The sequence below is a fragment of the Sciurus vulgaris genome, assembly GCF_902686455.1.
Source record: "Sciurus vulgaris genome assembly, chromosome: 7".
Classification (NCBI taxonomy): domain Eukaryota; kingdom Metazoa; phylum Chordata; class Mammalia; order Rodentia; family Sciuridae; genus Sciurus; species Sciurus vulgaris.
Genome location: NC_136467.1, coordinates 155,955,287 through 156,025,069, shown reverse-complemented (window position 1 = coordinate 156,025,069; position 69,783 = coordinate 155,955,287). Strand labels below are relative to the sequence as shown.

General features: G+C 48.6%; 3 protein-coding genes and 1 long non-coding RNA gene across 7 annotated transcripts in view; all 4 read right to left on the bottom strand.

The window, feature by feature from the left end:
* Positions 1-537, bottom strand: part of BTN1A1 (butyrophilin subfamily 1 member A1) — an 11,576-nt gene extending 11,039 nt beyond the window's left edge. Inside the window, exon 1 of the mRNA XM_079148724.1 lies at positions 1-537. This exon is cut by the window's left edge and continues 35 nt beyond it. The gene's annotated coding sequence lies outside the window, so the exon portion shown is untranslated.
* A 25,873-nt stretch (positions 538-26,410) lies between these two features.
* Positions 26,411-36,033, bottom strand: LOC306666560 (butyrophilin subfamily 2 member A2-like). Of its 4 annotated transcripts, none has more exons than XM_079148727.1 (8): positions 35,812-36,033; positions 35,318-35,451; positions 34,288-34,635; positions 31,838-32,119; positions 30,286-30,453; positions 29,875-29,895; positions 29,759-29,785; positions 26,411-28,419 (listed from the first exon to the last, which is right to left on the bottom strand). In XM_079148727.1, exons 2-8 carry the CDS (start codon positions 35,400-35,402, stop codon positions 27,827-27,829), a joined length of 1,524 nt encoding a protein of 507 aa, XP_079004853.1. In that variant the 5' UTR covers positions 35,403-35,451; positions 35,812-36,033; the 3' UTR covers positions 26,411-27,826. The 4 variants fall into 4 exon arrangements, with proteins under 4 accessions (XP_079004853.1, XP_079004851.1, XP_079004854.1 ...); XM_079148725.1 differs by having other exon boundaries at positions 26,412-28,419; positions 30,232-30,453; XM_079148728.1 differs by lacking the exon at positions 29,759-29,785 and having other exon boundaries at positions 26,412-28,419.
* Positions 36,034-40,064: 4,031 nt separating this feature from the next.
* Positions 40,065-50,134, bottom strand: BTN3A3 (butyrophilin subfamily 3 member A3). The gene is made up of 10 exons (XM_079148722.1): positions 49,869-50,134; positions 47,334-47,463; positions 46,751-47,098; positions 45,258-45,539; positions 44,106-44,306; positions 43,972-43,992; positions 43,861-43,887; positions 42,472-42,498; positions 42,052-42,078; positions 40,065-41,710 (listed from the first exon to the last, which is right to left on the bottom strand). Exons 2-10 carry the CDS (start codon positions 47,413-47,415, stop codon positions 41,010-41,012), a joined length of 1,716 nt encoding a protein of 571 aa, XP_079004848.1. The 5' UTR covers positions 47,416-47,463; positions 49,869-50,134; the 3' UTR covers positions 40,065-41,009.
* A 1,687-nt stretch (positions 50,135-51,821) lies between these two features.
* On the bottom strand, positions 51,822-68,149 carry LOC306666576. The gene is made up of 2 exons (XR_013765335.1): positions 67,173-68,149; positions 51,822-52,116 (listed from the first exon to the last, which is right to left on the bottom strand). It is a non-coding gene; the product is annotated as an uncharacterized lncRNA (long non-coding RNA).
* Positions 68,150-69,783: the final 1,634 nt, after the last annotated feature.

The following is a 69,783-nucleotide window of genomic DNA, read 5'->3' as shown; positions in this document are numbered from 1 at the left end:
GGCGGGGTGAGTGTCCACAGGCTGCTGGTGGGGTTCTGACTGCTGCCCACCAGGTGCGCTCCTGGCAGTCCTGGGGCTGCAGGAATCCCGCACTCTTCAGAGGAGTCCACACGCAGGAGAGCTGGCTCAGCAAGAGAAGAGGGAAGACTTTATGAGAGGTTATCACCAGAGCGTGGCTTGGAGTAGGTGATTCAGGGGATGGCTAAGGAAGCAAGGATCTGCTCTGGATGAATGCTGTCAAGAACCAGGGGAATATTCTGCCACTTGGTATTCCGTTACTTTTTATTAGGAAGCAGGATGAACAGCTGGGCAGCTTGTAATTCCAGCTACTCGGGAAGAGGAGGTAGGTAGGAGGATCATGAGTCCCAGGCCAGCCTGGGCAACAGGCTGCTTTTTATTTGTCCCTGTCTCAAAAAAAATAAAGGTGTGCGTGGGGGTGTGGCTCAGTGATAGAGCACTTGGGTTCAATTCACAGTACCACAAAAGAAAAAAGAAAAAAACCCATAACTAACGCAAAGGGAGAGAGAGAGAGGGAGAAGAAAGAGAGGGAGGAAGGAAGGAAGGAAGGAAGGAAGGAAGGAAGGAAGGAAGGAAGGAAGGAAGGAAGGAAGGAAGGAAGGAAGGAAGGAAGGAAGGAAGGAAGGAAGGAAGGAAGGAAGGAAGGAAGGAAGGAAGGAAGGAAGGAAGGAAGGAAGGAAGGAAGGAAGGAAGGAAGGAAGGAAGGAAGGAAGGAAGGAAGGAAGGAAGGGGAAAGGGAAAAGCCCAGAAGGAAGCAGGAGGAACAGTGGAGAAGGCGGTAGGTGGAAGTGCCGCAGCTGCTCTGGCTGGCGGAGCGGAGGGTGGTCCTTCACACCCCCAGGGATTGCGGCGGTCCTGTTCCACTCCTCGTCAGTCACACCTCGGCCTCATGCTTGGTGGCGTGTGGAGCTGTGTGGTGGGCAATAGGGCACCCGCCTGGCTGAGTGCCTGGCCAGGACCACCTTCCCTTCTCCAGCAGAGCCTGAGCTGCCTTTCAGCCCCACAGGCAGGTGTGTGAGCATGCATGTGTGCGTGTGTGTGCGTGTGCATGCATGTGTGCATGTGTGTGCATGTGTGTGTGTGTGTGCAAGTGTGCACGTTTGTGCGTGTGGTGCTGGGGACTGAGCCAGGCCTTGTGTGTGCTGAGCACGTGCTCCACCACCCAACTCCATCACCAGCCCCTCTTTGGGGCTTTATCCCCTTGACTGTCCCTTCTGATTCTGAAAGAGTTAAACTTACATTTCTAGATTACAGATTCTTAGATTTAGGTGACTTTTTATTGGAAGCCAACATGAAGAGATCATAAAGTCATCATAAGCCAAGCACGTGCCTTAAGTTTAAGTGCCCATGAGGGAACTTACCAGGAATTGACCAGGCCCTGCAGTTGACGAGCTACCTGGACAAGGATTCACAGCTGAAGATGACTTTCAGGTAGGCAGGGACACAGGAGCCCGCCCACCCCGGCTTGTTCTGCCCACCAGGCACTCTTGGTTTGAAGTCGGAAGCCACAAATTTTTGGGGTCTTGTTTTCTGAGTGCCAACATGGGTTAGTGGTCTAGGCTGGAAGCTCTGCAGACAGGAGGGAGACCTCCGGTCAGTAGTGTCACAAGAAGGCTTTGTGAAGGTGGACAGCTGGATCTGAACTGATGATGTTGGGTAGACGATGTGCTGACCTCAGGGCCTGCAGCTCCCTGACCCTTGCCCTTGGTTTTATCAGGGACTGAGTGATGTTCCCCACTCCTTGACGCTGCACCTGGCCTTGTAGTTTGCTTTGGCCAAGGGCAGGTGGGTGGAAGTACAACTGTGTCAGATCAAAGACCCTTGGGAGATGGTGTCCATTCCACCTACCCTCCCTCTCACACCTGAGAAGGCGTCAGGTCCTCGGAAAGGGGACAAGTGTGAAACTGAGGGAAAGCCTGAACAAACCCTGCACACTTAGCCTGCTTCACTTGCTTTTAGTTGACTTTGAAAATCGCCAATTTTATTTTATTTTTTGTTTTTCAGTACCAGAGATTGAACTTACCCACTGAGCCACATCCCAGACCTTTTAATTTTTTTTCCTTTGAGACAGGATCTCTCTAAGTTGCTTAGGTCCTAGCTAAGTTACTGAGGTTGGCCTTCAATTTGTGATCCTCCTGTCTCAGTCTCCTGAGCTGCTGGGATTACAGGTCTGTGCCACTGTGCCTGGCAATTCCCAGTTTTAGAGGTCAAGTAGTTAAGCAACATAGCAATTAGACTGCTACTGCTTTGCTATGACCTCATGTGTGTCATGAGGGAACTTGGAGGTCACTGTCTAGCTTAAAATGGTGGAGACCATCGGCGCTTCACTTGGACCTGTGCAAGTGTCTGATGGTTGACTTCTTTGATGTCAGAAGGCGGAAAATTCTGCCCTAAGGTCATGCTGAAGCCACCGTTTTCTGAGCACCTGTCCTATGAAGAGGCAAGAGGTCTGATGACAGGTGCAGACCATTACCTGCCTCCAAGCACCTTTCCGCAGCCCTCGTCCTCCTGCTTCCTTACCCCACAGACACCCCTAAACCCTGTCCTTCCTTGGGAGGCGCTGCGGAGACCAGCTCTCCCATCTCCTGCCTCATGATTAAGCCCTTGCTCTTTTGCAAGACTCAGGTTTCAGGAGTCCCATGCTGTGCAGCAGGCAGAACCTCCTGGTTCAGGAACAAGCCGAGCAGAACTGCCCTAGCCACGCAGATCCCTCCTGACCAGCAGTCACCAGCCACAGAGAGGAAGCAAAGAGCCCAGCTGAACCCACGCTGGGTCAGCCACACTCCAGTCAGACGTGTGGGTAATAAACGCCTGTTTTAAGTCAGGGAGATCTCCTAGAAGTCAGTAACAGCTACCTCTGCAGAAACCAGTACCTGGAAGTGAGGTTTTACTGCATTATCAAAACAAAATAGCTCAGGAAGTTGTCACTGGAGGCTAAAAATGGTAAGGAAGCTCATGGAAGTCATGGTGTGTCTGTGACTCTGGATCCGGTCACGGAGCTAACACAGTTGGCCTTTTCTGAGTCATAGGAGGGTATCCGTCATTTGTATTACACCCCTGTGACAATACTTGAGTTCCTGTGAGTAAAGTGACATCAGGTAGCCTCCAGGTAGCCTCAGCATCACCAGAAAGATGAAGAGACTAGAGACAAGAGGGCTGGACCTTTCAGTCCCACCTCCAACCTCCAGGAAAGCAGATAGGACTGGAGACCAAGCTTCATAAAGACCCTTGAACAACAAGGTCCATGAGCTTCTGGGTTGCCGAACACGTGGAGATTCCAGGAGGTGGAGCATGGAAGCTGTGTGACTCCATCATGTGACAAGAAGAAAGCTCTGAGATGCCCTAAATCTAACGTGAGGGCTGGAGGAGGGAGGGGAGCAGATACGAGTGAGTCGATGGGTGTTAGGGCCACACAGACAACGTGTTTCGCATTCCTGAGTGTTTGTCTGAACCTTGACCTAAACCCTATTGCTGACCGTTAACGCCGACCAACCCAGAAGTAACAAGAACTTCTGCTGGATTGTCCTGTCCCCAAACTTTCCCTCTTCTGGCCACCCTATTCTCTTATTCACAGTCAATGTGCACCATGTACACAATTAGACCTTCTTCTCCACAGTTTCATGATAAAAGTGCTCTCATTTCTAGTCTTTTCCTGTATGGGAAAGACTTAGGCGATGCTGAGTGAGTGTGTCGAGGGACGGGAATGATTATAGACTAAAGATAGTGGCTGCAGGCATTGCCGGCCATCCCTAAAGCCTTTACTGTGCATCTTCATGGTGGAACATGGGTCCCACCTTTTGACTCTGGACTGGCCTGCGTGGCTTCCTTGACCAGTGGCACATGGGTGGAAGTGATAGTGCCAGTGATAATCACTGCTTTTAAAAGGCCTCACGAGTGTGGCCTTCCATCCTCTCCTCTGCCCTCACCATGAGAAGGGAGCGTGGCTTCCTTCCAGGAGCATGTAGACGTGTGCAGAGCGGCATGGCAGTGGCTCACAGATGTGCAGGGGAAGTAGAGTGCTGTGGTTTTTTTTTGGCTGGGGGATGTCCAGGGATTGAACCCAGAGGCGCTTACCCACTGAGCCACATCCTCAGCTCTTTTAGTTTTTGAGACAGGGTCTCATTAACTTGCTTAGGGTCCACTAAGTTGCTAAGGTTGGCTTTGAACTTTCAATCCTCTTGCCTCAGGCTCCTGAGGTAGAGGTCTTGATCTACAATGATAAATATGCTTGTTACTACAAAAGATGATTGAATTGCTTTGAATCCAAAACACCCTTTAAGCCAAAGTTTTAGAAGCCTGACACCCCACCCGGCCCCTCTGGCCCCAGAACGTGAACTGCCCACTGCCTTGGTCCATGGCTTATAGCTCTCCAGGGCTCAGGCTCCAGCCATGGTCCCTGGGTCTGCCTACGGCCTTATTTGTTCCAGGGGATCGGAACCAAGCCAGCTGGTCATGGCCTGTCCTTCTGGGAGACTACAGTATTTCCTCCTTCCAGGCTGCGGCCTGGGGGCCTCACTGTATAGACTGGACATCTTTGGCATTGGGCAGAACTGCGCCCTCAGCCCCCGGCACCCCGCAGCTGTCATGTGGGGCTCCACAGCCTCGCCTGGCCAGTTCTCCGGTCTCCACCGTAGATTCTCCTTCCCTCAGGAGGTGCCGTGGTTTTCTCTTCTCACATCCCAATGCGTCCTGTTTTCTCGTCCACAGCATCCAGAGTCAACCCACGTGTCAGTCTGGACGCACCACCTGATGTTAAAGCAACAGGTTTTCAGCATGCCACTTTCTTACACTTGCCTCCTTGAGTGAGAGTCCCGTGGCAGCAGTGGCTTTCCTGAGACTGGACACTACCCCGGGGACACACTGCTGCAGCACCAAGGCAAGAGCTTCAGGAGCGGTGAGGCAGCTGGGAGGGGGCCTCTTACTTGTGGGGAAGCGCTCACTCAGGGTGGGGCGCACGGGAGGCACTGTGCTCTGGCAGCTGCGATGCCTGGCCAACTCCACAGGGCAGAGCCCAGGGAACTGGTCCTGGCCAGCAGTGGGTCCCCATCCTGCAAAGGATCAGGCCATGCAGAACCATGGGATCAGTTAGTGAGTGCTCAGGGCCCCGTCAGGTCTTTCCAGAGCACATACCACTTGTGCATGTATGCGGCTTCCAGAATCCCACCTCTTCCCTCGGCTTATTGTCTGCTGGATGGTTGGTCCACCTCAGGCAGCTGTGATGTTCAACAATTGCCTGACGTCAACAAACCTTCCCACAGAAAAGGCTGTGAACGCTGGGACAGCTGAGTGCTGTCAGTCTTCCAGGTGTTGGGGCACAGGAAGCACCACCCCAAACTGACTGCAGGAGGCCAGAACACACTGCTCCAAAATGGGTCACCCTGCATTACTTTGAGTTAAAGGAAACTGAGAGTCAGTCAACACCAGACAGGATCTTCACCTCCCCTTTTGTAAAGAGAAGTTTACATCCATTGGGGAACTCTCACTGGCGGAGGTGTCTGCACCAGGAGCTGCTGAGACAGGTTTCCCACCTAGACTGTCTGCAGAGTATGGCAGGCCCCCCAGCATGCTTCTTCTCTATTCCCGATCTCCGGGTTCCGCCTTCCCCCACCTTCCTGTGGTGTGGGGTGAAGCCTCCGTCACCTAGCCCTTCTGCCAGTCTTCCAGGTGTACATACATATTAAGTGGTTTTCCTAGAGTTAAACTGCTATGTCATTTATATTAACAATCCAGTCAAATAATCTAGAGGGGTAGGGAAGCCCTGCACAAAGAACCACTGGCAGGTCTGATGATAATCTAGCTATCTTTTTTTTTTTTCCCCAGTGGTGCTGGGGACTGAACCCAGGGCCTGAGGTGTGCTAAAGCAAGCACTCGATCACTGAGATACAACCCCTGCTCAGCCAGGGGGGTTACAGGTTGCTGTGAGTCGGCATGTCCTTAATGTGTCTTTCCACAATGTCAGAATTTATGGAATAATGACAAAGTCAGACGACACTACTCTCCTCAGTAGATGCTTGTGGGTCACCTGGTCGTCATAAGCTAGGAAGTCGCAGGTTCTTTTGTTCCCATCTCAATTTCTAGTATCTGTAACACTCAAGTCACATCACGCTTCATACAATTACATGCACGGGTTACAGAATGACCAGGAAAGGGCTGGGGCAGCCCTGGGGTCCCCGAGGCTGCACTGAGAGTGAAGGCAGAGAGCAGGTAGGAAGGCAGTCACGGGAGGTGGTCAGATGCCATCAGAACACAGCCCAGGGCTTGCTCAGGGTGCAGAGCTGTCCAAGTCCAGCAATCTATTCTAGGCCAAGGTCCCAAAAGACATCAATTGGAGTAAGACTTGCATGGTTATCGGGGGTGAGAAGCCGCCCTCTGTTCAAGCCCGAGGACAGAGGTCTGGAGGTTCTTTGATGTGGCAATTTTCCTGGGCAAGATGAGTGATGAATGGTGACAGGGCCAAGGTGCCACCATGTCCAGTTTTGGGATGCCCCTCCTTTTAAGGGTCTCAAGTGTGAGGGCTGCTTCATTTGGTGGTCTGGAGTGCTCACTAAACTTTCGGGTCTGGTTTTTCCAATGAGTTTGATACACCCATGTAACCTTGTGCTTCTGATTAATTACGTGCATGGGTGGTCAATCTTACCAGCATGATTGATCGATCCATTTGTGCCTTGTGGTCGTGCTGGGCAGATGGTGGTCTTCTGCTGGTGTAAACAAGCTATAGGGTCTCCCCACCTCAGCACTCGTGCTCAGGATTGGGGAACTCCTGGCAAGCTACTGCTTTACAGAATGGAGTGACTCAGGTTCGGGCACAGCCTGCAAACCGCTGCTCTGCACACCAGGGAGCCACTCAGGGTGGAGTGTGCTCCACGGAGGCCACCACTCTCTTCTTGCCTGCCTGTAGGTTCCCCTGATGGTGGGCTGCTGTCCCAGGGCTTGGCAGAGCTGTGCCGTGGTGGTGGGCAGTGGGGATAAGACATGTTAGAATTCCGATCTTATTGAGGCCCAGTTTTTTTTCCTGAATAAAATTCTTCTAAGACTTTCCTGTAAAGAGTGAGACCGTGCACCAAAACACCAGGGTTTGTAGAAAAAAATACGTTAAGCTCAGACAAAAAACTATGGTGGTTTCTTTCCAGGACACTAATAAAAACACCAATAATAGTAATAACTTTGGCGCAGTTAGCCTGCTAATGAGTAAAAGGCACTTTACAGTCATGTGGATTTTACCGTAAAGTAGGTGAATATAGCTTGATAGAAATATAACAAAAAGTGTGTTTGCTGCACTACAGGAACAAACCAGTGGTCTGTTAATAAATTATGAGGAAAAAAATGTCTTGTTTTATATTGTTTGGCCACTCCCACTGTGAAAGATTTTTGGCTTGAAGAGAAAATGTAACTATCGGCCCCCCCCACATTAGTCAGCTTGCTATCACTGTGACAAATGACCTAGAAGCAGGAAGACTGATTCCGGCTCACAGTTTCAGTCCAAGGTTGCTTGGCCTGCTGCCTCTGGGGCTGGGGTAAAGAACCTCATGGTGGCAACAAGCAAAAAAAGAGGAAGGGGCCAGGGTTCCAATGTCCCCTTGGAGGGCACACTCCCAATGACCTGCTCCCTCCCCCTAGTGCAACTAGCTGGGACCAAACCTTGAACACAGGGCCTCCTGGGAGACATTCCAGATCCAGGGCAAAAACCTCTGCTGGTCTGGTGCCAGCTGGCTGCAGCACACCTGGGGAAAGGGCTGAGGACGGCAGGGGAAGTCACAAAGCTACAGAGTGGTTTCCTGCCTTGGGTTTCTTCCGGATTGTGAACTGAGCCAGGAGGAAGCCTGGGGGGTGGAAAGGGCTGGGTACAGTGGCCGAGATCCGCAGGCGGCCTGTGATGCACTCAGCGACCTCTTCCTCCAGGGCACATACCTGGTACGGGGAAACTGCGTGGGAGGGAGACTGACACCAGCGCCAGGACTAACGAAAAGCCTGCGAGCCAGTGCCCAGTGCAGAAATAACCTGTGGACAGAGCAAAGGGCTCTGGGAAGGGTAGCATGGAGACAAGGCAGAGTGTCTGTGGATCATGTTGGGCCGGGGAGACTGGGGAACTGGAAGCCGTGACTGAGTGGTGAGAGCAGACAGAACTTCCCAGACCAAGGAAGCAGGTCAGACCTGATGCAGGCCAGGGATGGGGCAGAGGAGAATCAGGGCCAGATGCACTGTGCAGAGTTCTGCTTAGTCTCCCCTACACTGCTCCTCACCAGTCACCTGCTGTCACACACAAGGGCGGGACTGTGGCCCTGTCAGATGTGGAACCAACGCCTGGGGAACACACATCTGAAGTTCCAAGGCCTGATTCAGCACCCGTCTGGTTCCATAGGGCCTTTCTCTTCCCTCTGCACACCCTAACTGGGATGCAGCTTGGGATTTTTTCTTCCCCCATAACCTTTCTGCCCCCCCCTTTTTATGATTTTTAATGCACTTTAATTATCCAAAACAGTTTCATTATGGCATATTTGTACATAAGTATAACCTACCTCCATCACCCCCCCTTAACTTCCATTCCTCCCATTTCAATTTGTTACTGAAAGCTCGGTCCTTGTTCCCAATGCCAATTCAATAACGAGGACACAGTTTTTGAGAAAAAGGAAAAAGGTTTTTATTGTTTTGCTAGCAAAGGAGAAACACAGGGGACTCCTGTCCCAGAGGCTGTGATTCTGCCTATCAGGAGGAACAGAGGGATTTTAAAGGAGCTCTTCAAAGGCTACATTCCAGGTGTGCTCTGGGAGGGGGGTCCCCGGGCACCTCCCCTCCGTGGGGGGTTAGAATTCGCTTATTAATTTGGGAGACAGTCATCTCCCAGATTCTCAGCAGGCACCTCCTTCCTGTGGAGCACAGAGAGCTCAGGGTCATCTTGTCCCCAGCCCCCAGGTGAGTGAGGGGGAGAAAAAGAAAGCTTGTTCCTTTTTAGCCTCAGAGCTGTGCTCTAAAGGTGAGGTGGACCACTGTTAGTTTTTACACACACCAAGCCAAGCATGTGCCTCCACATCATCCCAATTCTGGACAGCAAGATGTTCCCTGCCACACTGTGTAACTCACTAGTCAGTGTGCCCTGAGACTCTCCTGCTGGAACCCACCTGATCTAACAGTCAGTCAGTCCCGGGTGATCTGCCAACCCAGCTGATCCCAGCTCTCTTAACCCTTTACTCTGCCCAGCAGAGGTGACTGTACTGCTAGGGCTCAGGAAAGGGGTGAAGAGCCATGCCCACAGGTTGGGCGGAGGTGGCTGCTGAAGGGCCTGGGGCTGGATATACCATTGATTGACCGTTGGAAAGATCATCTCTACCTCAGGAGGCAGAATCTTCTCCCAGGGGGGAAAAGAGAATCTCCATAAAGGACCTAGGCATCAGCAAAAATGGCGACCTCCTGAGGCCTGACAACTGGACAGGTGGTCAGGGGCTTCTTATCACAAGACCACAGGCAGAATAAAGGATAAATGGGGCCAGAGAAAGAGGCCTTGGAGAGGGTATGGATGTGGGATCTGTCGTTCATGTTCCTGATTCAAAGTTCAGGAAAATCCCAACCAGGCAAGGGGTTCGTGCCAATTGGAGAAGGGTCTGGAGTGGAGTGAGGGCCCAGTACCCCTTTCCAGACAACTCTGTGACCCAGCCTTGGGAGACATGAGGATGAATCCCTTCTTTCTCACGTTCTCTCTGTACACCCCAACCAGCCAGTCGGTCTGCCTCCCACCTCCACCTCCCAGTACTGCCGCCCCTGGGTGAAGGCCTCTCAGCCCAACACGCACGGCCAGGAGTCGAATCTCTCTGGATTCTCAGGCAGCTTCTGGTGTGACTCTTCCAGTCGAACAGATTTTGCGTCCTCATATGGGAAGGTGGGGGTGGGCTGTATCTGGGTCCAGAGTGACATAACTGGACAGTCTAACCATCAGTGCATCAGTGACTGCTAGAAACAGCAGTTGTCTAACTTGACAGTCCACGGGGAGAGCTGCCTGGCTGCAGGGTGTGGGTCTCCCTGGTTAGGAGCTGACTGTCCAGGGTGCACAGGTCCTAGTGAAACCCCTCATGGGCAGCTTGTCTCTGGGACCTCCTCTAAATCCCTGTGTCCCAAGGAAATATCAGGGTTCCCTACAACTTAAGGTCTCCTGTGCTCTCCACTGTGAGTGTCCCAGCATCTCATTTCCACCTATTCTAGGTCTTTGAGTCCTGGGAGATGAGCTCTCAGAGCCGCGAGGTACAGTGCACTGACCTGCAGGTGACTGAGCCAGCTCCCATTCTGAAGAAAGCAGAAGCACGAGTCAGTGCCAGGTTACAGGGAGAATATTTTGTGTGTCTTAAAACAAAAAAAGAAAAATAAGTCAAATTTCCATGAGTTTCTCAAATGCCTTGAGGTGTGAGATGTGAGAAGGAAAATGGGAGTGGGTGACAGTGTGGGGACCTGGTCCATCTGCACCTGGCTACAAAAACATCCCCATCCTCAGTCCAGAGCAGGAAGTGGTCTTGCTCTTGCAGATGTAACCCCGGTTCTGGGGTTGGGATCAGGTCTTCAGCTACTGAGACGGCGGCTCCATCTAGAGGGCGAGTGAAGGCACCACAGCCAGTGGGCACCCTCTGCAGGCCAGGGGCACACCTCAGGGCCACGTGTGTTCAGAGCCACAGGAGGGGAGGTGAACACACCTTGCCTGCCCCCCACAGGTCCCACCTCCCACTCCTGTATGTGCCCCAGGACAACGATATTACTGGTTCTCACCATCTAATTAAGCTGCGTTCCAGCTGATAAAAACCCTCCCTCCTCTTCAGCCTCCTGGATATTTGGTATTTTGTGTTTATGCTACTTTCAGTTTTGAAAATTCTGAAATAATAGGTTCAAGGGGACAGCAATTCTTCTTACAAGACATCCCACCTCATTTGACAAACGCCCATGATAATAACCTGATGTTCTGCGACTAACCGATGGGACCAGTTTTGTCCTTTCTCCTTCTTTTCTTATATAGTTTCCAAGCAAAAATGTTGCAGTGATGACAAGGCCCAGGACAGCTGCAGGGGCAGGAAGGTTTTCCACAATGGCCAAGAGGGAGCTGAAACAAACCCCACAACAGGTTTGCTGCGGCCTTGCGAAGCGCAGCTCCCGCAAGGCCCCCAGGGACTGGGGCGGGGAGGGGGCTCGGCCCACCCTGTCTGCCCAGCACCCACTCTAATGGAGCCTTCCTTTGTCCAGGACAGCGGCTGTGCCCCCACCTCAGCACTTTCAGAAATGTTCCCACTCCAGGTGGGAGAAAGTAGGAAACAGAAGTCATTCAGGTTAGGAGCCATCTGATACCAGAGGGGTTCTCCTCATTGGGTTTGGTGCCTGAATCCACGTGGGTGCAGAGGGAAAGAGCATCTCTGAAGGTCCCAAAAGGGTCTCAAGAGACAACCTTGACTTAGGGAAAGATGCCTGCCTTCTGGGGTTGCGCTGGGATGAAGGCTCTGGCAGCACCCCCACCCCTGCACCACCAACACCTGGGTGCCCATACTGCTTGGTGATCGCAACCTGCAAGGTTTGTTTTTGTCTTTTACGGGGAACTGGTGTTCTATTTGAAAAAATGCTCTCCTCCATTCCTGAGAGTTGCAGAGACATGCTTGAGAAGCACTGATTCCTGGACAGAGGGCCTAGAGCTTCCCTCGGAAAAGGACGGAGCAGTTGGGGAAAACCTTGTGTTGGACTAAAATATGAGCCAAAATGTTCACGTGGGGGTTGTGGAAACACAGACAAGGACCTCAGGATGACATGGCACAGTCCTGTGGGCTACGTCTCTACCTGTCCAGCTCTGAGGTGTGGGTCATTTTGTCATTGGTTGTTCCTTCCTTCAGCTCACACGGTGTGGCCAGAACTGCTGGAGACCCATGACGCAGGCAGCTCAGGTTTCCATGGTGCCCATACCCTCGCTCCCCACACCTGTTACCTTGTCACCCTTTCCTCTGAGAGACGGGAGAGTGCTGTGCAGATACAGGGACATGAAATCATTTGCTGTCTGTATAAAAGTAATTGTTACCAAATTGACTGTGTCTTTTTGCAGCTCCACACTAACCATCGTAACTGGTTTGTCCAGGTAGAACAATCAGAATATCAGAGAAAATTAGTGTGATTTGTCAACATTGAGTTAGACATTCTCCCACAAAATCATATCTAACCCTCGATAAAGTTTTGTGAATCAAATTTTAATTTTAGTATGTTTATATCCTAGAAAATGAGGCTTAATAAAGTTTAGTAACTGACAGAACTAGACGATTATACCTGGGCATGTCAGATTTTGGAATGAGGTTTTGTGTAAGTTAATATCACTCTTGATTTTCTTTTTAAGACGTTGTATGTGAGCGGGGTGCAGTGATGCACACCTGTAATACCAGTGACTCCAGAGGCTGAGGCAGGAGGATCACAAGTTCAAAGCCAGCCTCTGCAACTTAGCCAGGTCCTAAGCAACTTAGTGAGACCGTCTCAATATAAAAAGTAAAAGGGCTAGGGATGTAGCTCAATCAAGTGCCCTTGGGTTCAATGCCCAGTACTCCCCCAACCCCAAAGAAGCTATGGGTGAAAGAGAAATTTTGAGACAAGGAATATTAAGTAAAGTTGAAAATTTAGGTTGCTACTGGTTAAAAGGCTAGATATATCCTGGATTCTAGGTCTTTGCTGAGTGCAAGGGAGAATTTGTATGTGGAGAGCATCATGAAATGGAACACAGTGCATTACTGACATTAAGGGAAAGCATTAGCTGTAGAATCTGCAGCCAGAAAGCTGTGAATTGAAAGAAGGAATGTGAACGCCAGGGTAAATACATACCACAGCTGACTACACTGCCTAGCTCAGACCCTCATTTCTGTGGACTGAACGGAAGTCCAAGTGACAAATGTGACATTTTCATCAAAACAGGAGTAGAAGGATTATATTGACTTTTGTGGTTCTGGGGTTTGAACGCAGGGACATTCTAACCACTGAGCTACACCCAACCCTCTTTGTTTTTCATTTTTAAATGAAAAAGACAGGGCTTTGCTGAGTTGCTGCAGCTGGCCTGAAGGTTGTGATCCCCCTGCTTCAGCCGTGCCAGTAGCTAGGATTATAGGTAGGTACGTACCACTGTGCCTGGCCAAGAACTTCTTTATTTTGATGAGTGGCCATAATAATTCTATGGTATTGCTATTTTAATGGTGAAATTTTGAACAAGTCCCCTTTGAAGGAAGAAGATATTAACTTATCATTATTCATATTTAACCTTGCCTGAAACATCTCAGCTTCTGTATAAATAAGCAAAAAGAAAAAAGACTGAAGAGAAAAAAGGTCAAACTTTTATTTGCTGATAATAGTTTATATAGGAAAACTGGAATTCATTAAAATTAAGACCTTCCATTCATCAAAAGGGACTAAAAGGGGAGTTGCTGAGAGAAAACTAGTAGTACATACTGATAAGTGTCCAGACTATATGAAAAACTAATGAATAAATGAAGAAAAAACTAAACGAAACAAAAAGACAATTCAATTCAAAAAAATGGTTGAAAACTCGAAGAGCCATCTGACAGAAATAAAATGTTAAAAAAGTATCTGAAAAGGTTTAGAACATTTGTTATTACGGAAATGCAAATATAAAATATAATGATGGTTTCCAGGAAAGTGGAGTTGATGCATGTAGCATAATAGAAATTCAAGTTTGGTTTCCATAAATCCCTTGGACTCTCCGAGGTGGAGTGTCCTTTGCATGCTCATGACCTTTTGGTGGTTGGGGCTCCTGCATAGCTCAGTGTGGGTGCTAGAGCCAGTGAACCAACCTCCTGCTTAGAGAGTTGGCACTTTCAGTCCTACCTCCTGTGGAGGGAGAGGGACTGAAGGTGGGAGTGGCCACCAAGGGCCAAGGACTTCATCAGCCATGCATATTAATGAAGACTCCATAAGACCCCTTCCTACATGGTTTTCTGTCTATTCCTCTTACGTTTGGTTGTTCCCGATTTGAATCCTTTTTAGAAGAAAACGGCAATCTAGCAAATAAGCTTTTTTATTTTTTATTGGTTCTGTGAGTCACTCTAGCAATTATTAAACCCAAGGAGAGGGTCGTGGAAGATCCTGTATCACGGTGGGTCAGGGAGGAGCACCATGAAAAGGCTGGGCTTGTGACTGTCTCTGTGAGTGGGGCACTTGTGGAATGGAGCCCTTACCCTGTGGACCCCACGCTCACTCAGGTAAACTACAGAACTACACTCTGGTGTCTGCGGAGGAAGGGAGAAGTGCTTGGTGTGGGAAAAAGTCACATATTTGGGTGACCAGAAGCATAATGAAGTGCTGAGTACAGAGAAACATTTCCCCTAGGCAACACACTTTTTCCTACTGCTCCTGTTAAGTGCACTGAGAATCCTAGACATCACAAATAAACACACACAAGGAAGCTCTGAAGCGGAGAGAAGGAAGGCTGGCTGGGAACATCAGGACCCAAGGGTGGCACAGTGGTGAGCTCCCTGGGCTTTCTTTTTGCCTGATTAACGCAAACTCTAAGCCGAAGATATTGGAAACCTGGAAATAACACCAAAAACAGACAAAGGAAATCCTAACAAAGTTCATTTTAGCTAGAAAATCATTAAAGGAGCTGTGTTTGTTAGACTGTGTCCTCTCTACTCCAGTCAAAGAGCACAGAACAAGCCATGTCCACCCACACACATGGAGAAAAGGCCGAGAAAGGACCCGACTTCCATCCTCTCCAGGCTGTAAGAAGGGATCCTTACTTCTGTTACATCAGAGAATGCAAAGTAGGGAGCCTGGATTTCATCCCAGTGGACTGGTGAGGACCCCAACCAACCTAGGAGGCAGTGGAGACCACGCAGGAAATCCAGAATTCCATGGGTACTGGTGAGGGGGTCCCTCTCCCTCCCCAGTAGGGTGGGTCAGAGGAGGCTTTATGGAGAGTAAGAGCTCTCACCAGTGCCTGGTCACTCTTCCCCTCTCAGCCTGGGAGGTCTCCTGGAGCCTGGTGGGGGAAGTTGTGTCCCCTACCTCTGCCCAGCTATAATGAGGAGGATGCTAAAATAAGATCCAGAGCCCTGTAACTAATATCTACCTTTTAACTGAAAATCATTCACCACACTAGGAATTAATGAGATCTCATATTGAAAGAAAGACAAGTGGTAGATGTCAATATCGAGATACCAGAGGTCTGACCAATATTTTAAAGTCTGTCACAAAAAATGACTTAAGATTAAAGAGCAAACATGAATACACTTGAAACAAGTGAAAAGTCTGAATGTGTCAACAAAGATACAGAAAGTCCCAGAGAAACTGAAGAGGTAAAGAAGAATCAAATCAAAGTGTTACAACTGAAGAATACAATAACTGGAGCTAAATAATCAATAACAGCAGAATGCAACTGAAGACAGGTGGCTGGAACAGAGAGCCACAGAAATCACCTGACAAGAGACAGGACACTGAGGGGAGAGAGCTGAGCTTGGGAGCTCTCAGAGCTGAACCTGAGTGCGGAACACTTGCATTATCTAGGGAATGTCCCAGGAAAAGAAACAGGAGGTCTGGAGAAGCACTAGAAGAAACAATGGATGAAAAGTTCTCAAACTTGGCAAAAGATAGGAGGACTACCCTAAAAGAATGCCTACAAGAAATTCTCTAATCAGAGAAGAAATACACCCAAAAGCACTGAAAATAAATCAAAATTGAATTCTAAAAAATGTTCACATAACACATAAGCCAAAAAAAGAAAGCATGAAAACTAGAGAACATAAATAAAATGGCAGGTTTAATCCTAATATAATGATCACATTAAATATAAATTGTCTAAACACATTAATTAATACAGAAATTATGAGAGATTTAAAAAAATAATTATACACTATAAAGAAACTTCAAATCTCACATATAGGCAATTTAAAAATCAAAGAATAGAAAAAAGAGGTATCATAAAACTAACACATTTCTAGAGAGATTCACCATGTAATGATAAAGGGTCAGTCTGTTACCAATCACCTGTGGAAATAAAGAACAACAGATGGGAAGAGAGAAGAACTAAAAATGTCTCTGGGTCTGGGGTGCAGTTAAGTGACACAGCACTTGCCTAGCACGCATGAGGCCTGGGTTTAATCCCCAGCAACATTTACACAAACAAACAAACTGTGTCTACTTGTAGAAGACATAATTAACTACATAGACATTCCCAAGGAACTGACAAAAAACACCCTACAATTAATAAATGAATTCAGTAAGGTCACAGAATACAAAATAAACATTAAAACTCAATTTGATTTCTATATATTTGCAATAAACATGTGGACACTAAAATTAAATTATAGTAGCATTTATAATTGTTCAAAAAATAATGAATGGCTTAAATGTCAAGCTGCCAAAACACATCTAGGATTTGTAATCATGAAACTTTATAATGCTGATGAAAAACAAAGAACAGGTCAATAAATAGCTGACTCAACAGCATGTTCATGGGTTGGAAGATCCATCTGGAAAAGATGTCAACTCTCCTTAAGTTGACATGCAGATTTAACGCAATTCTGATCAAATTGCTATGGAGAATTTTGTAGAAGAAGCCAGGCACAGTGGCCCATGCTCCTAATCCCAGTGACTCAGGAGCCTGAGGTAGGAGGATCAAAAGTTCAAAGTCAGTCTCAGCAAGTTAGCAAGACCCTGTCTTGAAAAAATAAAATAAAAAGGGCAGGGGATGTGACTCATTGGTTAGGTGCCCCTGGGTTCAATCCCTGGTACCCCCAGTCCCTAAGAAAAAAAGATAAAGTTTTGTAGATATAGACAAGGTTATTTTAAAATTATATGGATGGGTAAAAGTACTGTCATAGCTAAACACTTCTGAAAACTAAGAATAAAGCAGGAGGAGTCAGGATACCTGACCTCAAGCTTTATCACATAGCTATAGTGATCAGAACCATGGAGGGACAGACACAGACCAACAGAAGAGGAAAAACCTGGAATGAACCCACAAAACAATGCCAGAATGATTTTTGACAATTGTGCAAAACAATTTGGTGGAGGAAAGAAAGTCTAACAAAAGGTACAAGAGCACTTGCATATCCACATGCAAAAAATGAACCTTGACCTAAGTTCATACCACATGTAAAATCAAACAGGAAACAAATCCTGGGGTTAAACAACAACAACAAAAAACTACAAAATTTTGGAAGACATAATAGAGAAAACTGTGAGAGTCTAGAGTTCTTAGGCTTGATACCAAAAGTACAATTCACACAAGGATGAACTGACTGAACTTCAAAACTCAAAACTTGTATTCTCTGAAATATCTTGTCAAGAAGGAAAAGACCCCCAAAGCACAAGAAATAAAATGAAGCATCAATAAGTGGGATGTCATTAAACTAAAAAGCTTCTACATAGCTAAGGAAATGATTAACAGCATGAAGACATAGTCTACAGAGTGGGGAAAATCTTTGCAAGCTACTACTTGGATAGGGATTAATATCCAGAATATATAAAGGTTTCAAATAACACCAAAATATCCCCAAATTACCCCATCAATAACTGGGTAAAAGAACAAACTTTTCAAAAGAAGAAATACAAATGGCCAACAAATATATGCAAAAATGTTCAACATCTCTAGCAATTAGGGAAATCAAATCAAAACTATATTAAGACTTCATCCAGTCAGAATGGCAATGATCAAGAACACAAACAACAATAATGCTGGCAAGGTGGTGGGGGAAAAGGTGCTCTTGTACATTGTTGGTGGGACTGCACACTAGGAAATCACTCTGGAAAGCAGTTTAGAGATTCCTCAAAAAGCTAGGGATGGAACTACCATTATGACCCAGCTGTCCCACTCCTGGGTATTTTCCTAAAAGATCTAAAATAGGCATACTACAGTGATACAGCCACATCAATGTTTATAGCAGCACAATTCACAATAGCTAAATTATGGAATCAACCAGGCGCCCATCAATAGATTAATGGATTAAGAAATTGTGATACACACACACACGCACACGCACACACACACATGATGGAGTTCTACTTAACCATTAAAAACAATCAAATTATAGCATTTGCTGGTAAAATGGATAGAAATGGAGAATATCATATTAGATGAAATTAGCCAAACTCGAACTCAAAGGCCAATGTTTCTCTCATATGTGGAAGCTAGAGTAAAATAAAGGAAAGGGGGAGGGATTGGATAGGATAATATAAAGAACCAATCAAACACAATTTCATAAAAGAACAAAAGGAAGTCTAGTTGAGGAAGGAGGTGGGGAGAGGAGAGAGGGCCTGGGAGGGAAGAGGGAGCTCATGAACCGAAGTCGATCTCCAAGCATTATGAGTTTGTCAGAAAGAACCCAACTACCATGTATAACCATAAAGTTCCATGAATGAATGAAAGAAGGAAAAGGCAAACTACAGAGTAGAAAAAATATTTGCAAGCTATATATGATATATGACCCTTCTTGAATATATAACGAATTCCCAAAACTTAACAAAAAAACCAAAGAATTACTGAAGATGATAATTCATAAGGCAAATAAATACATAAAGGTGTTCATCATCATTAGCCATTAGGAAAACGAAAAAAACCACAACAAGCTATTACTACATGTATATCAAAATACATGGAAACTCCAAATGTCAGCAAAGATGCAGAGACAGATGGATCATGGACACATCGTTGACAGAAAGGTAAAATGGCAGAGCTACTCTGGAAAACAGTCATTTTCTTATTAAAGAAAGAAAAAAAAAAAAAAAAAAAAAAACTAAACTAAACTGAACTAAACTAAACTACACATACAACTAATACATGATCCAGAAATTACACTCCTTGGCATTTACCCCAGAGAAATGAAGACTTAGGTTCAAATACTTGCACACAAAGGTTTACATCTGTATATGTTAATAGCCAAAAGCTAGACAAAACCAAGGTATGACAGATGAATCACTAAACAAATGGTGGCACACTGAGAGCAGCAATGGACAGGAGCAACATGGGCAGGCCTCCTGGGAGCCAGGTCTAGAGACAAGGCCACCTCAAAAGGTCACACGCCACAGGGCCTGAAGCCCCTCTGTGCCTTCTCTCCAATGGGGTTTTCAATCCACACCACCATCAGCACCTGCCCACACACACCGATACGTTTGGTCAAGAATGGACAAAACAACAAAGTGGATCCCCAAACCATAAAAGAGACACAGAAGGTAGGAATTATATACACTGGTGGGCTGCATACAAAGGAATGAAACTTGGAATTGGTACACTAAAAAAATATCGTCCAAATGCAGTAATTTGTCACTTGCAAACTGAAGTCAGTAGGGAAACAGCCTAGAAAATTAATGGAAAAACTAGCTGGGGATGGAGGCGCACACCTGTAATCCCAGCGGCCTGCGAAGCTGAGGCAGGAGAACTGCAAGTTGAAAGCCAGCCTCATAAATTTAGCGAGGCCCTAAGGGAGAAACTTTCTCAAAATAAAAAATTAAAAAGGGCAGGGGATGTGGCTCAGTGGTTAAATGTTCCTGGGTTCAATTCCTGGTACCAATAAAATAAAACAGAAAAACTGACCTCCACTTCAATCCAGTACAGATAAGTAGTTACACCTTGCTGTTAGGACAATGCTTATGGTAAGTGGGTACAAGTGACAAAGGTAGGAACAGAAGAAGGATCAAAAAATCGGAGGTCATGAGGTTCGGTGCTCTTAGCTGCTTGCACAAGGTGTTCACAGACCTTGGTAATGATGAGGCAATGGGAAATAGTTAATAAAATTTTCAATATACATATAAATCTTAAAACACCCCTCTTGGGGAGAGAAAAAGGAGGTACTGGGGAATGAAATCGACCAAATTATGCTATGTGTACATATGAATATGACACAATCCCACTTTTACGTATAATTATAATGCAGTAATTAAAAATAAAAAAATAGAAAGGAGACCAATAGAGGAAGGCAATCAGCCAGAGGGAGGAGGAGGAGGACAGGGGAAGTACTGGGGAACGAAATGGAGTAAATTATGTTATGTGCACTTACGAATGTTACAATGAACCCTACTACTGTTAGGCAGATACTCAAGACATGAATGGGTGAGCAGGAAAAATGGACCTTATCTGACAGATACCTACCTGGAAGGTGAGGGCTTGAGATATTAAAACTTACCTCGTTAAGTTAGTTCCTGAGCCAATATGTTGAAATGTTGGGCCTACATTTTCTTCTAGTGTGTGCAGGGTTTCTGGTCTAATTCCTAGGTCTTTAATCCACTTTGAGCTGAGCTCTATAAATAAAATAAAAAATTCATAAATGGGATGGCATCAAACTAAAATGTTTCTTCACAGCAAAGTAAACAATCAACAACATGAAGAGAAAGGCCACAGAAGGGAGAAAAATCTTTGCCACCTGCACCTCAGATAGGTTGTTAATCTCCAGGATATATAAAACACTCAAAAAACTTGACACCAGAGAAATAAATAACCCAATCAATAAACGAATGGGCAAAGGAACTGAACAGACACTGCTCAAAAGAAAAAATACAAATGGTCAACAAATAGATGAAAAAATGTTCAAGCATTTAGCAATTAGAGAAATACAAATTAAAACTACACTGAGAGTTCATCTCATTCCAGTCAGAATGGCAATTATCAAGAATACAAGTAACAATAAATGTTGGTGAGGATGTGGGGAAAAAGGTACACTCATAGATTGCTGGTGAGACTGCAAATTGACACCAACACTCTGGAAAGCAGTATAGAGATTCTTCAAAAAAACTTGGAATGGAACCAGCACTTGACCCAGTTATCCCATTCCTTGGCATATATCCAAAGAATTTAAAATCAGCATAATACAGTGATGCAGCCACATCAATGTGTACAGCAGCTTAATTCACAATAGCTAAGCTATGGAGCCAACAATCTGGGTGACCTCAACAGAAGAATGGATATAGAAAATGTGATAAATATACACAACGGAATATCAGTCATAAAGAAGAACGAAATTATGGCATCTGCTGGTAAATGGCTGGAACTGGAGACTATCATGCTAAGTGAAATAAAGTCAATCCCCAAACACCAAATGCTGAAAGTTCTCTGTGATCTGTGGATGCTAACACACAATAAGGGAGGGTGGAGAGGGGAAGAATAGAAGTTCAACAGATTAGATAAAGGGGAATGGAGGAAGAAATGGGGGACAGGAAAAGACAGTGGAATGCACCTGACATAGTTTTCCTACGTACATACGTGAAACCACAGAGTGAATGCCACCACAGCGTGCATCCGTAAGAATGGGGTCCTAATTAGAATCTGATATACCCCATGCTTGCCTAATTGTACCAGAACAGATTCTGCCACGTACAACTAAAAAGAACTAATTTAAAAAACCTCTCAGAATAACTGTTTCCTGATCATGTCTCCTTACCTCTCATAACCAAATCTCCATGTCACCGAAACCATGTCACAACCCCATCACCTTGACTGTCCGGACATCGAGACCCTCACGAAACCTGATGGGGGCTCCTCCAAGGGTAATGAACGGATTCAGGGGGCAGGAACTGAGGCAAAAGCAGGGTGACTCGATCTCCCCAAAAGCGCCCGCTCTAAAGTGCCCCGCGGTCCTCTCTTGGGGGGAGGGCGGTCCATGCAGCTCCTACGCCGGCTGAGGCTGAGGCTGAGGCTGAGCCGGTAGATCCCAGGCTGAAGGCCAGCCTCAGCAGTTGAGCGAGACCCCGACCAAAAGAGGAAAAAAAAAAAAGCAGAAGGACCTGCGCGGGGCTCCGCGCGGGGCTCCCCGCGGGCGACGGCGGGGGGCGCGGCACCGCCCGCCTCGGGAGGACGGCGCTGGCCCGCAGCGCCCCCTTCCCACGCCCTGTCCCTTCGCGCACCCTCGCGCCGGTACCTCCCGGGGCCAGGTCTGGAGCCGGACCAGGGGCCGAGGGCGCTGTCGCCGCTCGCGGTCCCCCGAAGGCCGGCTGGGCGCCCCCGCGTAACCACATGCGCTGACAAAACCTCAGACGCCGAAACGCCGAAGGCCGGCCCCTCAGGAACCCCGGGCACTCGCAGGAGGGCCGGCGGCGTTCGCGTCTGCGGCGTCTCGCTCCGCTGTCCTCCCCGCCCGACCTCGGCGGTCCGCACTCGGCCGGCTCCGCACACCGGCCCAGCGGTCCCGGCGTTCCCGGCGGAGGCCACGCCCCGGAACTCCATCGGCAAGTCGGGCCCCCAGGGCACAGGCAGCCACAGTGCGCCGCCGCGGAAATGGGAACTGGAGGCAAAGTCAGCACAGCTTACTTCAGAACGCACGACTCGCAACCGCGGGCGACCGCCGAGCTGCGCGCCGCCCCGGGAGGCTGACCGGGGCAGCAGCGCGCAGCAGGCCCGCCCGGCCCAGCCCCGCCGGCACCCGAGGCTGCCTGTGATTGGCTGAGACTTCCCACGTGAGCGCGGCATCAGGCTGCTGTGATTGGCTGAGAGGCTACGATCATGAGTGTACTATCCGTTTTTCATTTACGTAGTGAGTTAGGTTGCTCCTTAGGTAAGTACGGAGACACGCGGAGGCCAAGCTTCCACGTAATTTTGCCCTTCCTTCTTGTGGTTAAGGTGCGGTGATGCTAAAGGAAATTGAGGAAGAAGCATCGCTGGACGCTCTCACTGAGAAACGGCCACGCCATTCATTTTGGGTTTTGATTAATTCAAAGGTGGTGGTCTTTATCGGTTGTGGGGCGGCAGCCACTGGGGAAAGTTAAATGAGCCCCGAAACTGCATCCGATTACACACGTTGAAGGAGAGTCCTGCCTCTGCCTGCCGCGGAGCGGTCTCTGTTCTCCCGTGTGAACCATGGATGCTTGTGGGTTCGATCAGTGCTTTATTTTACTTTATTTCGGGACCGGGGATTGAACCCACGGGGGAGCTTAGGCACTGAGACACAACCCCACCCCTTTTTATTTTGAGAAAGGCCTCTAGATCCTCCTGCCTCAGCCTCGCAAGTCGCTGGGATTACACGCCCGGCTATCAGTATTTCTTTGCATTCACCTGCTTTATGTCTGACGCTGGACACATCAGACATGAGTAGGAGAAGGTGTCAGGGGGTGAAGAGAGGAAGGGTCCTATTAATTAAAGTGACACTGCAGTTTGCTAATTTCTCCTCTCGTGCATGTGGGCACAGGGAGGAGGTTACGACCTTTTACAGCAGAGCCCAAGGAAGGTACTAAAGGAATGAAAACTACCCAGTTCCACCTGTTTCAGTACCTCCAAAATTCAGGCTCCATCACAGAGTATTAATTTTATGATTTCCAGAGGCAGTGCTGCTGGTGAGTTCCTGCTATGTCTTACATTTTCCATAAAATTTTCTAGGGTGTTGCTGAGACCTTCATTCACCCACAGCGCCTTGTTTGTACTGCATCGTGTCTTCATGTATTTTTGTTTCTCACTCTGCCGGTGTAGCATGCTCTGGGTTTAAACTTCGAGTAGACTATGAATGGTGTCTCTGTAAGGGGTTCTTGGAACAAACTTTGTCACCTAGCACTCAGGACTTTTATTTGAATCACAAACCAAAAATAAGCCCACACTTTATTGAGGTCATGAAACAGATTCCTAAAGTAATTAAATCTCCGAGGACTTAACTGTTACCTTGGCTGATGGAAGTTTATATCACAACCATTTTGATTTAGGCCAAGTGGAAGGACTGGCTGGGTTGCTTGTGTTCTATCCAGCATTCAATGTTCTTAGTAATAAAATCAATCATTCTCTCTCTCTCTCTCTCTCTCATTACACACAGGAGGCCAAGGGGCTGAATTTGAGCCAGTGGTTTGAGGGTGGCAGTTGTGCTTCTTTGAGAGATCATTAAAAGAGGAGTTTGCTCCTCCTTCCTCCTTTCTCTTGTCTGGAACGTGGACTTGGGAGCTGGAGGTACAGCAGCCATCTTGTGACCCAAAAGCAACCTTGCGGATGGAAGCCACATGTGGAGACAGTAGAGAATAACAGGACACTGGGGTGTGGGTGACCTCTTTGAGCTTCTAGGTCAGCTCAGGACAGCTATCCTCTGAATTCATTTATGTGAAAAGAAAGTAAACGCTTGTTTTGTTAAAGCCAATGGTTTTCAGGTCTCGGTTATCACTGCAAAGTGCCATTCTTCCTTCTATCCCCAAGTTTGTCATGAAACTTTCAAACATAGCAAAACTAAGCACATTCTTCTATCTCTAGCCCTCACCGCTCACCCGGACTGCACCCTTGGTGTCCACTTACCTACCTCACGTCTCTACATGGGTCTCTAAAGGACCCCTCAAACCTTAGTGCAGCCACAACTGATTCTCTTTTGCTCCTTGTCTGTTTCCTCATCTCAGAAATGGATAACCTCATCTTTCCCCTTTCTTAAGACTACCACCTGGAGTTATCCTGGGTCCACTCTGTTCACACCCATGGCCAAGTCCCCCAGCACAGCCTTTGTGTCTTTAAATTAACCCAGCCAGAAACCTCTCATGCTTCCGCAGCTCCGCCCTGGCACTGGTCATCCTCATCTCCCTGATCATGTCAGGTGGGGTTCCCAGCTGCTCTTCAGGATTCTACCTGCCATCTTCCACCATAGCCCAGGCTCAGCCAAGTGTCTGAAACAACTTCCAAGCCACCAAAGCCTGGCCCTGCTCTGCTGAGGAGGCTGGCCTCCTGCCAAGGTCGTGCAAGGCTTTCAAGGCCACGTGTGATCTGCCCCCAAGTCCTCCGGTTCTAGCCTCAAGCGCCCTACTCCTGGCACTTCCCGTGCTCCAGCCCCATGAGCCTCTGTACCTTCACACAACCTGGGGCTTCTGCCTTTGGGCTTCGGTGCTGCTGGTCTCTACTTGGGGTGCTTTCCTCCCAGAAATTCCATGGTTTGCTCCCCTACTTCGCCACCCTGTTCTGAATTCCAGCTTTAATGTCCCTGACCCTGGTTTATTTGTCTCCCAAGTGCTGGTCGCTATCCAACACCCCGGCCACGTCACTATTTTGCATCTGTTCCCTCCACAAGCTGGGTCTCTGCCATCTGGAATTCCGCTCTCTTCACTCCTGTGCCCAGGACGGGCAGCACTGGTCATCACCACACTCATGCTGAACGGAGGAGTGGAGGGCATAGGTAAGTCCCAGGGAAGCTGGAGAGCTGGTCAGGATGAGTGAAGGTTCACCGTCTCACAGGAGAAAGGATACCTGCCCACTGGAATCAGGCGGGTCAGTGCCTCAGGGCAAGCTGGAAGCTTGAGACCTCCTTGTTTTCTCTCTGGGTCGGTGGGTTTTGCTGCCTCTGAGGTGGAGAAGGTGTGCTGAGGAGGAGCTGTGCACTGCACAGGGAGCTCAGAGCCCAGGCCTGGTCTCTGCCTGTTGCCTGCCTGCCCCTTCACCTTGCTCTGGCACAAGGCCCCTTCCTGTTCCTTGACTGGTGGCCGCTTCCTGCTTTGATGCCCAAGGCCCACTGTCCTGCAACTCAGCCGTGGCAATGCGATCACCTCCTCCGGAGGCCCCCGTCTCTGGCCCTGTAGGTCAGGCCGCCTGGCAGTCCTCTCCCCAGCGCAGCCACCTTTACATCTCGGGGCTCCGCAGGCAGGTGCTCTGTAAGGATAACAGAAGACATCGAGCTCTCTCAAAATCGTTTTTTAGGGCAGGAGTTGTAGCTCAGTGGTAAAGAATGTGCCCAGCATGCCTGAGGCCCTGGGTCATACAGAACAATGTTTAAATTAATATATAGCCTGTTATTAGCAATCCTTGATTCCTTACTCACAGTATGCTACTTTTAGTCAAAAATGTCCAAATAAAGCCGGGGGGCGGGGGGAGTCGGTGCATGCCTGTAATCCCAGTGGCTCCAGAGGCTGGAGAATTACAAGTTCAAGGCCAGCCTCAGCAATTTAATGAGACCTTATCTCAAAAAGAAGGGGGGTTGGGGGCTGGAGATATAGCTCAGTTGGTAGAAAACACAAGGCCCTGGGTTCAAATCCCCAGCACCGCAAAAAAAAAAAAAAAAAAAAAAAAAAAAGGAAAAAGCGCGGGAGGGCCTGGGTTCAATCCTCAGTACCCAAAATAAATGATAAATAAGTTCAAACAACAACAGAACTAAAAGGAAGAATAATACATAATGCTGTGACCAACTGAATGTTTGCCTGGGTCTGTGCCTGGGTCTTGAGGGTGGATCCCCAGGAAGGAGAGAGAGACTTGAGAGCAGTCCTGCAGGAGAGGACAGCACACACAGTGCGTGGACCGGGAAGTGGCTGCTCACAGGCACCTTGATCTTGGACTTTCCATCTCCCAACTGTGAGAAATGAATTTCTCCTGTTTGAAAGTCTCTCAGTTAATGGTATTTTATAGCAGTTTGAATGGACTAAGACATGCACATAAATAACGACCCAGCCTTCCAAAAATTTTTTCAGCCTAGTCTTACAACTGGACTACTGAACTGTCTGACATCTAAAACCACCAGCATATAGGCACCTACCTTAATTCCAGGATTCTCTATCCTGGTTCCCAAAATATGAGGGATGTCTGATACAGTTCCATGGGATCTGCAGGATTAACATTTCCTTTCACAGTAATCATAACTCACTTCCTGCTGACCTCACTCATTCTCCATCAGTGTTCCCTGTAGCTTCCTACATCCTGTATGATATTCCAGCAGATTAAATGCAGAGGCAAATGTGAGAATTTTATCATCTTTTATTAAACCAGACATTAGATGTGCAATAACTTAAATAATTTCACATTTCTTGATAAAGTCTATTTTGCTTAGGAAAATAGATTTGCTCTTAGTTTTCATAAGAGATGCTATTTATGTTAACCTACAGTTGCTTTATTATTGTTTTGATAATAAATATACTTTTTTGGGGGGTGCTGGGGATTGAACTCAGGGGCACTCAACCACCAAGTTACTGAGTCACATCCCCAGCCCTATTTTGTATTTTGAGACAGGGTCTCACTGAGTTGCTGAGCTCCTGCCTCAGACTCCTGAGTCTCTGGATTACAGGTGTGTGCCACTGTGCCTGGCAATAAATATACTTTTTAAATTTCTCAGTTTCAATCTCAAACGCCATAAATAATAACAGATATTAAGTGAATTAAACAAAAGCTCTTTGGGTTTCTCAATAATTTTTAAGTGTCTAAAGTCATCCTGAGACCAAGAAGCTTGAAACTGCGGTTCCCCACTCTTGCTCTGAGCCCTGTGGTGGACTGGGTCCAGCGCCACCTGCTCAGGGGGACCTCAGCTCCTATGTGATGCTCAGAGACTGAGCACAGCACCTGGGTTGCTGCAGGAACCCCTGAGCCAGGCTGAACCCAGAGGTGCCACTGTCCTTCATTCTTTCTCATTGCAGGTCCAGGCCTGCAGAGGTGTCCTTGTGTGGCTGGGAAATCCTGGGGTTGGGTGGGAATGCTATCAGCTCCAGGGTTCATGGCTTATCAGGACAGGGCCTAACCTCGCCTCACCCAGTCTGGCCCCGCCCAGCCCCCTGGTTCCTCTGTCTGCCTCTGACGGCCATCTGTGGTCCCCGCTTCCTCTTACATCCTGGTGCATCCCACTGCCCTCGCCCCTGTCCACAGTGTCTGGAGTGTCGGGCTTGGCCTTGTCACCTTGATGCTGAAGCAACAGATTTTCTGTCCTTCAGCCTCTCACACTTTCTTCTTGGCAGGGAGCTTAGTTCCCTAGGCCTGGGGCCCTGCCTGTACTCACCAGGGAGTGAGCTACTGCAGCGCGGTCCTGTGACAGGCTGGGGTGCGCCTAAGAGGACAGGGAAGGGGCAGGTGCATGTTCTCAGGGGACCAGGGGAGGAGGCCTGTATTCACAGGCCCTGAGTGGTAGTGGACAAGGCCCTGCTTTCCCCACATGGCTTCAAGACCAAGGAATGGGTCCTACAGGGGGAGAGGGGTCTCTGCCCTGTGTAGGATCAGGCCATTCTCAGGTACAGTGACCCCCAGGGCCCCTGTCAATGCTGGGCAGATGAAGAGGGGGCTGTCATCAGAACCCAGCCTGAAGAAGGGCCTCAGAGGTCCAGAAAAGGTGCACCGGGGACACGTGTAGATGTGTGACCTGTCTCTCATGTTGTAGAAGGAAACGTCTCCGGCCTCGTAGTCCAGGAAGACAGCCACGCGGTGAAGGCGCTCTTTCAGAGGGAGGGTCTTCTCAGGGTCGGACAGGGCCCGGTACTGGCTTCCAAACAGCTCCAGGGTCCAGAAGCCGTGCTGCGGCAGCAGCAGGGCCTCCCCCTTCCTCTGCGCGCTGTCGGCGCACACGCCCACGGCCCACACCATGGCGCCGCCTACCTCCACTTCCCAGAACTGCCGGCCCGAGGAGAAGCTCTGGCGGCCCAGGACGCAGGGCCTGCAGTCGAACCTCTCGGCGTTGTCAGGCACGCTCTGCCGCGAGGGCCCGCGCCTCACGCTCCGCCGGTCCTCCGACAGGAAGAGCTCAGGATGGGCCGTGTCTGGGTCCAGGACCACGTCAGCTGCAGGGAAGCCTTGGCTGAGTCACGGGGTCTCAGGACCCCTGGTCCCCAGAGGGGTCCCCGAGGGGTGACGGGGGATGAAGCAGCTCACTGGCTGGAACCAGAGAGGCCGCTCAGTGACGGAGCTTTGCCCTCTGCAGAGTCAACCGGAGCTCTGAGAAACCCCAAGTCCAGCAAATGAGCGAGAATGAGAGGCCCTGTGCTTCTCAGCCTTCTCAGACCTGCCTTCCTTGGGTTCCTGACATATGACCTCTGGGACTCCCTAGTGAGACACCAGCCAGTTAGGCTTGAACCAGCACAGAGACCTCAGCTCCCACTGCCCAGCCCTGGGTCAGTTAAGGAACCAGGTGAGTCACTACGCAGTGGGGGACGGGGGTACAGGGTCTCTTCATTGGTCCCCAGCATCCCTTTGACCAAGTGATAACTGCATCAAACAGCTGACCTGGGCACCCTCAAAGGGAAAATAAGGAGGACCAGGTCCTCCAAAGCCAGCCTGCCGCCCGAGAGGATGTGCAAACCTAGGGGAGAAAGGCTTCCATGCAGCTGGGGTTTAGCAGCGTGGGTCAGGCCGCGTGCCCACCTCTGGGGACAGGGAATGCTTCAGGCCCTCTCTCCCGGCTGCGTGTCTTACTGCTTACTCCATCCATCTCCACTCCTAGGTGAAAACCGGTTCCTCCTTTCCCCAAGGTGACGAGTCTGAACGTCAAGAGGAGTGGCGGAGTGTCAAGCCGCAACAATCCGACCCCCCTAAGCGCAGGGTCCACACACCAGGACCACCATCCAGAAGCTGCGTTTGTGCTGTGTGCTCAGGGCAGAAGTGACAGGTCATGAAGTGCGAAGCGCCCGTCCGAGCAGGCTTCGGGTCTGTGGCCCTACTGGCCTCCTCGGGAAGGAGCATCAGCTCTCTCAGAAACAGACGGCGTTTCTGGACACCCCTGTCTAGTCAGGCACAGGAAGCTTAGTGCCTCTTCCCTGTGCCAGGTTTCAACTCTGCAGAGCCTAACCACCTCCCAGGCCATAAAACAGCCTTGTCTTCTCTCAAATTAACCCAGGATTCAAGAGCAACAAGTACTGGGGTGTACCTTCCAGGGAGGTCCACTCTGCACGGAGACCTCTAGTAGCCAGGGATGAAATTTTTCCTGGGAAGTAGACTGGGGCTGATCTATGCTGCAAGGATTCCCTGACAGAGCAGGGATCCAGCACTGGTGGCTCTGCGGGCCAGTGGCCCTCAGCCACCTGCAGCCCACCCCAGGCAGCTTTGGCCCTGGTTCTGCTCTGGAGTCCTGCCTGCTAGCGGGGAGAGAGCCCTGGATGTGAAGGGGATACCAAAGGCACTTACCAGCATGTAAGAGCTTTCTCCTCCACCCTGCAAGCAAGAGACAGAGGTAAACGTCCCCAGATAACAGCAAACCGTGCAGAACACACACAGAGCAGTTCAGGAAAGGCCACACTTACGCAGTTCCTCCTGCAGTTGCTCTGAAAATGAAACAGAAACAAAATAGCTTCCTCAGCAGGAGCACTAAGAGAATTTGGATCTGTAAGAAAGCGTGAAGGACTGGTCCCTCCCCAAAGCAGAGGTGACAAAGTACACCTACTCCCCAGTGGCCAGAGGGCATTAGTGTTTCTTAGGCTTGCTTTTGTTCAACAAGTTAGGACCACGTGCAGCCACAGGGAGGAGTGCCACCCCTGCCCGCGGGAAGACAGCCAGCCAGGGGCACTACCAGTACGGGTGCCAGCCCTCGGGCTGCCTCTGCCTCTCCTCTGCCGCTTGCTGTCCCCGTGTGACCGTGACCTGTCCTCCTACTCTCTTACCCTTTGCTTGGCGTTCCTTCTCTTTTTCCACACGTTCTTTCCCCAGCTCCTTACGTGCAATTTCTTTCTCTTCCTGTTCAATCTCTTTTTCCACTGACAGAATCTCTTTGTCCCTGCGGAGTTTCTTGATGAGACCGATGCTCCCAGACAAGAGGAGCAGCAGAAGGGGAAGGATGACTGCCAGGGCCACCATCCAGGCAGATACCCTGGGCATGAAGGATTCTGAAAAGGGAGCCAGGAAAGCCCCGTTCAGTGAGAGGCGGGACAGGGCAGAGCACGTCTGAAGAGCCACCTCCAGGCCCTGCTCTGTGAGTCTCTGAGGATGTCAGAGAGACGCTGGCGGTGCCTGGCTGGCTGTCCAGCTGAGGCCAGGGGACAGAACACCTGGACTCACCATGGCAGGATCCCAGGGGATACAACCAAGGAGCCATGCTGAGTCACCATGGCCACCACCAAGCCTGACACTCCCTGGACCACTGCACCACCTGGCTCCAGTGCTGCCCTTGCCTCCAGCAGTCCACTCGACAGGGGATGCTGAGATGGTGTCAGCTCTCCGCTAAAACCCTCAATGCTCACATCTCTTTCAGACTACAGCTGATCTGTCTGTGGCCTGTGTTGCTGCATACGTATAACGTCTCCTCTCCTCTGGAGCCATCTCTCCTGCTGGCTGAACTCCCTCCCGTCCAGCCACACCAGCACTGCCTGTTGGGGTTCCCTGAAACTGCCAGACAGGCTTCCACCTCAGGCCCTTTGCATACACTGTGCCTGTTACCATTGCTCAGTCCTCACTCTCTTATTTGTTCCATCCTGTCCCTACAATGAAGTCTCCCCTGACCTTCCTGTTCATATTTGAAACAACCCACATCCCTGGCACTTCCTATACTCTCCTTGTTTGATATTTTTCCTATGGTATTTGTCACTGCCTAATAGAACATACAGTCTTAATTATTTTTATCACTCCCTTTCATGAATTATTGAATTTTTGTTCTCTGTCTCTTTAGAATGTGAACCCCACCCAGGCATGGATCTTCTTGTGCTGTGTTCAATGATTCACCCTCGATTTCTAGAATAGTGTCTTGAATGTAGGAGATGCTCACTGGGCACCTGTTGATTGAATCAGTGGATGTAAGCAGGCAGGGTGCTCCCCCAGCTCTTCCTGGGGAATCCCCTGGGCAGGAAGAGAGGACATCAGTGGACAGACACCCTTCCTGACCATGCTCCTTGTTCTGTTTTGTTTGTTTGTTACCGAGGATTGAACCCAGGGCACTTAACCACTGAGCCATATCCCCAGCCATTGTTTATATTTTACTTAGAGACAGGATCTTGCCGAGTTGTTTAGGGCCTTGCTAAGTTGCTGAGACTGGCTTTGATCCTCCTACCTCAGCCTCCCAAGCCGCTGGATTTATAGGTGTGCACCAGTATGCCCAGCTCATTGTTCTTATTTCATTCCTTGTGACCAGGACGAGCCCTTGGCTCAGCTGCAGTTTAGCACCAGGGCCCAGGACCCTTCTACCCACACTCCTGTCCCCTGTCACCCCTGGGCCTTACTCTCTATGCTGAGGATCCTACCTTCACAAGACGAGTCTGCAGAAGGCAGAGGGCTAACCTGGAATGAAGATCACGGTTTCCATCTCCTGGCCGAGCAGAGTGTGGTTGATGGAGCAGGTTGTGTTCCTCATGGAGTTGTCTCTGATGATCACAGCCAAGGTGACTGCGAACAGGCCGTCGCTGTCCACCGAGTAAGCCTCCTCCAGGGCAGGCATGACCGCACCGTAGGGGTCCCGCCACACCGCGTGGGGCTGTGGGTACCACCCTCCAGATGTGCACTCCAGGAGGATGCCCCCGTCTTCGTGGCCCTTCATTTCAATGAGGGGCTTGGAGCCCAGGCCTGCGGGGAGACCAGGGCTCAGCTAAAGGGCAAAGGTGTCCAGCCCTGGTGTTTTCAGTCGGCTCTAATATTGGGAGCCAAGGAAAGGGGAAAGAAGTGGGCAGAGCACGTGCAAGGTCCACGCACTCCTGTCGGGCCCTTTCTGAAGGCAGGGAGGGAGGCAAGGAGGGAGGGAGGAAAGGAAAGCTGAGGGAAGAAGAACTCGGTGCTGGAGAGCACCAGGAGGCCACCCTGCCTGACCGATGAGCGGTCTCTGTGCGCCACCTGCAGGCTGAGGGCAGCACCACACCTGCTGTCCAGGGTGAAGGCTGGCAGTTTCTTTTGCCAGACCTTTCTCACTTCCAGGCCTACCCACACGGCAGGCTTGGAGGGCTCTACTTTCTACTCTTTGGGACAGCTTCTCTATGGCCTCGGCCTCCTGAAATTCTAGAATAACACGATGTGAGCAGAACTTGCCAGTCTGTCACAATCCTAAGAAATGTTTGACCTCAAGACACTGTCCTTCTCTTTAGGACTTCCTGTCACACTTTCCTTTTCCTGGTCAAGCAGTGCCAGAAATCACCCACAGACACCCACTTCCATGGGACCTGCTGTTTTCAAGAGATTGGATAAAGTGATCCTGCAAAGCCAGCCCCTGGCCCAATTCAGAGATGCTCACCTCCCACAGGCTGTCAGGTGACTCTGAATGTGCCTCCCCAATGGTCACCCCTTAGGGAGACCTGAATGACCTGAGACACTTAAAATATCAATATCCCCTCCTCAGTGTATGCCACCATAACATCTTAAAAAGTCCTGTGAATCCAGACTCTTCCAACTATTTTCTATCTTTAAAAGAGTCCTCCAAGAAAGAGAATACTGGGTGTGAGGAAGGTGCAGACACATAGTTCTGAAAACTTCTGTCCCTTCGGTCATGTGTCAGCGATTATTCAAACTTCTATTGAATAGTTCCCTTGTTAAATTCACCCAGCAAATTATACTAAGGTCAGGAAATTAAGCACTCGTGTAAGTTCAGTGCTACCTGCTCAACTTGATTTTTGCCAAGGGGGGGAAAAAACAGCTGTAGATGTTAACGACTTACACAGAAATAAGACATAAAATGACTTAACAAGTTGGAAAGATAATGATACAGAACATTCCATGGGGTTCAATAAGCACAAGGCAGTAGTCTAAAGGACAGAATCACCTAGTCAGTCAACACAACAAACAAAAATCAAGGAAAAAACAAGCAAACAATTCTACCACAAACTAACTCAGGGCAGGCGGGCACACGTGTGCTCACCAGGGGACAGGGCAGTGCAACTGCCAACGGTCAGACCCAAGGGTCGGCAAGGCCTGCCTTCCACATTATGGAGTGACAGTCAGAAACAAGGCTCCCCTTACAAGCAAAAGCGAGGTGTTCTCCTACCAGTCACCATTTGAGACCCAAACCTGCCTTCCACCGATCTGAGGAATGTAAATGCCAGCACTGATTCTTCATGTCTGAAAGCCTTCCAGTCTTCAAATCTTTACTTGAAGCATAATGTACTGACACTGGGGAGTGAGGTCATTCCTTAAAGCCATTATCAATACACTCCTAGAAACCTCAGTTCCTTCCTTCTTTCATGCTGTGGGCTCTGGGAATTGCTCCTGGCAGAATTCTCACCCAGTTTCTCTGTGGGGCCACAGGCTTAGTATATAATTTTGCCTCTGTACTTAATCACACTGGGATGAAGTCATCTGCTTACATGCCAGTCACTCTCTCTACAGTCAGGATTTGGGAAAAGGGAAGAAAGGCATTAATGTTTACCCACACATTTGGCTTAAATGTCACAGTTGACCCTGCAAGAGCTCCTTTATTCCAGCTGTCTGGTGCGATTGCCCACAGCGCCTTCTCTCACTCTGAAAAGTGCAGTCTCAGCGATAAGGCAGGAATCCGAACTGTCTCCCAGTCTCACCTGCTCAGGGCCACAACTGAGTTTGTGTGGCCTTTACAAAAAAAGGTGCCCACAGCTGAGCGGAGCTAACCCTTTCGGGTGGCCCGTGGGTGGAGGAGAAGAGGAAAACCCCTGCCGAGTCTTTAAAGGGGATCCGGGCAAACCGGCAGCTCTGCAGAAGGCCTGAGGTTCAGAGAGCAACTTCCTTCAAAGTCACACTGGGAAAAGGCAGTGGAGCAAAGCGAAGGGACTCACCTGCCACCAAGAGGCGCAGGATGGCCTCATCGTAGGACCTGCCCTCCTGGAAGTAACAGCGGTAGAGGCCGTTCTCCCTGGCCGTGACGTTGTGTATGACCAGCGCCGCGCTGCCCCTGCTGAGGGCCTTTCGTACCAAGGTGGTTCTTCCGCGATATTCCTCCATCTGCTCCTCTGTTCTCTCCCGTCCGCCCTTATACACCAGCACCGCAGGGGAGAACTGAGACCGGAACCAGCGCACCTCCATGTCCTCGGCGCTTTTCTCAGGCGACAAGTGGCAGTGTAATGTGGCGTTTTCTCCCACCATGGCCAGGATTGGCTCAGCCGGCCCCACCACGGTAAACTGCGCTGTTCAACAAAGGGGAGAATCGGAAGAGGAGTTTTCTGATTTGGATGGATAGTGCCATCCAATACCTAAGGTGAGAAAGGAAGTGGATATCCCAGGGAAAGGCAAATTCTATCCAAGGCCAGAGGGGATTCCTGGGCAGGGGATTCTAGGGTCCGGTGTCTGTGACAGGTGGGCAGCATTCCTGGCCCACCCTGAGCACCTCCCCTCCATAGCCCTGTGCTCACAACGACTTGGCCTTCTGTCCCCAGTCTAGCACAGAGCTGAGTACAGCCCAAACTTGAGCCGCCCAATAGGGCACCCACTGGCTAGTTCTGGTTAAAGCGGGTTTTCAGGATACAAAACAGGTTTCTGAAGATTCAGAATAAAAATTCTTAAATGTCTCTGGTAATATTTTGCATGCAGTAAGCATTTAAGTAGTAATATTGGGGGTTAAACAAAATATATTATTAAAATTTATTTCATCTGTTTGTTTTTATCTTTAAGAAATGTTGCTGCGTGGAAAACTGCAGCTGCCCTTCGTGGGTCTCATTTGTGTTGGCCAGAGCTGGCATAAATGCGGAGACCCTGTCAGAATGAAAGGACCGACCCACACTGCCGCAGGCTTCCAGCCGTCCTTTCTGAAGACTGAAGTGTTCACGTCCTCTTTGAAAAGATGAGGGAGCAAGGGGCACTCCACCCTACCTGGGACCAGTGCGGGCAGGTCGAGGAAGGGGAGGAGGAGGAGCGACGCTGGCAGGCAGAAGGGCAGGCGCGCCGCGTGCTCCATAGGTACCCAGGACAGGCCGAGGCAGCCAGGACGCGCGGTGACCAGGGGCCTGGGGTTTAGAGGAGCACAAGTCACACAAGCGTCATTTGGCCTCCTAGGCTCCCGACTTCCGTCCTGCGCAGACCCCTTCATCCCGAGATGCGGATGTCTCCGGATGGAAGGGCTCATTCCGCGTCCGGCGGAATAAGCCCAGCAGGCAGTGTTCGGCCCCCTTGGCGCACTTCTCTTTCCAGAGGCCGCCACTTGGGGTGCCACTCGATACTCCTGCGCACTCTTCTCCCGGCTCCTCCCTCCGAACCAGGCCCGTCCCGCGCAGAGCCCGCCCGGCGGCCGCGGCTGCCGGGTCCCAGGGCCCGCTGTCCCTCCGCGGCGGACCGTCCCCGCCGACGCTCCGGCGGACGCTTCCTACCTTTCAGCGGGGATCCGCGCTTTCTCTTCTCCGACCTCAGATGCCGATTTTACGGGCGTGCCTCTTCTCTCTATCCCGCCCCTGGACACGGCCACCGCCTGAGAACCAGCTGTCCCCAAGGGCGCCGACCGGTTTTCTTTGCCTCCCTTTGACTGCTGGGCGCGGAGATTCGCGGCCCGGGATCTGCGACCCCGTCCGCTCCGCGCGCACCCAGCCGCAAGATTTCCGACCGGTGGTTCAGGGTCCAGGATTGGCCAGCTGCGGGTGTCCCGCCCCTAGTGTCACCAGGTACTAGGTAGACTATACAGAAACAGTTGGAAAGGGGGAAGTCGCAAGAAACCAAGGGCTGAGAGCCTCGGACATTTTTATTGTTTTCTTATAAGAAACAAAGTACTGCTTTTCTGTGTCCTGCAAAGCCTTGAGATTCCCCGCGAGTTGTGGCTGCTGACCACCAAAGAGCCTCTGAAGGCGTGCGTTTGGACGCTGGGGCTGGGGGCGGCGATCCCTCAGCTGGAGGAGCTCCTTTGGGTGGCCAGGCCGGAGGCTGGCGCAGAGGGGCCTTGGGAAGTGGGCGTGGGCCGGGAAGGCGGACAGCAGGGCAGTGGTCTTAGGAAGACCCTGCCCATTTAAACACTAATGGCTAAAACCAGAAAATACTGGGTGAGAGGGTCTGAGGCTAGAGCGAGCGTGCAAATCCCTTCCCTGGAGGGTGGGGGCTCCAGCTGGAAGACAGCAGAGAGCTGGCTTTCCGGTCATGCTTCACCATCTGCCCCGGGACTGGGTCCAGCCCAGTCCTACACCTGCTCTTTCTCTCCTTTCCCATGCTTCTATAGACGCTCAAGCCCGTCATTGTATAGATACAGAGCGATCGCACCAAGGCAGTGTTCAACGTTCCTCTCAAGCGCTTACCCAGAAGGCCTCCGACTCCCTTCAGATTCAATTTAAGCAGTTCAGACGCTTAGCAAGGGCTCCACACTTGCCATTGGCATAAGTTCCTCTCCCTCACCTGGTAGCCAGCCATCCCTTATCCCACATTCTCCCTCCATTTTCTCTGGACTAGCTTTCATGTCTACCTCTCCCAAGGGCAGCTCGGGTGTTCTCAGTTGGAAGGGTTCTCACCTCTTCTGACACCAGAGCTTTTGCTATTCCTATGTTCTGTCCTGCAGTGACTGGAGGACCTGCTCCTCAGGACAGATAGCTGTGCCACCTGATTCCTCTCTCTTTACAGTGTCCAGGCCTAAGTGCTGCATTGGTCATCCTACGATGCATAAGGAAGAAAGCTAAGTGCAAAGTCATTTCCCTGACTGCATGACTCAGTTACTAGACCCAACTGACACCAGAGATCAAGACAGAGATGGCAGCACAACCAGGCCACCGGAGGCCCAGAGTCCTTGGGCAGGGAACAGGAATCAAGAGTTACCTAGACGTAGCTAGCAGAGCAGCTTCCTTGTCTGCTTTTCAGATGAGAACAAACTCCAGGCGGCCCGAGGCTGCTTTTTTGTTTTTAATTTTTTTTTTTTTTTTTTTTTTGTAGATGGACAGAATACTTTTCCTCTGCCCCTGTGGTGCTGCTGAGGATCAAACCCAGTGCTTTACATGTGCTGGGCAAGCGCTCTGCCCCTCAGCTGCAACTCCAGCCCCTGAGAACTACTTTTTATATTACACTGACCATCTCTTTCAAATTCAGCAGATTCACACAGAGCCTGATGCTTCTAATTTGTACTTAGAAACAGACCCAGAGTTCAATGACTAATGAAGAAAACACAGAATTGAACAGTCCCACTCAGGACTGGGTTGCTCCTGGGAAGTAAAGAGGAGGGGGCTGTCGGACTGTGAGGGCCTTCCAGCCATAGCTCTCATCTGAAGAAATGAGGCCTGGGGCTTGAGGCAGCTTGTGCCTGAAGCATCTGGGGGAACAAGTCGTCAACCCCTGCTGCAAACCGGTGGCCCCTTGACCCTGAAGTCTCTTAGCAGGAAACCAAGGCCTGCTGGGGTTGCTGCCCTGGATGCTGACACCAGAATGATCCAGTCATTCTTGGGAGGGATAACCACAGAAGGGTCACCTGCTACAGTTCCCCATGGATCTAGTGTACATGCCAGTCCTGGAAGAACCATGACTGAGTGGCCAGGGAGCCTCTTTTGAACTTCAATAAACTCATCTTTGAAAGCAGTCTGGGTGGATCTCTTCCTTCAAGTCACCTCCTTCCATGGGGTTCCCCCAGATGAGGCCCAGTCATCTGGACACATCTGGACATGCAGAAAGACCATTCCTATGTTACTCTGTTCAGATCTCAGATTTCTGACTCATAGAATCAATGAGCAGCATAAAATGGTTGTGCAAACTGCTCGTTTTTAGGGCTACAACAATGCATTTATTTTCAAGAGAATAAATTTCACCGAACACACAGCAGAAGTGATAGTGGGTCCCCAAAGGAAACAAAGCTGGGGAAGTTACTCTTTCCATCTTGAAACCTTCTCTCTGCACCTCCGGCTCCACTTTCTCTCCCACTTTCCTCTCTTTCTGTGTCACACTTTGAGTAGACATGTCTTCCAATAGCTTCCACTCCTGCCTGCTACAGGGGTAGCAGATTATGTGTTCACATGGATGTCCTCTGGACTTGCCAGGGTCAGGTGAACATCCAGACCCAGGCCATGTGCTAGGCAAGAGGGCCATATGATATGATGGGCATTGGGGAACAGGAGGTCACGATTGCTGGATGGACGGGGCAGAGGATCTCTCACCATGGGATGCAGGAGGGCAGACCGGCCTTAAACGTGTTTGCTACACTCTTAGCGGAAGAGCCATATGAACCAGTGCTATTGATGCCATTTCTCCTCTCAGCCCACCTCAGTTCACCATGACCCCAGGCAGACATTTTTCTGCAAGGATAGCAACTGCTGACCTCAGGTGCCTCCCTGTCCTCTGCCCAAGAGTTTTCTCCAATGCTGTGATGTTTGCTCTTTTTGCAAATACAGAGCTCAACCTGGAAGTGCAGCAAAATTAAGTATCTTGGGGGCAAATTCAACCAATTCAAGCAAAGGAGGACATGGAGTATGGATAAATATTCCAGGATCCTGATCCCTTAGTCTACCCCACAATTTCACATGAAATTTCACAATTTCTTAGAAAGTCCTGGGGAGACCGAGTACAGTTGAGCACATGGTGACTGACTTTCTAAGGTCCTTCAGATCATTTCTTGCTTAATTGTCTTTCTCCTTTCTGTCAAACTTTATTTCTGTAGTTGTGACTTCTGATCACTTCCCAAATTAAAATACGCTAGATGTATAGTGCCTCCACTCCCAATGGTGTCCACTGTGAAACTTGCATATGTGATATGTTACTTGGCAAAAGGGACCTTCTGGGTAGAATTAAGATCATGAACCTTAGAGATATTATGCTGAATTATCTGGGTGGACTCAGTCTTATCACATGGGTCCTTAAGACAAAAGAGCCAGAGAGATACAAAGGGAGAAGGGCCAGGAGAAAGGGGAAGAGTTATTCAATCTGCTGTTGCTGATTTGAAGGTGGGTCCCAGGAGCCAGAGAGGGACAGCTTAAGTGACCTCCATTCTATCTGCAAGGAGCTGAAATTTTATTATCACTGAACTACATTCCTTGTCTTTTAAAAATGTTTTATCTTGAGACAGTCTTGCTAAGTCATCCAGACTGGCCTTGAATTTGGGGTCCTCCTGTCACTCCACACTTAGCTTATGCTTAATTTTTTAAAGAAATGCTTCTAGATTTTTAGAGTCCTTGATATTGACATAGAAAGGATGATATTTAGATCTGGACCAAAATTTCCCAAATGAACGGTTGATTTTTTTTTTTTTTTTTAGCATTTTCCTTCATTTGTGTTCCTCTAGTGAGGCAGCCCTGCCTGAAAGTACCCTTGGAATGAATGCAGATGGAGAAGGTAAAAGAACCATTCAGGGGAGAGTTTATGTGCTCAAGGGGCTGAGTTCTGCCAACAGTCTTAGTAAGAAGGAAACAGATTCTTCCCTGGCACCTCCAGACGGCACACAGCCTGAAGACGACTTGAGTGCAGTCCAGTCAGACTGCAGTGCACTCCTGACTGCAAACTGTGAGGTGCCGAAGTTGGGTTAGGTCTCCAAGTTCGTGGTAGTTAATTATGGCAGCAAGAGAAAACTAAGGCAAGGACCGCGTGCGCGTGTGGCAGTGGAGCAATCTGGGGAGCTCGCGAGGAGGGTGAGTGTGCGGATCACGTGGCAAGGTGTGCCAGCATGCAGACAAGCCCATTTGAACAGCGGGGTCACCGATGCATTTATTGAACAAACAGAACTTGAGGACCACACCCAGGCAGAGACAGCGGTAAGCTGTAGCAGTGCCAATCCAAGGGGCTCCTCCTCAGTGCTCACCAGTTAAAAGAATGTTGGTCCAATACCCCAGGGAGCCAGGGTGCATGGCCCCTTTCCTGGAGAGGGACTGCAGCACAGAGAAAAACCCAGGAAGCTCTTCTGGCTTCTCCTTCCTTAATTTTTGTTTCATGGACAAACTTGATTAGCTGTGGTTCCCAGAAACCTTTAATGAAGGGAGATTAGTTCTGGCTCCATGGTCATGCATAGCATTTACAGGGCTGGCCATCTGTGCCCCATTATCAGTTAAGAATGTGTCCCCGGGTCTTGTATGATAGGGCTTTTACTGTGAACTCATCCCCTGGGCCAAGTCACCCAGCAGAGCCACCCAAGCAGTGCTGGTGAGAAACCAAGCAGGGTGTAGCCTCTACACCAGGTACAGTGATCCATGGAGGGGTACCTCAGGGTTACTCCTGGGCCCTTCCATGGGGACAATCTGGTTGGAAGGGAGGAACAGGCTGGTGTGGGGACAGATGTTGACCATCTCTCATTGCACAACTTACTGCTTGAATCGTCTGCTAATTCACTCTGCCTTTTCTCAACTTCAAAATGAGAACACCTCACAGGGCTGTTTGAGAATGAAGTGAGTGAGGTCCACCTGAGGCGGCTCTCAGAGCATAGCCGGTTCCAGGTTCTGATACTGTGCAAATTCCAGCTGTTGTTCACGAGTCACGGCATCTTTGGAAAACTCATTCACTTTTCTACACACAAGTTTCCTGATCTATACAAGAGGGTCAATAAAATGGCACTGAACTAGCGGAATCGTCTCACAGAACAGCTGAACTGACGTTGGTAAAGTGCTTGGAGTAGCGTGTGCAGGTAGCTTTACAGCTGTAGTGGGCGGCTGAGGGGGAGGCCCTCAGCTTCAGGTGGGGTGGGGAGAAGTGGAGCCCTGACCTCCGCCTGAGGCTCCTCCCTCCCGTTAGCTGAGTCCCAGGTCACTGGGGTTTCTGGGGAAAGGTCAGGCACTAGGTCAGAAACAAGGGGCCTCTCCATTCCTTTCAGCACTGGGCAAATGGTCAGGGCAGTGGGCTCCAAAGTCAAAATTCTAAAAACAGGCCACAGAGGCCCAGAGAAGGAGGAGTGGGGGAAGGTGTAGATGTGAGAACCATCCACTGCATTATAGAATGACACCTCTCCAGCCTCATAGTCCAGGAAAACCCCCACCCTGGTAGGAGGCTCACAGAGGGTTAACTTGGTCCTGGGTTCAGTGAGAGCCCGATAGTCATGCTCACCAGACAAGCCCATCGTCCAGAATCCATTCTCAGGTGTCATTTTAACCCAGCATTTCTTCTCCACCTTCTCCCCACACACCCCGACATGCCATTCCTTCCTGTCCCCAACTTCCACCTCCCAGTAGTGTCTCCCGGAGGTGAAGTTCTCACGGCCAAGCACACAGTAATGCCAATCAAATCTTTCAGGGTTGTCCGGCAGATTTTGCCGTTCCTCTGCCCGCTGCAGACTCCTCTTGTCCTCAGAAACAAGGAGGATGGGGTTTGCTGTGTCAGGATCCAGAACCACATTTGCTGCAGAGAGTTGAAGGGTGTGTCTGTGGGGTCAGTCACTTTTCCTGTTCCTCAGAGCCTCAGCATTCAAGATCTGAGCCTTGAAAAGGCCTGAGTCCACAGCCCACCATCCCTTGCCTGCCCTGATTGTGACTCTAGTTAATATCATGAGGAAAAGTTCCAGGGGTCTTGTGTCCAGCAGAAAGAGAGGGTGAAATGAGGGTCAGATGGGAACTGAAGTTGCCCATCTGGAACTTTCCTTCTCAAATGGACTTTACTTCCTCAGATCTCAAGAGTTAGAAAAGAAAAAGGGAACATAGTCCCTTAGGTTCTTGTCCTAGGAAACATAGTGACTGACTTACCAGCTTGGAAGAGAGCTGCCTTCCATTCTGAAAAAAAAAAAAAAAAAAAAGGAGACAGAGATAAGGAAAAGGTCAATATTCCTATTAAATGTTCTCATCAAATCTTTCCTCTCTCTCTTTCTTCAGAGTCTCTCCACTTTCTCTTATCTACAGCTCTCATGGCTCAGGGGTAGCACTTTCTCAAAAGTGGTGGGATCTCTTCCCTGGGCGGCAAGTGCAAGCTCTGCCAAGGGCTGGCATGTTTGCCAGCAGGTGAGGGGTCACTCATAGGCTCTGAAAGTAAAGGGAGGACTCCCACCAAAGATGAGCCTTGGGGTTAGAACGGATTATAACTACAGGGAACATCAGTGGTAACAGCAGAGTAAAGGCTGAAATGCTCAGGGCACCCATGCCAGAATGCTCAGTTTTAGGATCACTCACCAGCATAGGCTGAAGACTTTGCTCCACCTGCAAGGGAAGAAAGGCAGGGATGTGTCCTGAGCTCTGCCATGGCCGGACCTTGGAATCTTGCACACATATCCACACACATCTAGACATGGTGCCACCTCCACTCGGGTACAGGAGGACATATGTACAAAGTGGATGGACTGGACCACGTCAGGAAGGGTTCTCACAGTGCCTGTGTCGTGAAACAGAACCCCCAAATTACTGACAGCCCTTGAACTTTGTGCCCTGAGTTCTGGGTACAGGCAGGAAATTTTATTCATGGCCCATGAGTGGAGAAAGGGAGCCACACTCTAAGGGCATTGACTGTGAGGTGAGAGTTCACGCTGTCACCAGAGTGCTCCCGGAGAGACTTCCAGGAATCAGGGTGCCACCACTTTCCTTTCCTGATTTGGGAATGGTTGGATCTGTCATGGCAGAGGTGAATGAGTTTAAGGTCACCTGGAGTGTCCACATGGGGTCCAGCCCAGATCTAGCAGGTGTGGAGCACACCCTTGGACCTCTGGGGGCATGTGGCAACAGGAGGACTGGCAGCTGGGACACGGGATCACCAGCCTCTAGGCTCTGACTTTTGTGAACAAGCAGCATCCGGCTGCACAGCGGGCTGGCAGTATTTGGGGGTTCCATATGGTGACCCAGTCACCCTGAGAACCCTTCCTGATGCGTCCAGTCCATCCACTTTGCACACAGGAACCTTAGGGTAGGCGGCACCATGTCGGGATGTGTGTGGGTATGCGCGCAAGATTCACTTACCTTGGTTGGTATTATTTTCTGCTTTCTTCTGAAAAGAATTTTTCAAACTTAATACAATTTCAGGGACTCTTCTGTTCCATTTTTGTTTGCACTGCTGGTGACTGAGCCTAGGGCCCAGCATTGCTCTACCAGTGAGATGGATCCCCAACCGCCCTCAGGGACTGAGTTTTGAAAACAGTTATAATAAACCTGTAAGAACTGAGCCACTGTAGCCATTCCCGTCCACGAAAGACACTTTCCCCTCCTTTCTCCTGATTTTCTTATTTCTCATGATCGTCCATTCTTTTCTTCTCAGCAGTCTGTAGTTTTTGTCTATCAACTAGTGAGCTTCCTCCCACAGAGAAAGCCGCTCATACTCTGTTCATTCCCCTGCCCCCTTTCTTTTCCGTGTGTGTGTGTGTGTGTGTGTGAGAGAGAGAGAGAGAGAGAGAGAGAGAGGGAGAGAGAGAGAGAGAGAGAGAGAGAGAGAGAGAGAGAGAGAGAGAGGGAGAGAGGGCGGGCAAGCGCATAGAGGACCATTCTGACCCCTGGGCAGGAGTTAAAGGCTGCAAAGTGTCCCAGCAGGGAGCGAGTCTTAGATTTTAATCCAGGGAAAAGGACAGGGTCACTCACGAGCCATGTACTGGATCCTTCTCCACTCTGCAATGGAAAGACAGGCAAGAGTCACCAGGTGCTTGAAGCAGGAATGGGGAGACATGTCTGGGTCTCCAGGTAGGAACTTACTGAGTTCATACTGGAGCTCCTCTGGAAAATAAGCAGAAAGACAACGACATTAGGGACGAGGTTTTATTTAATTTTTAAAAACAATCCTACAACGGAATGGGACGGGGCTCCCAGCTCCCTCCTGGGTCGCCCACCTTTGGCGCGGCGCTCCCGCTCCTTTTCCGCCTGTGCCTTCTCTCTCTGCACTCGCTCCTGCGCTTTCTCTAGGGACAGAGCCTTGTTTTCTTCCCACTGTCGCCACAAGAAGTAGCTGGCCCCCGCGAGGAGCAGCAGCAGGATGGGCAGCGTCCCCGCCAGGGCTGCGATCCAGGGCCGTGCGCTGGAGAAGAAGGGGTCTGCGAGCGAGGGAGCGAGCAGTGGTTAGGGAGTGGCGGTGTGATGCAAGTGCACACAAGTAGGGTCGCAGGCACTGCCCTGCGTCCTGCTGCCTCTGCCCTGCAGTGATCTTGGAGGCCCTCCCGTGTCAGCCCGGGCACGCGTCTTCCTTCGCAGAGGTGAGCGTGCCCTGGCGTGGAAGTTGCCGCCAGCGAAGGTCTGCACTGTTCAAACCGTGAGCAGCCAGTGCTCTACCGCGTAACCTAGCACACGCTGTCCTGCCGCGAGCTGTCCTCCCAGAAGAGGAATTCTGGATCAATGATTGGTAGTCGGACAGATATTGCTATGAAGCCCGGGTTGGAGGTAGTGCTGGTGCACACACCCAGCAGACCAGCCCACCCTGAGCCTGTCCTCCCCCTGGCCTTGGCTTGTCCTTCGCCCCCTTTTTTTCTTTTTTTTCTTGGCCAGTCTCATAAGTGGAAAAACTTTTAATCCGTGTTTCTCTGATGAATGAGTATATGCACCTGTTTGGAGGGCTTATTTCCTTTTCTGAGGGCTAATAATTCATGTCCTTTGTTAATTTTTCTACATTGTCCTAAATCTCCCTCTATTTTAATGTTAGGTTTTTTCCTTTATGATGTGATGTATTGTTTTACATATATATATATATATATCTATATATATATATATATATATATATATTTATTCATCTGTCTCTGCTTAAGGACCTTTTCTTTGCCACCCCCCATTCCCACTGCCTTGTCACCATTTCCGATAGGCAGGGAATGTGCAGTAAATGCAGATAGCAAAAACAGCTTTATGGGAGAGAGGAGCTCCCACCCAGCAAGGAGAAAGCTCGGGTCCCTGCTCTGGAGGTTGGATCCGCTGTAAACACCCAAGGAGTGACTCTGCACATTCTCCCTCTTTGAGTAGCCACAGTGCAGAGTCCCTGGGCTAAGCAGGGTACTAACCTGCAATGGAAATCCTGGCTGCCTTCTCCTGGCCGAGGAGGGAGTTTCTGATGACACAGGACACCCCCTGTCCCGAGCCGCCTCTCAGGATCACCGGGGCTGCCACTGTGTACATGCCTGCTCCATCTGTAACTGCAGGCGCTGCTGCTGCTGGGACGGGCTTCCCCTTGGCATCTCTCCATTCTGCTTGGGGCTGGGGGTACCAGCCAGGGGACGTGCACTCCAGATGGATCCCTCCATCCTCGTAGCCCTTCATTTCAATGTGGAGATCAGAACCCAGTGCTGTGGAAGGAGAAGTCGGGCTAAACTCGATGGGAATTATTTGCATTAGGTAACACAAGGAGAGTTCCATTCAGGAGTTGGTTCCAAAAGCAGGTCCTGGTGAGGAGAAACTGCAGGGAGTAGGGCAGTGCCCAGGCCAGTACTGGGGGATTGTGACTCTGAGGGAGGAGGAGAGGGAGCTTTACTGAGACCTAAGAGAAGACAAGCATGCAATGAGGGCTTCTCTAGAGGGGCGGGACTTTGTCAGGGGAAAGCAACCAGCTGAGGTGACTGCAGGGATGGGGCCAGGAACAAGTACCCAGACCTCCCCTCTCCTTCCCCTGCTTCAGCTGTTGACCACACCCCACCAGAAGCCCCAGGCCAGAGACTGTACTGAGGAAGAGAAAGGCCACCTGGACACCGGAACCCAAGGTCAGGGCGTGGTATTCTGCTGAACATGGGCAATTTCACAGAAGACTAACATCAGCCAATGGCACTGTGCCACTATGACAGACATGGAAGAAGCACAAGGCCACAGCACAACCGTGTCTGCATGTAAGGAAAAGCAAGAACATCGTCCCAACCATGACAACCAGACGCACCGTCTGCAGCAGGGACTCGGCCCAGTCGCCAGTCAGAGCTCTAACCCACCTCGGCCCTTTCTTCCCAAAGAAGATGTATTAAGGTTCCCACCACAAACTAACCCTCTTCCCACTTTCCTGACAGCATCCAATCCAGAGCAGAGGCCCGTGTCTGCAAACTCTCCCCCAGGCCCTGGATACAGGCTACATTCTGTGCTGCTCTCTCTAGCACCTTCCCACCCAGGCACTCCAGTTCCCCATGGTGTGTATTATTAGCTGGAACAAATGATAAACACAGCAGGTCTGACTACAGGTGTGTTTCTGGGGGTCACTGGCTACAGAATAGCGACAGATACGGTCCCTGAAAGTCAGCCTCCCAGGGCCCATGGCATCTGGCTGGAGGGGCTGCAGTGCCATCAGTACACAGTTAACCCCAACAGCTGTGTATCAGGCTATGCAAGAGATGATCTCTTGCCCTTCCTGTCCCTGTCCCCACATCCCTTGTTAGAACCCTGGTGGCCAACAGGAGGGAGGCTTTCTGCAGGGAAACCTGGGTCTTCCTCAGGGCCTCAGGGCAGATGGGCGGGATGACCTCACAGCATGTTCCTGCATCTACCCCAGGCCCCAGGGGAACGACACTCAAAGGCTCACCTCCCACCTTTAGCTCCATCATGGCTTTCTCGTAGAAGCTGCCATCCTGGAAATAACACAGGTAGCGTCCACTGTCAGAGGCTCTGACACTGTGTATTCGGAGAGCAGCCTTCCCTGCGGCGAGGCCGTCTCTCAGGATCGAAGTTCTCCCTCGGTACTCTGCTATCTGTCTGTCTTCCACTTGCTGTCCATCTGCATACACGGATACCACCTGCCTAAGGCTGGACCTCACCCACCTCAGCTCCATGGTCTCGGCGCTCATCGCCGGGGACAGGTGACAGGGCAGATCAGCATCTTCACCCACCACAGCCACGATGGGCCCAGAGGGTCCTATCACAGCAAACTGAGCTGGTCAGCAAAAGAAGGAAACGACATCAGAGGGTGTCGGGTGGGGGTCGTGAAAGCAGCGGGCTTCTCGGGCAGGGGTGGGCACGGTCCTCACAGAAGCCTCGTCTCTTAATGGCTTTCGAACCTTCGGTTTGGGATGGAACTTCCAGGGGTGAGAAGGAGCCAGAAGCCGTAAGTGGCATTCATGGTGACTGTCAGCTTCAGACACACTGAGGCAGTGCCTGTCATTCCTTACCTGAGCACGGTGTGGGCCACTGGACCAAGAGGAGGCAGGTGAGGCAGAGCACAGGGAGAGCCGGGGAGCGCCATGGGTCCATCGGGGCTGCATGTCAAGAGACAGCAGAAGCGGGGGCAGAAACCATGGCCTGGGAGAAGACACAGGGTTCTTGTTGAAGCTCCACCTCCCCAGAGCTAACTCAAGCCTCCAGACCTAATTTTCTCAACTGCTAGAAGTGCCTGCCCTGGAGTCTCTTGATCTTTCAGTTCCAAAATAGAAAATCACCAGTGTGTATGTGTTAAACACACATGTTATCCCATTAGGAAATCCTTGCCTTTACCTTCTGGAAATATTCAGTCCCATGGCTTCTCCTGATAGAGCCAGGCCCACCCTCCATGTCCCGCTCTGATTAAGGCAAGACCTCCTAGCTGGCCTCCCTGCTTCCACTTGTGCCCAGTTTTGGTTTGCCAGCAAAGATGGCTTGATCCTGTTTGCTCTCCCAGCTGCCCAGTGGAAGGCCCTAGAGAGCCAGCTCGAGGTTAGCCAGGCCACACAGGGCTGAGTATGTGGGTCTAGCGCCCTCCCTGTCTCCTCTGCCTGCCATGTATTCCTTCCTTTCCTGGAGGTGAGAGTGAAGGGACTTCTGGCAAAAGGCTGGAGGCTGTGCCTGGCTTGGAGCACACCCCTAGAACCCAACCCACTGCCAGCACCAAGGTCAAACCTCAGCCCAGAAGACCTACCCCTGGCGGGGCCCTGGAGTCATTCACAGCTGAACCTACCACTTGTCATCACAATCCACTGGTCAGGAGAGCCAGGAGTAGGAGATGTGCCAGCCCCTGCTTTCATTCAGTCATTTAACAGATATTTACCAGGCACCCAGTGTGTGCCAAGCGCACTAGTCAACTGCCAGGGACCAAAAAGGGCTAGACAGGTGGGGGCGGTGTAGCACACCCCCATGTCTCTGCTGGCTTCTCTTCCCCTCTGGGCCCGAAGGCTCCTGCTATAGTTTGGATAGGGTCTGAGTGTATCTCCCCCCCCAGCATTAGTGCATTGAAACCTAATTTCCACTGCAGGAAAGTGAGTGGGTGGAAATTTAATCTGATTATGGTGCTTAGAGGGTGGAGGCTTTGGGAATGATCAGGGTTAGATGATGTCATCAGGGTGGAGCCCCTATAAAGGAATCCAGGTGACTTTAAGAAGAGGGAGAAAGAGACCAGGCCACTCTTGCCATGTAATGCCCTACACCACCTTGGGACTCTTCCAGCAAAAAAAGCCTCATAAGATACAGCCCTTGAACCTTCAGGACTGTGAGCTAGATAAACTTTTCTTTACAAAGTATCTTGCCTCAGTTATTTTGTTATAATCATGAAAAAGACCAATGTGCCCTCATTGGACACATCTTCTACTCCTCAAAACAACTCTCTGTGTAGCTACAGAGGTTATGATAAACTTTTCTTCAGTCCCTGGGCTAAAGATTCTCTGCAGTCCTCAGAGTTTTCATTTTATTAGGACATTGTTTTTTCTTTCTGATTACAGACAATTTTGAAATAATTTCTAATGGTAATCATGTACTTTGTGGGAACATATATATTTGGGAAGAATTTTGGCCATATATAGCAAAGTCCTTAAAATGTTGTATAGTTTGCTGCCAAAAACAAAAATTACTCTTAAGGAAAAGATTGGGTACTAAACAAAGATTTATGTTTGAGGCAGTCAAATGTCTCTACAAGGGCAAAATGTAGACACGACTTAAATAGCGCAAATAAATTAAGGGCTAAGTAGACAAGGGCATATCTATACAATGTAATAGCTTGCAGTCCATTGCAAAATATACTTGTAGGTTTTGGTGGAATTAAGAATGGAAAGAGAAACAGACACTACCCACAGTAGATACCAAATAAGGTGTAATGTATGGATCTAATGTTAAAGTCATAACTAAAACTCTTCATCAACAACATGATTTCTAATGCCTGAAAGCAACTTTCTTCTGTGGTTGGACCATGAATTGTTTGTCCATTTCCTAGCCCTGTTTGTTGATTAACACTTTCTATACTACAAACAGTTCTATAATGAACATCTTCACACATAAATCTGTAAGGCAAACCTCTTCAGAATCTTAGAACGCATACCTGAGGTGACACACCTGATTTTAAGGGAAGGGACCATTGCTTCTTTCTGACCATAATATAGCCCCGCCCCCTTTTTTGAAGGTGCTAATCACTGAGCCACATCCCCAGTCCTTTCTTAATTTTTATTTTGAGGCCCTAAGGGCCTCACTGAATTTCTGAGCCTGGCTTTGAACTCCATCCTCCTGTCTCAGCCTCCCGCGCTGCTGGGATTAAAGGCGTGCAGCACCGCCCAGCCTGATCATACCACCTTAAGAATGTGCAGCCGGCAGGTTTCCTCCGGTAACTGCCCCTCCCTCCCCCGGGCTGCGCCCACACCCTCCTCCTGCAGCGCAGGACCTCCGCCCTTCCTCCGCGGGCTTCTCTTCATGCCTCAGACCGTTCCAGCCCCTCTCCTTCCTGCCTCCAATCGGTCGCCCCCACTTACCTCTTGGCCCTCCGGTCTGAAAGTCACAGCCTCCTGGGCAAAGGCAGTCCACAGCGCTCCTCTTTTCTGCGGCGCTAAGCCCCCGATCTGGAAAGGAGCAGAGGGCGTCTGCCCTCCTCCAGGAGATGCCTCTCTCTGGAGGACTAGTGTTCTGATTGGCTGAGAGTCGAGTTTGTCGTCTGTTGCTGGGCGGCGACCTTGAGTGGAGGTTAGAATTCAAATGCAAACTCATCGGATCGCACCACTTCCAGGAAAAGTCCCCGCCTGCCTCCAAGGCTTTCCTGAGACTGGTATTCCTCTGTGTTCACCTGTTATGTCTCTTATATCATGGTAGAAATATCAGCAGAACTGGGTGGGAAAACAGATGTTGAGTGTGTAAACACAGAAGAAGGGATATTACTCAAAACATTGCTGCGCAGTTTACCCACCACCTTGCCTGTGGACTGAGGAGATGGTCTTTGACCGCGGAGCCAGATGGAAGTCTGGAGGGAGGGAAGACCAGGGACGTTGCTCCCTTTAAGTCACCTCCAAGCGCTACTGGGATCCCTTGGCAGGCAATACAGTTTGCTGGTTTCTAGAGACTGTGCCGCCAGTGACTCCTGGTCATGCCTGATGTTTTCCGGGTGTTTCTGAGCTGCAGGTCCTTGTTCGTGCTAAACTGAATTTTCATGCAAATTTGTTCCTCACTCTGCCAGCAGATCAGCTTACTTGCTGAGGTTATGTTCTGGACAGGCTGGTGGAGCAGGCTGGTCCTACTTAGGGCCTCTCTAGACACTTTATTTGGGACGTAAGTCAGTGATGGAAACTCTCAGCAATCAGATGTGACCCAGGCTGAAGAATCTGATGGTCACAGCAGTTTGAGTTTGGCCTCTGGGGTTGAGCTGACTGCTGCAACTTCCCTTCTCCTTAGACTTGATTTCCTTGGGTACTGTAATGTGTCCTTCCCTCTTGCGGACAGGGGATGCCAAGAGAGCATGGAGCCAGCGGTTAGTAGGTGGAAATCGTGGGGCAGCATTTCACCCAGAGATCCTTTAGGAAAGGCTCAGCTGGGAGATTTTTATACTCTCCCACTGCCGTCCGCCTTCTTTCTTCCTTCAGCCGAGAGCATGCACTTAGGTGCTAGTGGTGCAGCAGCTGATACTGCAGGTTATTGGTGATGAGTTCCGCTTCCTCAATGCTGAAGTTTGAATACGGGAGAAGCACGCCGAGACAAGCACATAGAGCAGGTTTTATCCAGGAGGGAGAAGCGGGCCATGGCTGGTGTCCTGGCATCCCAAGAAGAGAGGGCTCCCTGCCCCTCTTATAGACTGAAGTTCCTTTGTTCTGCCCTACCCCACTTATCTCTCTCCTTCCTGCCTATGCGACTAGGCCCAGGAGATGCTGGTGAGGTGGCCAAACGTGGGAAGCAGATGGGCAGTGGGTAGGGTCAAATGAGTGACCCAGGCAGGAAGCAGCCCAGGGCCATGAACTAACTCCCTGCCCGCAGCCTTTTGGAAGGGGGAGTGTAGGTAGGTGGTATCAGTGATCAGCGGGCTCTGGAGACATCACATTCCAATCTCCCAGGGGCCGTCTCCAACTTCCTGGATCCAAACTGGCCTCCATTTCCTGGATCTGACAGGAGCATCTGTCTACACTAACTGCCTGTCTTTAATTCTGGCTTCACAGTTGTCTTGCAGCCAGGAGGGAAACTTGAGGGTGGAAACCACACGCTGAGACAAGAGTGGAGAGAGAAGCAGGCTGGGGCTTCTGAGCTGCGCGAGCAGCTCTTCAAAGGCTGCATTCCAGGTGTGCTCTGGTGGGGGGTCCCCTACCAGACCATGTGTTAACATCCACTTGTGAATTTGGGACATAGTCATCTCCTAGATCCTCCCTCCTGTGGAGCACAGAGAGCTCAGGGTAATCTTGTTCCCTCCCCCCAGGTTAGGGAAGGGGAGGGGGAGAAGAGGGGAAGGAAAACTTGTTCCTTTTAAAAATAAGCCTCAGAGTTGAGTTCAAAAGGGCAAGTGGACCACTGTTACATTTCCCCACTGTCAATTTCTGCATTCCATTTCTATGGAAAATGGGCTCCGGACATCTCCAAGCTGCTTCCTGTTGAGAGAGGCGAAGTAGAGGGGAAGTGACCCAAAGTCCTTGTTTCCTGTCAGGTGGGGCATGGCCATTTAGGGGTTTTCAGCCTCACAGCAGACCAGTGGCCCAGTGTGGCAGTTGGCAGGTGACTGAACAAGATGTATATCGGGCGAGGTTCATGCTAGGACAACAACAAACAAGACAGCAAACGTTACTTTTCTGGTAAACAATCAATACAAAAGCAATTAGTATTTCAGCTAGTTTCTGAAACAGGACAAACTCATGTCTCTGGAGTCCTTTGTGATTGTTAGTTATTAGGCATTTCCATATAAGAAGCCTTCCTTTACAGCCTCCAGTTCTGCTTACTTTTGGTAAGGCTGACACAAGTGTACAGCTTAAGTTGTGTTAAAGAAATTTTTCCCTTTTAGTTGTACTGTGCTCAGGCAATACTCTGCTGCCAGGTATTTAAGACCAAGCTGGCAAGCTGGTCAAAACTGACCTTGTCCCTATTTCTTCTTCATTTTTTTTTTTTTTTTTGCGGTGCTGGGGATTGAACCCATGGCCTTGTGCTATGTGAGGCAAGCATTCTACCAACTGAGCTATCTCTCCAGCTCCCTATTTCTTCTTTTTCCTTTTTGTAAAATATATTTTTTAGTTGTAGATGGGCATAATACCTCTATTTTATTTTTATGTGATGCAGAGGATTGAACCCAGGGCCTCATGCATGGTAGGGAAGTGCTCTGCCACTGAGCCACAACCCTAGACCTGTCCCTACCTATTCTTAAGAGTCAGCTGAGATTCCTCAGAGATCACTTTTGGGGACGTGTGTAAAGTCACCTGGCTCCTTTAGGTTTCCTTTACCAGTTGTGCCATGTACCAGGATGGGTCAGTCAGGGTCTTGAGGACCATATGTGATTTTTCTTGGAAGCATCAGGGACGTTTCTGTCTACACTGACCCTCCTCTTTGCAGAATGTGCATCATCAGTTGGCTTTCTGTTCTCTGGGGTCCTCTAGGTCTCCCTGATTGTCAGATCAGGTGACTCACCAGAGTTTCAGAGCCCTTAAAGGGGTCCCTCCTGTCAGTCTCTGGGTACATGCTGACCTTTTAGGGCAAGGGCCACATATTGGCTGCTTTTTCCTTGGCCCTTTTACTTCCTTGACTTTGGCCTCTAAGTTTTTGGTTTTAAACACCGAGCAAGCCAGTTTCACCAGTCTTAAAGAGGGAGTAACAGGTTATAACTTCAATACCTATAATTTTACAGTCATTTACCCCTTTTATTTAATTGGAGTCTGTATTAGTACTGGAAGTCAGCTTTACATCCTGTCTGTCCTCTGTAGATGATGGCCTGTTACCACTCATTATTAACTCAGGTTTTTATATTAGAAGTTATATTTCTGTAAGGCACTAGCAGATAATAGTTAAAATTTACAAGGAAAATGCAAAATGAAATCAACAATAGCAAAAGCACACTCAGTTTGCATTGTTAGGGTCCAGTTCTCACTGATCCCCAGAAAGTCAAAGCAGACACATGGTAATGCAAATCACACAGTGAGGTTTTATTTAAAGCAAGCTCGAGCTTGGACCACAACCAGCCCCTCAGACCTTTACAATGGCTGAGTGGGGAGCAGCCCCGAGGGGCGAGAAAGCGCTCTATTTAAGAACTTTTTTAGCATTCACACACAAGGACCTGTACATTATTGGTTAACATTCAGACAGCTAAACATTTGTCCTCTTTTGGTTTGGTCCCTCCACTTTATTTGAATCTTATTGGATCCCGCCAGAACTGAACGGTCCTGGAGGGAGCAGGGAGGAGGGAAGGGGTGAATGATGAGGGAGAGGGGTCGGGGCTAGGCCCCCTGTCCCTGATAGATAAGGTTTCCAGGCAGCTGCAAATTCCTCAGATAGATATCTCTGAACAGCCTTGATAAGCCCGGGGGCCCAGCACATCCTGTTTGCCCTGTATTGGCCCTGAGGGCGCCGCCGGGGCTGCTGGCATCCTTTGCGCGCCCTTTTCCTGGGGTGTTACAGGCCAGTTCACGAAATAGCTTGTTTATACAAGATGGCTGCACAGATGGCACCCCGTTCTCAACAGCATAATAGCTATGGTCCAAGAAATATTATTTTTTTATAATCCCAAACTTTACTTAGTTATATTATTTTGAGATCACAGTAATTTTTACAACAAAAATCAATCTTCTGAACACAACTCTAAGTGAGCTGAAGTCTAGCCTATTTAGGAGCCATTCTAGATGGAGTCAGGTGGGGCAGAGCCTTACCCAGGTTAGGTAAGGCTCTTCACAAAAAACGCAGTACAACATTACACCTGAAGCATGAATCAAAAAAAAAAGCTAAAAGAGCTTTTAACTCTTTTTTTGTGGGAAAGTGGCAAAATGTTTGCATGTTTTATGATATTGACCTTTAAATAGATCAGGCTCTCATTATCTTTTAAAAAATACATTTAAATTTCTACCCCAGTGTAAAAGAATAACATAAAATTATACATACGTCTTAGGTCCAGTTACAGAACATTAAATGACATAAATTCCAATTTGATTTATTATTTCTGTAAGATTTAAAATTACCATTTTAGGCAACTTTAGTTTGGAGAACACCACCTTGTGAAATGCTCTTCCAAGCTTTGTATTTTAAAACTTGTATACTAGAAGAACATGAGTATACTTAATATACAAAAAACTAATTGTGTCACCATTACACAGATGTCCTTATATTAACTAGGTTTAATTTTCACAGTAAAATTCAGAATCCACAGATATTTACTAGCTTGCAGAGTTTAGCAATACTAGCAAAAATCAAGGATAGCTTTAAATCTCTTATACACTTAGAGAAGCGTGTTAATAATCAGAATTATACTGGTGATGGCAAAACCAGGCCTAGTTGTGAAATGAAATTACAAGAACATTATGGTCAGTTCCCCTTCCCTCTCTTAGCCTTTCTCCGGGAAGCCTGGTTAACTGTGGGTCCCTACCTTTTGTATTGTCAATAACTGCCCTAAGAGTCTGACTACTTCCTCCTGAAATGTAATAGAAATCTATGAAAACAGCTGTTTCTTCTTCTCTGTTCTGTGAGCAGCTTTATGCTAGAGACACTGCACAGGCCTTCAGCAGCAGAGATTAGTTTTTTTTTAAAAGAGGGAAAAGCCCCAATGATAAGATGGGTCTAAGATGACGTCAAATTGAAGGACCTCCAAAAAGGAGACCCCGACTCTATCCCTCGGACCGACCGACGGCAACCCCAATCAACCACAGGAGGCGTCACTTGATGCAAACTGCAAGAGGTGTTTATTCCAGCGCGCTCGGACCCGACTCGTGACTCAAGCAGGAGTCCAAGGGTCGAGTCCCTAGCAGAAAATCTTACAAGTTTATAAAGGCAGAAAACCACACATCGGGAGGGGTCGCACATGAAAGGGAGAAAAAGGAAAAAAAAAAAAAAAGAAAAATGGGGGAACAAAGCTGCCGGGAAATTCCAAAGGGGGTCTGAGTTGTCTGATAACATACAACATGTTTTACAATGTTTTACAACAGGGCGTAGATTCTGGTCAATAGTTTCTGGTAATCCTACTGTTTGAGCACTATCTAGTTATCTGGCTCAATTTACTCTTTTACTCTCTGTTTGGGGCTATTTCCTGGAACAGCTTTAGGGGCTTTGCTCCCATCACTGGGAGGGTGACCTCAGGGAGTTAAGACAATGGGCGGGAGACCTTAGGGAGTTGAGATAAAACAGCTTAAAAAAATGTTCATTCTTTCAAAATAACTTATAAATATTGTGAGAAACTGTGGATCAGACTCAGAATTTTGGAGTGCTAATCTCCTCTGGGCCCAACGGCATGAAATAAAGCTTGGTTTCTCCTACTTTTCGAGTGTCATCTTCTTGTTTCCACCACAGGAGCAGACAGATAAAAGTCAGTGTATTAAATGGCAGTGTTGCTCTTTTATGCCAGATGCAATGTATAAAAGAGAGCACTCATGGCTTAAACTGAAACGAACTTTCATTTCAGACACTTTTGTAGAACACTTAGATAAGGCTCAGGTATATTTAGTTTCAGATGTATAATATCTCTAATCACATCTTCTTAGGTTATTCATGAAAATCAAGCCTGGTTAAGATCTTAAGTCATCGATTTCTCTGACAAAGGAAAATCATAAAAGCAGTGGACATCACACTTAGTATTTTATAGCTCTCCAGTCTTGCACAAATTGGTGCTCATCAGTGTGAGGTTTTCTAACAGGCAGAAGAGGCAAAGTAGGGTACCTGGCAAAGCTGACTCGTACAATTTAAACAACCGTTGGAAGAGAATAAGTGCCTCTTTCTTAAGGATCATCCCGTCCCGCCCCGCCCCCCCAACTTCAGGGCAAGTTTCCTCCTAAAACAATCCTGGTCAAGAAACGCTGACCCCTCTCTCAGGGTCCCTTGGCCTAAAGACCTTACTTCTAGCAGACCTCCAGCAGAGCAGGTTCAGGTTCTGTTTTCTTTTCCTGAAAGGCACTTGCAAATAAAGTTGTTAATTGTGGGGTGAGTATGTTATCTGTACGCTTAATTTACACAACAAATTTTATCCCAGGAGAGGGATTGGACAGTCTGGCATATTTAAAAAATTGTGGCTTAAATTTTTTTTCTTCCAGTTTGCACTCAACGGGTTGGAACACAGGTTATTCTTTGACCATTTTCCCTCATCATCATCATAATGCCATCAACTCTAAGTGAGCTCCCCACTGTTAATTGTACCCAGAAACTCTCTATTTATATACCTATGTATCTAGGGCACTCTGTCTAGTGAAGGTCACATTGACCACACAGAGATTGCTAGGGACCTCTCTTCAGAAATCGGCAGAGCCAAGGCACAGGTGCTGAATCATGGGGTCTCGGGGAGGTCTTTGCATTTTAACTCTGGGCAGCAGGCAAGGTTGCGCCCAGAAGTATCCTGTGGTCAAACAGGGCAGATCTAAGAAGATGGGAAGACTATTTTGTCCCCAGGTTATAATTTTAAAATATTGGAACCCATTGTTCCTTTCCATGTGATTGGCAGCTTTCATCTTTCATCCCCATTAATGGTCAGACAATGAGTGTAATGAGCCCCTTTACATTTGCCTTTCAAATGTAGGGCACCCCTGGGAGGTTACGCATTCCAGTCCACTCCTTTGTTCCAGAGTGGCAGGAAAAGGAAAATGAGGGTGAACCCAAATGGAGGTCACAAAAAATTCAGATTTAAGGACTAAAAGTACACAGCCAAATAGAAAGTCAGTAGCCAATTCAATAGTCTTTGTACATTTCCAACATCTGTACAGCGTATATTCAACAATTGGCCCCAACACCTTTTTATGTCTGCTCAGCATGGACTCTGATCAATGCCTTTACCCAGAAGCCTAAGTCCCTGAACTAGTATTCTTAAGTGGGAAGCTTTCCACTAGTTTTCCCTCCACATCACAGATATAATACAAAGCTGCTCCCCCACCCTTTACGCTGCAGCCATTTCTCCCCCTGCCATCTTACAACCTGGACGTCAGTCTGTGAACATCCTAGCTAGTTATTGGTCCACTAGTCAGCCTGCGAGCCCCCTTCTCAGCAATTGGCCTGATTGTTGTTAGCGCACAAAATTCCACTACTTAGGAGAAGCTCCTGCACCATTTTTTCTCTGTCTCTCTCCCAGCCCCAAGAGCAGAGCTCTGGTCATCTGCCTAATTAGATCTCTGGTGTGAGTTTCGGTGTCCGGAGTGGCTTTCTGGGTGCTGTTGCTGGACAGTGACTCAGACCGGGCACCCAGAGCGCCTGCTACCCTGGATTCAAGGGTCTGAGCTGCCTTGGGGCCCGAGCTGAGCCGCATTTTTCTCACAACAGGGAGTTCCATCTTTTTTCCTTTCATTCAAAACTAATTTTATTTCTTTTATTTTTGTCCTCTGCTACCATCCAGGGATTTCATTCTTTGAACCCCTGAGACAAGAACCCAGAAAGAAAATCAGTGAGGCCAAATGCAGAAGGGGAGAACTGGGCCCTGTTCTCAAACTCCGATTTTATTCCCATGGGCAAAGAGTGGCTGAACAGCAGGGTAGAGGCCAGGTTCTCTTTGCCCATTTCTCTATAGACGAGACAGATATCCTGGGAATTTCTTTCTCCTTTATCTCAGGCCTGGTGTCCTTGACCCATAGCAGGATGATCTGCAGCTGCCTGGGGCCAGGTTGAGAAGTATTACTCAGACTGTCAGCACTGGGTAGAAAAGAATAAAAAAATATATTTTTTAAATCCTCCTTTGCTGTCCTACTATACTCACCCATTAGAGGGAGCACCTTTTGGCATCCAACTTAGTTTTTGCCTGTTAAGGCTTCTTATTATGTAACTGCATACATGCCTGTACATACAGAATCTTTGACAGGTCAACTACCAACTGCAAGACCATATAATGATTCAGAAAGCCATTCAAAGATCTGATTGTTACAGTAAAACATCATCTTATTTTTAGGTTTGTACCTATGGGTGACCCATTCAGCAAGATCTTTCCCAAGAAACAACCTATAGGATCAACACAGTATTGCCCATGTCTTAAGGGGCTAGAAGCAAATACAAACAAAAGACAGACAAACAGAGAGAATCCCCAGAATCCCCGGGCCTACCGAGGCTGCTCAGTGGACTTCACTAGATCCCCTGCCCCTCCCTCCATACTGATTCTGGGCATCAAGAGGAGCTGGGTTCAGTTTAAAGCAGAGTCCCCTTCCTACTGCTGCTACCAGAGGCACAGATGGGGCAGAGGGAGGAAGAGGGAATCAAAGCCCTGCCTCCAGGAGCCTGTGCTCAGGTTCACACCCCCACCCCGCATCCCCATGTCCCCGAGGCACTCACAGCTCTCTGCTCCTCTGATGCCATCACTTTGGGATTCAGACGCTGTGTTGGCCAGAGCTTCAGTCAGGACTCTCCTTGCCTCCTGCATCTCAAGCTGGGAGGCGGCCAGAGGTGGGTGAGCAGAACTGAGCCAAGTGTTATACTCAGTCATCTCAGATCTGAGTCTGGCCAAGACGGGTCTCTGAAACAGGTTAGGACGGGGCCACCTCTGGACATGCACTCTTTTTTTTTTTTCTTTTAATTTATTTTTATTGTAAACAAATGGGATACATGTTGTTTCTGTTTGTACATGAAGTAGAGGCATACCATTTGCATAATCTTACATTTACATAGGGTAATGGTGTTTGATTCATTCTGTTATTTTTTCCTTCCCTCCCAGCCCTCCCATTCCTCTTTTCCCTCTATACAGTCCCTCCTTCCTCTATATGCCCCCCTTCCACCCCCCATTATGTGTCATCATCCGCTTATCAGCGAGATCATTCGTCCTTTGATTTTTTGAGATTGGCTTATCTCACTTAGCATGATATTCTCCAATTTCATCCATTTACCTGCGAATACCATAGTTTCTTTATCCATTCATCAATTGAAGGGCATCTAGGGTTCCACAATCTGGACATGTACTCTTCCTTCTGCATTTGTGATGAAAGATAGTGATCAATTCAGGGAAGAAAGTCAAGTCTAGAAGTCAGGCCACATAGCTCAGTCCACACAGTCTCCACACTCACTATTGTGACCTGGCGAAGGCTTTTGAGGCCAGTGGTGTTGGCAAAATCCTACGTGCATGCTGAGGAAAACGCAGGAGAGCAAACCAGAAAAAAAAAAAAAACCCTCTCCGCCAAAAAAGCGAAATCGAATATGTATTAAAATAACCCTGCTTCCCCATCTCAACAGGAAGCTTTCCTCGGGAGCGAGGTCGGATAAAACGAAGTCCTAAAAGCGTGCAAGTTTCTTGCTAGAAAAGAACTTCAGTACAGGGCAGGTGAAGTGCGTGAAAACCACAAAAATGAAGGCCCTGAGTCGTTTAGACCAGGAAGGACAGATCAACTCTGAAGTCACCGACTGTTAACACCCTCAGCGAGCTTTGTGGGATACATGCCCTGCAAGCTTCTCTTTAAAACCAGATTCTCTGTGGGCTAGCACTGAAGTCCAACGGACCCAGATGCAGGTGGTGACTGTGCTTGTGACCACGGGGCTTGGCACTTCTTTATGTTTAAAAAGAAAATTAAATTCTGTCCTTGGATTCCACTTGGCAGCTGGGCCAGAAGTCCTCTGGCCAGTCCTTTTGCATATGGCTCCACACATCCCGGCTGGGTGGACTCTTCAGACCCACACTGTTTCACAAATGCCCTGAGCTAAGAGGAAAGATCCAAAGAGGAAGAGTGCTGGCTGTCTTCTGTCTTTTCTCTGCGCACCCCTTTGCTTCCTGTCCCTCCTCTGAGAGGGACACTTAGTGATACAAATAAAATTTAAGCTGGGGGCCCTTCCCAGGCCTGTACTTAATTTATATGCATAATTTTGTATTTTTTCTTAAAGAGGGCCCTGAAATTATATAAGTATCAGGTCCCGGTAAGACACTCTACCCTCCACCCGCCGCAAAGGCTGCATAACACACACAGCAAACCCAGGCAAGCTAATGGGCTGCTATGCTCTAGCCTGGGTGTTCTCACTGAAATGTGGATGCTGCTCAGTTCTTGTGATGCTGCTCTCATCTGCTATGTTGCCCAGTTTGGTCATGAATTTGTGGGCTCAAGTGATTCTTCCACCTTGGCCTCCCAAGTAGTGCGGCGATAGGATTGTGTGGCCACACCTGTCTATTCTTTATTGAACATGCAAGGTGTGCATATCGCTCAGAGAATTACCAGCTTTTATGACAAATATATTCCAAAATTTCAGTGATTGAGCCCACTAGCCATTGACTTTTTGCGCACATAATTATTGATGGACTTCTTCCCTCTGGGCTGGCAGGTTTCCTTGGTGTGACTCCTTTCTGCAGGGTGGCTCTCTGGGTGGCCTTGGACTGACCCAGTTCTCCCCCTTTTGCTTGTAGTTCTCAAGAACAGTTGCAGAATGTTCTGGGAATGCCATATGTTGAGGTAGGAAGGAAGGACCTGAAATAGCCTGGGCCTTGTTCCCAGCTCCTGCAGTGAAGGGAAGACCTTGGTCAGGGAGGAGCTGTTCAGGGCAGCCTTGGCTTTGGTCTCTCTCCCTGGAGGCAGGATGTCATTTGGAGATTCATCCCAGTGAGTCTCTGAGGTTTCTGATCCAGGATATGCATGAGGGGCGAGTGTGGCTAAGACCCTGTTTCCCAGGGCAGCTGTCCAGAGTCTTGGGCACTAACCCACAACAGGATCCTTTTGTCCCTTGCTGTCCTGTCAGTGCAGATCTGCTCCACTCAACCTGCGCAGAGAACGTTCTGTCTCCCTGGACTCAGGTTGGGGAGGAGCATGTGGTGAAACTCCTTTGCAACACCTGTGCAGGGTGCAGGGAGGGTCCTGTCTGACGGAAGCATGGCTTTTTGGGAAAGCAAGAGGGACATTATCACCCTGTAGCCAGCTCAGGGCAGAGACATCAGTCTGCAATTGGATGATTTATAAGGAAGAATGACAAGTGGGATGTAGGTCACGCCACCTGACTTCAGGGAGCAGTGAGCATGGTCCGTGGGCTGCTGCAGAGGAAGGAACAGAGAGCCAGGAGAGCACAGAATGCGATCCCGCTTGTGGGCCCTTTATGCTTGCTCATGCCCAGGGTCAGAGGACTCAGGAATGGACAGTCAGGTGGACCTGGAGTCCATCCATAAGCAACACGCGCATGATCTTTTGGTCGTTATTTCTTAAACACTACGTTAGTAAGGGCTTTTGCAGGAAAGGAGACTCACTACATGAAGGAGACACCCAGGGAGGGTTTATGATGTCAGGTTGGTGTGTTCGCTGGATAAAGCAACTTGAGACCCAAGTTTCTCGGGATCAAGGGCACAGTTAGAAATGGAACAAGCGTCTTACTTAGGTCTCCACAGGAGTCCAGTGAACCTGTACGCCCGTCAAGATGAAAGGGGAAAGAGAGAATTCAGAGTTTCCTGAAGCTCTTAGATACTGGAGGCCACAAGGCAATTTCTTCGGGTCCCCTTAGGGGAAATACAAAATTGGTGACATTAAGAGGATTGTGGATGAACAGAGTGACCCATGATCCTTATTTCCCTGGGATCCCTGGGTGTGGGTGACAGGCTCACACTGCAGAGTGTATTGTAGGCTTTGACATTTGGGCTGCTTGTGGCAGAGAATATCACCTTGCCTGGGGGGTGATGCCCCCTCACAGGTGAGAATTCAGGGACATGCCTCCTCCTGCCTCTCCTCTGGCAACCAGGCCCCATATGTTATTCAACCAAAGCCATATTGCATACTAATGGAGAGCAAGACAGAAGTTAATTCAAGACTCTACAGATAAAAATGTTACAACCTACTCTGTTGCAACACAACATCCTGAGGCCTTCAGATCAGAGAAGCTAACAATGGACTGTACTAAGTTAAATGCTAAGATCTACTGGACTAGAAGCCAAAGAATATGTTCCAGATACAGTCAAGCAAGAGTTTTAACTCTGGAGGCACTGGATGATAAAAGGTAGATTCAGCAAGTAGGAGGCCTCTCTGTAATAGACCTGGCAGTTTCTCTTCTGGGTGTTCTCTTGACTTCCTTGGTCCAGGTGGCCAGCAAAGCCAGCAGTCCTGAATGGGGCCCTTTGAGGCACCAGCTGGACCCAGGCACTGCCTCTGAATCCTTTAGAGCCTGCTGGCTGGAATTACAGGTGTCCACAAACCCCATGCCTGTCAAGTGGGGTTTGGCAACAGAAAAGTGCCACCAGGGAGCATCAGCCTTTCAGAATTTGGACACTTATGCAGCCTGAGAGACCCTTTCCACACGGCAACTCTTTACATGTCATACACCAAGTCTAGGATGGGGGGGGGGGGTAAAAAATTAAATGATGCCCCATGGCTGAATTGCTCTACCCCCTACCCTTGGCCACTAATCAGAAGAATTATTTTGGGTAGGTCTGAGGTTCCTCACTTTGTGGATCTGAGCAGCATGATCATCTAAGCATGAAAGTGTTCAAATCAGGATGAACTCAGGGATGATTTTGATGGAGGGTAGCCTCAAGGATAAGATAACTTTTCACTGGAAAAGATGTTTCCAATGTGCTTCCTACAGCCCAAGGTCCATGAGTGAGTCAGATAGCTTTTTATCTCACTCCTTTTATTCCACAAGTGGAAACAAAAGCCTTCAGATGTAATGTAAAACAAGTAAAGCAAACAGGTTCTTAAGCCAAAGGTAAATAATGATTCTGTCTCTCTGTGTCCTTCTCTCCAACCAAGGGTTTGGGTGTCTATACCCTGCCTTTCAGGCACTAGCTATTCCTTCAAGGATGCAAATGTGAAATAAATAAAGGCCTTGCTTTGCAGACCTTGTCTGATTAGGAATAGGGCTAGAAAGCCCACAGGCCTTGGAGGGATGTCTGAAACTGAGCCCCAAGAGAAACTAACCTGAATACCAAGAGGAAACTGGATATTGCAAAGCTGAACTTCTCAAATTCCACAATTGGTCTCAAGCACAGTTCCTTCTAGAGGCAAGCACAAGTGGAGTTTAAAGGTTGGTGCTGCGCTAGGTGGACACTGAGCCTTACAGGACTCTGCCTTCCTCCTCTGCTGAAGATGACCAATTAATTACTGGGATACCCCATGGTTGAACTGCTCTGCCCGCTGACCTTGGTGGTGTGCGGTAGCAGATTCACTGGCTCCTGGCACTGTGTACACACTATCATGTGATGGCTGTACCAAATGCTGACGCTCCCACTAGCAATGCACATGTGTTCCAATTTCTCCACGATTTTGTCATTACTTGTCTTCTGCACCTTTCTCTCAACTCAGCGTTCAGTGATAGTGACTTCAGATCTGTAGCTCAACTCATCCATGGTGGGAGGATTTCCACTATGAAAATGGATAAGCACTACACCAGGGTAGTATTTTTCCTGGAGAGGTGGTTTTTAAGCTTTTACTAGCACACCACTGTCTGGAATGACCAGGAGAGTAAGCCCAGTGAAAAATCAATGTGAAAATGAACTGGCAGGTAAGAAAAGTCTTCACTTGGCTGACACTGGAAGAAGTCAAAAAGTCAGGCTAAAATTAGGTCATATCTAGAATGAAGTTCACAAGAACATGAGATTTTCAGAGTAGTTTTGCATTTGCAAAAGAATACTATCCATTTGTATATTTTACTCAACTTGGATTTTTAGCATGAAGAAGTAAAGTGCAGAAGAGATCCTTAATAAGTTTAATAGATAATCATGCATTATTAAATAAGGTAGTCATTTTTGGAATTTTGGAAAATTCATGTATTTTCCATCATATCTGTAACATTATGTGTGCTAATGATTCTAGTTACCTTGTCACCTGGTGCTTTATGAGAATGACATAGTTCTGAAGTTTATTTAAATTGAGGCACTACAACACAAGAGAAAAATGAGCCTTTTTGTTTAGTAGTGTATTAGTGATACCAGTTGCTGTAACACAAAAATCCATTAAATCTCAGTTTTTCACTCTGATAAATATTGTTTCCCCTATTCAGGCAAAAACATCTCATGCAGGTTTTCTCTTTGTCTTCCCAGGAGGTACCAAGAGCTCATTGAGTGACTCAGGCAAGTAGGGCCATGGTGTCCTCCACTGTATATTCAGAGTTTGACTGACACAAGGAAAGAAAGCAGTCATCATGGGACATTTTCCTAGACTAAGCCTAAAACAAACAATCCCTCCATACCAATGTAAAAGTCAGGACGTAATTTATTAAATTTATATGTGAATAAGGTAACACAAAGTGACTAGAAAGTCTGTGAAGAACATACACAAATTTATATAGTAAAGCAAGAGAAAACACAGGCGAAATTTCCCTTTTCTCCTTGAGTGACAAGTGGGTGCAACTTGCCATTGCTCTGTACATCCCATGCGGGACTCCTGAGCTAATGTAGAGTTTGGTGCTTTCCACGCCAGTGAACTGAAGGCCCATGACCTTGCATTACAAAGTTAGAGTCCTGACCTTGAGTGCAGCCTATTGATTCTCAAATTCTCATACTTTTGCACCAAAAGAAGGAATGCGAAATGTGAAAGAATCATCTTGTACTTCTGTGTACCCCTTTTCTGATCTTGGTTCCTCCTTATTTCTATCTTCCTTTCTCTTTTAACTTTTTTAAAATTAGCTTTTAAGTTATTTTTTATCATGGTGAAAGTTGCATAAGATTTACCATGTTAGCCATTTTGGGGGCACAATTCAGCAGCGCTAGGCACACCCACATTGTTGTACAGCTGTCACCAGCACTCATCTCCAGTCTTCATCACAACCCAGACCAAACTCTACTTGTTCGTCACTAACTCCATTCTTCCCTGCCTGGCTCTCATTGACTGTCATTCCACTTCGTATCCCTGCATTTGACCCTTAGAACCCCCGACTGGTGGGACTGTACAATATCTCTCCTTTTGTGTCTGGTTTGTTTCACTTAGCATACTGTTTTCAAGGATAGTCTGTTACAGCATGTCAGGATTTCCTTCCATTTTAAGGTCAAATAATATTCTATTTTATGTATAAACCACATTTTGTTTATGCTAACCACTTGACAGATATTTAGGTTATTTCCACTTTGGCCTATTGTGATCAAGGCTGCTATAAACATTGTCAAACAAATAATCTGTCCCTGCTTTCAGTTCTTTTGCACATATACCTAGAAGTGGAATTGTTGAACTGATTGTGCTTAACATTTTGAGGACCTACCATACTGTGTACACACTATCATGTGATGACCACCAAATACTCACGTTCCCACCTGCAATGCACAAGTGTTCTGATTTCTCCACAATTGTGTCATTACTTGTCTTCTTCTTTTTTAATTACGTGTCTTCTTAAAAAAAAAAAAAAAACAAAAAAACAAAAAACATAGCCATCTAAGAAGATATGAATCATGTAGTTAGGTTTTAAGCACAGAAAATTCATTTCATCTATGTTTTTATCCCAAACATAACATATACTGATAATGAAGAGGCCAGCTGGAGCTTGGCCCACCCACCAGGGTGGAGCAGAGTTGCAGAGGACAGGCGCACTACAGGAGTCAGGAGAGGCAAGGTGGAGGGGAAGACTGTTCAAGGAGAAGGTAGCAAGCAGGTAGCAGGTAGGTGTGTGTCTGCACTCAGGTGTGCAGTCAGAGGTGGCCCCACATCGACCCAGTGGTCTTGTGAAGGTGGGCAGGGGCTCTCAGTGGAGTGATGCCTGACAGGAACAGACATTTGGAGACTCATAAAAGTCGGAAGCCCTGCAGTCTTCCAGCAGGTGTTCTGGTGGATAGGGGGACAGAAGGTAGTTTGTGACAATGGCCAGAGTGGACCAGGCAGCTTACTCTTGAAGTCTATTTCCTTGGATCTTCAGAGCTTGACCCAGATTTCTGGAATCTGTACTAGGTAGAAACAGGAATATGGACACAAAGACAAGCCAGCCACAGGAACTAGGGCCTAAAGTCAGAATTAGTAGTAAGGTGACTTGGTGTTAAGACCCAGGGTTTGGGGGATACCGAAAATTCTTGCCAGAGCCTCAAGATCATGGGTCTTCAGCTCTGGGAAAGGAAAGGCTAGGTAGCTGAAAAACAAGGAGAGAAGTGAAATCCTCAGTATCAACTGTAAGGTGCTCCAGGAACATGTTGCTGAGAAGAACAACAGTCTGATTTTTAAAATTTTGTCCATTCTCCTAAAATCAGGTGTTTAAAAATTAGGTGTTTTATCTAGTATTTATTAATGCAAAGTACAGCTGATTTTTTTTTTTTGGGGGGGGGGAGGATCATTTAAAAAAAACAAAATGAAATCAGCTGTGCTGTGCATTAATAAATACTAGATAAAACACCTGTATCAGAAAACTTCTGTGAATTAAAGTGCATTACTGGTTAAGGTGTATTTTACTGACTTTGTAATTTGCATTGGTGTTAGTCTCTAGGCCTTTTGCAGCCCTGTGTTGTCAATGTCCTGTTTTAATTTTAGCTACCTCACCATTTAAAAACTATTTTTTGTTTTGCTTATTAAAGAAAAAATAATTATAACATTTAAAAGCAACTAATTCATTTATTCTTGTTTAATAGCACCAAAGTGGAAATCTAGGGATGAAAGTACAACTGATGTTAAGTTTTGTCACAGCCACATGCTGAAGATGTAGGAAAAGGCATTTAAGAATTCACCAGACTCTATAGTGATAATTATGGTTTCTACCGAAAGCTCATTGCGTGGCAGGCACTGTTCTAAGCATATATAAACTCGTTTAAAGCACATTACAAATGCAAACTCACAACAACTCTATGATGTCTGTACTGTTACCTCGTTTTTACTCGCAGTGGAAGATTGTTCTCCGGCTGCCCGGGATCCGCGGGCTCTTTTCTTTCTTCTGGGATTTGCAGATCCTCCCAAACTCCTGGTCTTTTATTTTCTGAAAGCCGCGGTCATTTCGCCGCCAATGTCTCGGACTCCCCGTGTACCCTTCCCAGGGTTCTGAATTCCTTTCCATGATCCCAAAGAGCGCGCTTGTTAACAGGTGAATTCTCCCATCTGACCTGCCAAAGGTGCTGCGCCGCCTGCAGAACAGGCACCCATTCTTCAACCTACCTCTGGTCTTTTACAATTTCCAGCGGGAACCCGGGCTCTGGACTGATCCTTTTTAGGATTCAGAAAAGGGGACCTTAATTTTAAGAGCAAGATGCCTTTCGCAGCAGGGGGTCACTTCTCAGATCAGAGCATCTTTTTGTAGGAATGGAGGGCGCCGTTCCACTATTTGGGTTGACGGTCTGCCTGCGGACTCCAGGTCCAGGGGAAAGTAAATAAAAAGAACTCGGCCACCTGCGGAGTGTCCCCTAGTAAGCCTTTCTCCGGCCGAAGCACGCGCCCGAATGCCCTCGCGCCCCGCAGACAGTGCCACGCGCTCTGTCCGGCGCTTCAGGCTCAGCGATCTGCAGGCGGCCGGCGCGGGTGCGCAGCCTCCGGGGCCCGCCCGCGCGTTCCGCGGAGGCGGAAATCGCAGCGCCGGTCAGTCTTGCAAACGATTCGAACCCTTCCTCAGCGTCCCTCCTGAGCGGAAGAGGGGGAAAGGGGACAAAGGATGTGTTAAGACCACCAACCAGCAAGTCATTTCGGGTATCAAAAACTAATGACGTGGATCAGGTTGATAGGTAATTAAAGGGTCGCCCCTCAGGAGACCTCGTGGCGCAACGGTAGCGCGTCTGACTCCAGATCAGAAGGTTGCGTGTTCAAATCACGTCGGGGTCAAGCGTTTTGCACAGCCAGTTGTTCTGGGTGTGCGGGTGTGCGGTGTGCGCACTCCTGAAATGTGTGGGAGAAGGACACCGTCTCCGTTGTCCCCGGACTTGGAGTCTGCTCAAAATGCTTTTAAAAAAAACACGCCGGCAAGTGTACACAGGGATGTTTTATTCTATTCGGAGCTTATTTAGGGGCCCACGGAGAGTTTCGCTCTTTCATTGCGCTTACAGGAACGGAATTTCGCTGCACAAGTTCGCCCTATGCTTACTTAGCCTCCAGGCTCACTTCTGCACCCAAGCCCGGTCTTTCCGCCCAGGGCGCGACCTTCAACCTTGAAAAGTGTAGAGGGAGTGACCTAGACCCACCTGCTCCCCACCTGGGGTGACTTTTTCAAGCCGGAGGAATTCGTCTCTGCAATGTCTCTGCCCTTGCAAATCACGAAAAGGGTTCATTTCTACGAGGCAGAAGACCTAAACACAGTTACCTGCCAGATTCAGACTACGGAGAATGAGCAATTACAGCTTCCAGGACAGATTCCGTGAAACTCTTAAAAAACGTGCATGAGTTAGCTAGCTCCCCCCCACTCGAGATCCTCCAACAGATTTTGAATTAACACCTTATATCACGGAAGAAAGGGGCACGTTTACTTCATCTACAAGGAAGGAGGCGTTTGGGAGTTCAGCTAAAGGAGACCTTTAGCTGTAGACGTACGGCACACATTCCCACGGTCCACGTGGGAGGTGTGATTCTAACCAGGCATCTGTGCACCGGCGAAGTTTAGCCAAAATATCGTTTTTTTTCTTATTTTTTTTGGGGGGGGGGGGATGGTACCGGAGATTGAACCCGGGGACGCTTAACCACCGAGCCACATCCCCAACCCTTTTAATTTTTACTTTGAGACAAGGTCTAAGTTGCTTAGGGCCCCGCTAAATTGATGGAGCTGGCTTTGAACTTGAGATCTTTCTGCCTCGGTCTTCAGAGTCGCTGGGATTACAAACGTGGATCATCGTGATCAGTTGTCTATTTTCTTATTAAACCCTTTATTACTAGTTAGTTTAGGGTCATGCGCATCATATTAGAAAAAAAAGATTATTGCTATGGAAACCTAATTTCAGTTGGGGGAAAAAAGAAAAAAACAAAAACAAAACCAAAAAAACTGGTAAGTCAGAGAAAAGACAAACATTATCTATGACGCGCCTTTCGCCATGCAGCAGAGTGGCGCAGCGGAAGCGTGCTGGGCCCATAACCCAGAGGTCGATGGATCGAAACCATCCTCTGCTAAGCGTGGGGTTGTTTTTGCATCTAAACTAGATTTTCCCGGTGTATAAATGAAAACTAGTACAGATGGAAACCTTAGGGCAACTTATTTAGATTCGCTCCTCTCTGCGCACTTTTCTGAGAGTCTGGGTGCAAGACATAGTCTAAAACAGAAACTCTAAAAATAATGACAGCCGTGTGTGTGTGTGTGTGGCCCTGGAGCGCGGTTTGTTCAGAGGGATGCATGCAGAGTCTCCCAGCGCAGAGGTCACCTGAGCAGAGAAGGTGCCACGTGATTTAAGAAAATTCATGCACACCCAAGAAGATAGTGAGCTGAAGCTTGAGCCCTACCAACCTTGTACCCACTTTGCGTAAAGCTGAATCCCCGACGTTTTGTAGGAACGCGTCACGTCCAGACGGA

Excerpts from the sequence above, each read along its gene's own strand:
- LOC306666560 (XM_079148725.1), bottom strand. The coding sequence starts at position 35,402 with ATGGAGCACGCGGCGCGCCTGCCCTTCTGCCTGCCAGCGTCGCTCCTC. Across the intron at positions 34,636-35,317 it reads CCTGCCCGCACTGGTCCCAG|CGCAGTTTACCGTGGTGGGG; the intron begins GTAGGGTGGAGT and ends TTTGTTGAACAG. Across the intron at positions 29,786-29,874 it reads GCAACTGCAGGAGGAACTGC|GGTGGAGGAGAAAGCTCTTA; the intron begins GTAAGTGTGGCC and ends TCTTGCTTGCAG.
- BTN3A3 (XM_079148722.1), bottom strand. The coding sequence starts at position 47,415 with ATGGACCCATGGCGCTCCCCGGCTCTCCCTGTGCTCTGCCTCACCTGC. Across the intron at positions 42,079-42,471 it reads AAAGTCTTCAGCCTATGCTG|AATGGAAGGCAGCTCTCTTC; the intron begins GTGAGTGATCCT and ends TTTTTTTTTCAG. Across the intron at positions 41,711-42,051 it reads GGCAGCTCTCTTCCAAGCTG|CAAATGTGGTTCTGGATCCT; the intron begins GTAAGTCAGTCA and ends AACTCTCTGCAG.